Raw genomic sequence first — 72,089 nt, forward strand, 5'->3', positions numbered from 1 at the left:
TGACACGTTCAGGTTGTTTAATGATGGTATACTGCATCACAGATCGTGATAGATCAAAAAATAAATCAATCTTGAGTTTAAATGATGTAAACGATAATCCATCCATTAGTTTAAAAAAATGGGTAGACGATCAAAACGGCCTAATATAAGCCGTGGAGATGATCTTTCCGTGGTTGCCTTATCACGTCATGTGCATGGGGGCGATCGCTTCTCTCCAACCTTTTAATTGTCCATGGCGACTACAAAACATGTATCGTCTTCCTCCTCATCTTTGACTCATAGAGTTCCAACCTAGCTAGGTGTATCAGTTTCATATGAATCAGCATGCACACGTCGTTAGAATCGATTTTCAAAAGACGCAGCTAGGCTGCGCCAATCAAGGTGTAGCACGATTCAAGCGGCAGCCGGCGGAAGCGGCGACAATAGCGAGTTGCACGGGTATGGTGAGATCAGAGGCCATGCCAATGGAGATTCAGCAGGGTCCAAGCGGGCTGCCGGCAGGAGCGGCAACAACGACGAGCTGCACATACCCGATTTCTGCTTCCAAGGCGTGCGACTCCTCCACCGCATGTGCTTTCTGTCCATGGTGAGTGGTACGAATAAACAGCCCAGCGGCAGCACCAACAACAGCCGATATCTTCCTCAAGTTGGTACGAATAAAATTGGATCAGGAATTTATGTCAGAAAATGTCTCCAGTATTAAAAGTTCCATCCTGATATCTCTTCCTTCATCTTTCTTGGCATAAATTTAGATCCAAAAGCTAGCATCTAAGTTATCATGTGATTGCAATATAGTAGCCAGGAGATATCTGTTTTTGCTGATTCTCAGTTCTTATAGGGGGCAACATATCTAGATTATGCTATGCTAATCTACTGGCTTATATCTTTGCATCAGGTCGGACTTTGGACCTCCGATAATCAAATATTGCTATTTTCCGTTACCAAATAGCTAGGTAAGTTTACTTTCTTATACATCAGATTATAGGGACGCTTAGATTAGAAGCTTGGTGAAGTTACTACCGGGCATTTAGTATATGTCAAGACTAGAGTTATGATTCCATTATTTTTGCACAACAAATGTTAGATAAATTGCTTAAGCGGTATGGACATTTTTGTTGCATGTTTGAACCAGGTAAATTCTATTAGATGTACTTTTGAAAATCATTCATTTTCACCCTCTGCCCCAGTCAGTTCATCATGTAAAATGCAAATTTCTGTTGTTCAAGTCATTATGTTGTTGACACTTGCACACACTCATTTTCCTCCTTTGTGTGTATTTCTATAGTTAAGTGTGTGAAATTCTACACACAGATTTTTAAGTTGATTTGTCTATAGAAAATAAATGATGCTGGGATTTTTTTTACTTTTATCTATTATTTATGATACAGAGATCTGTAGTGCCTTGAGGGTTACTGAGCTTTGTTCTTACACATATAAAACTGAAGTCAATTGGACGCGATAGTTTTTGCACTTGATAATGAGCATGAAAGAAATATTGAAGTGGACGAGTAAGCTGATAATACTTTATGAATTTATGTTTAGAAAGGAATGCTACAATTTATTTTCGGAAGCACTGTTTGACAGTTTGCCTATTGCATTTTCTAGGTTTTATGCTTTAATCTCATTAGTTTTTGAAGTTCATAGCTTCCCCATGTCACCTCTTATTCTCCCTCTTCGAGCGGCCATGTTGTCACCCCCTGTCCTAATGTCGAGCTTGCACATCTTTCAACTGGAGTACTTGCCAACTCCATATGCTCAACTTTGTCGACAATCTCACACAAGCAAAATAATGTATTTCCCTTTATTTTATAATCTACAAATACATCGGTTAACAACATAAGAAAAATATATCCATATGCATAAATGTGAAAAGGTATCGAACCTGGTGGGGACCACGGATGCAAAACATATAACCAGACTGAAGTCCATAGATGGAAGATTGATGTAATGTGCACAGTCTTATTTCTCATTGTTGCTTTAATAACACACTTGCATAGTCTGGACAATCTAATTATCCATGCAATAATATTAAATCTTCTAAAGCCAATGAAATATGTTCATGCACTCCTGCAGAGAAATAACATACCATATTATTGTTGTTTGGTGGTTGTGGCCCGCTCCAAATTTCTTACAAGGCTAAGCTTATATCCACATTAGATGTATGCATTCTTTACAATGCTGCAAATAAAAAAAATTCCATACATAATCTCAATTTTCAAACAACTGAGAATTCAACGCTTTTCGATGCAAGAACGTATTCCCGAAGTTCTATGTTCTATTGTCCGGGTGGTACACATGGAGGAGAAGTCGAGGTACTTTTAGAGAAAGAATATTGTAGTTGATCATGTTATCTGAGCCTTTCACTCGCTTTACAAGTTCTGTTTAATTTAATTTAGTTTTCCTTTTTGCATAGTGAACATTTTAGTTAGTGTTCAGAAAATTGCAGAGGTCATGTGATCATTCTAAAGTTTTTGCAGAGATAGATCTGATTTCTTCGGAAACGGAATGATGTTGGCGCGACGATCACCGTGATATATAATATTTATCAACATTTAGCTTAAATGAAGCCAACCTATTGTTGCATTATCTCACGTATCAGTTGATCTTGGATTTCATAAGATTCAAAATCACGTGCAAACATATTTGAGAGCAATATTAGTTATAATGTCATTTTTTATGTAATATCAAAGGGAGGACCCAAATTTTCTCTCAAAGTATAATTTATTACATGTTCGGCAGACAATATTCATATGAATAACCATTAAATTAATTTCTATTTATACCTATAGTTTTTTACGCATTTAAAATTTCACATGTAATAAGAGTTAAAGATAGTCTAATATTCAAACGGTTCATATAATAGCTAGCACGTGCAGGTGCACGGGCTCATGACTAGTTTTATTAGTTGTAGTGGGAGCAAATTCAACAAAGTAGCTATCATTATTATTCTCATCAAGTGTAGGAGGCATAGTATAATCATAATCAAATTTATCCTCCATAACAGGCGGTACTAAAAGACCAATATCATTATAATCATCATAAATAGGAGGCAAAGTATCATCAAAGTAAATTTTCTCCTCAATGCTTGGGGGACTAAAAATATCATGCTCATCAAAGCCAGCTTCCCCAAGCTTAGAATTTTCCATATCATTAGCAACAATGGTGTTCAAAGCGTTCATACTAATATGTTCCATAGGTTTTTTAATTTTTGCATCAAACCATCCATGTCTTAAATCAGGAAATAGAATAAGAAGCTCATTGTTGTCCATTATGCCAAACTAGTGTAAACAAGAAACAAAAAGATGCAATTGCAGGATCTAAAGGAAATAGCTTCGAGCACACACACAACGGTAACAGAAAAGTACTTTACCTGAGACCGGAGTATGAGAGCCTTTTACCTTTCCTCCCCGGCAACGGCGCCAGAAAAGTGCTTCGTTGCCGGGATCCGGTGTGTGTGTGCTGTTTACCTTTCCTCCCCGGCAACGGCGCCAGAAAAGTGCTTGATGTCTACGGGTGCTTCTATTCTTGTAGACAGTGTTGGGTCTCCAAGAGCAGAGGTTTGTAGAACAGCAGCAAGTTTCCCTTAAGTGGATCACCCAAGGTTTATCGAACTCAGGGAGGAAGAGGTCAAAGATATCCCTCTCATGCAACCCTGCAACCACAAAGCAAGAAGTCTCTTGTGTCCCCAACACACCTAATAGGTGCACTAGTTCGGCGAAGAGATAGTGAAATACAAGTGGTATGAATGAATATGAGCAGTAGTACGGCGCCAGAAAAGTGCTTGCTGGCGTGCAGTTGATGGTAGTAATATTGCGGGAAGTAAACATGCAGTAAAACAGTAAACAAGCAGCGATAGCAGTATTTAGGAACAAGGCCTAGGGATCATACTTTCACTAGTGGACACTGATGCGTGTGGTTGACACGTCCGTTGGGAACCCCAAGAGGAAGGTGTGATGCGCACAGCGGCAAGTTTCCCTCAGTAAGAAACCAAGGTTTAATCGAACCAGTAGGAGTCAAGAAGCACATTGAAGGTTGATGGCGGCGGGATGTAGTGCGGCGCAACACCAGAGATTCCGGCGCCAACGTGGAACCTGCACAACACAACCAAAGTACTTTGCCCCAACGAAACAGTGAGGTTGTCAATCTCACCGGCTTGCTGTAACAAAGGATTAACCGTATTGTGTGGAAGATGATTGTTTGCAGAAAACAGTAGAACAAGTATTGCAGTAGATTGTATTTCAGTATAAAGAATTGGACCGGGGTCCACGGTTCACTAGAGGTGTCTCTCCCATAAAACAAACAGCATGTTGGGTGAACAAATTACAGTTGGGCAATTGACAAATAAAGAGGGCATGACCATGCACATACATATCATGATGAGTATAGTGAGATTTAATTGGGCATTACGACAAAGTACATAGACCGCCATCCAACTGCATCTATGCCTAAAAAGTCCACCTTCAGGTTATCATCCGAACCCCCTCCAGTATTAAGTTGCAAAGCAACAGACAATTGCATTAAGTATGGTGCGTAATGTAATCAACAACTACATCCTTAGACATAGCATCAATGTTTTATCCCTAGTGGCAACAGCACAACACAACCTTAGAACTTTCTCACATCGTCCTGTGTGTCAATGCAGGCATGAACCCACTATCGAGCATAAATACTCCCTCTTGGAGTTACAAGCATCTACTTGGCCAGAGCATCTACTAGTAATGGAGAGTATGCAAGATCATAAACAACACATAGATATAACTTTGATAATCAACATAACAAGTATTCTCTATTCATCGGATCCCAACAAACGCAACATATAGAATTACAGATAGATGATCTTGATCATGTTAGGCAGCTCACAAGATCCGACAATGATAGCACAATGGGGAGAAGACAACCATCTAGCTACTGCTATGGACCCATAGTCCAGGGGTAGACTACTCACACATCACACCGGAGGCGACCATGGCGGCGTAGAGTCCTCCGGGAGATGATTCCCCTCTCCGGCAGGGTGCCGGAGGCGATCTCCTGGATCCCCCGAGATGGGATCGGCGGCGGCGGCGTCTCTGGAAGGTTTTCCGTATCGTGGCTCTCGGTACTGGGGGTTTCGCAATGGAGGCTTTAAGTAGGCGGAAGGGCAGGTCAGGAGGCGGCACGAGGGCCCCACACCACAGGGCCGCGCGGCCAAGGGGGGGCCGCGCCGCCCTAGGGTGTGGCCCCCTCGTGGCCCCTCTTCGTCTCCTCTTCGGACTTCTGGAAGCTTCGTGGCAAAATAGGACCCTGGGCGTTGATTTCGTCCAATTCCGAGAATATTTCGTTACTAGGATTTCTGAAACCAAAAACAGCAGAAAACAGCAACTGGCACTTCGGCATCTTGTTAATAGGTTAGTTCCAGAAAATGCACGAATATGACATAAAGTGTGCATAAAACATGTAGATAACATCAATAATGTGGCATGGAACATAAGAAATTATCGATACGTCGGAGACGTATCAGCATCCCCAAGCTTAGTTCTGCTCGTCCCGAGCAGGCAAAACGATAACACAGATAATTTCTGGAGTGACATGCCATCATAACCTTGATCATACTATTTGTAAAGCATATGTAGTGAATGCAGCGATCAAAACAATGTATATGACATGAGTAAACAAGTGAATCATAAAGCAAAGACTTTTCATGAATAGCACTTCAAGACAAGCATCAATAAGTCTTGCATAAGAGTTAACTCATAAAGCAATAATTCATAGTAGAGATATTGAAGCAACACAAAGGAAGATTAAGTTTCAGCGGTTGCTTTCAACTTGTAACATGTATATCTCATGGATATTGTCAACATAGAGTAATATAATAAGTGCAATAAGCAAGTATGTAGGAATCAATGCACAGTTCACACAAGTGTTTGCTTCTTGAGGTGGAGAGAAATAGGTGAACTGACTCAACATTGAAAGTAAAAGAATTGTCCTCCATAGAGGAAAAGCATCGATTGCTATATTTGTGCTAGAGCTTTGATTTTGAAAACATGAAACAATTTTGTCAACGGTAGTAATAAAGCATATGTATCATGTAAATTATATCTTATAAGTTGCAAGCCTCATGCATAGTGTACTAATAGTGCCCGCACCTTGTCCTAATTAGCTTGGACTACCGGATCATCACAATGCACATGTTTTAACCAAGTGTCACAAAGGGGTACCTCTATGCCGCCTGTACAAAGGTCTAAGGAGAAAGCTCGCATTGGATTTCTCGCTATTGATTATTCTCAACTTAGACATCCATACCGGGACAACATAGACAACAGATAATGGACTCCTCTTTTATGCGTAAGCATGTAACAACAATTAATAATTTTCTCATTTGAGATTGAGGATATTTGTCCAAAACTAAAACTTCCACCATGGATCATGGCTTTAGTTAGCGGCCCAATGTTCTTCTCTAACAATATGCATGCTTAACCATAAGGTGGTAGATCTCTCTTACTTCAGACAAGACGGACATGCATAGCAACTCACATGAAATTCAACAATGAGTAGTTGATGGCGTCCCCAGTGAACATGGTTATCGCACAACAAGCAACTTAATAAGAGATAAAGTGCATAATTACATATTCAATACCACAATAGTTTTTAAGCTATTTGTCCCATGAGCTATATATTGCAAAGGTGAATGATGGAATTTTAAAGGTAGCACTCAAGCAATTTACTTTGGAATGGCGGAAAATACCATGTAGTAGGTAGGTATGGTGGACACAAATGGCATAGTGGTTGGCTCAAGTATTTTGGATGCATGAGAAGTATTCCCTCTCGATACAAGGTTAGGCTAGCAAGGCTTATTTGAAACAAACACAAGGATGAACCGGTGCAGCAAAACTCACATAAAAGACATATTGAAAACATTATAAGACTCTACACCGTCTTCCTTGTTGTTCAAACTCAATACTAGAAATTATCTAGACCTTAGAGAAACAAAATATGCAAACCAAATTTTAGCATGCTCTATGTATTTCTTCATTAATGGGTGCAAAGCATATGATGCAAGAGCTTAATTATGAGCACAACAATTGCCAAGTATCACATTACCCAAGACATTAATAGCAATTACTACATGTATCATTTTCCAATTCCAACCATATAACAATTTAACGAAGAAGAAACTTCGCCATGAATACTATGAGTAGAAACCAAGGACATACTTGTCCATATGCTACAGCGGAGCGTGTATCTCTCCCATAAAGTGAATGCTAGGATCCATTTTATTCAAACAAAACAAAAAACAAAAACAAACCGACGCTCCAAGAAAAGCACATAAGATGTGATGGAATAAAAATATAGTTTCAGGGGAGGAACCTGATAATGTTGTCGATGAAGAAGGGGATGCCTTGGGCATCCCCAAGCTTAGACGCTTGAGTCTTCTTAGAATATGCAGGGGTGAACCACCGGGGCATCCCCAAGCTTAGAGCTTTCACTCTCCTTGATCATGTTGCATCATACTCCTCTCTTGATCCTTGAAAACTTCCTCCACACCAAACTTAGAACAACTCATTAGAGGGTTAGCGACAATAAAAAATAACATATTCAGAGGTGACACAATCATTATTAACACTTCTGGACATTGCATAAAGCTACTGGACATTAATGGATCAAAGAAATTCATCCAACATAGCAAAAGAGGCAATGCGAAATAAAAGGCAGAATCTGTCAAAACAGAACAGTTCGTATTGACGAATTTTATCGTGGCACCAGACTTGCTCAAATGAAAATGCTCAAATTGAATGAAAGTTGCGTACATATCTGAGGATCACTCACGTAAATTGGCATAATTTTCTGAGTTACCTACAGGGGAAAACAGCCCAGATTCGTGACAACAAAGAAATCTGTTTCTGCGCAGTAATCCAAATCTAGTATGAACTTTTCTATCAACGGCTTTACTTGGCACAATAAAACACTAAACTAAGATAAGGAGAGGTTGCTACAGTAGTAAACAACTTCCAAGACACAAAATAAAAACAAAGTACTGTAGGTAAAAACCATGGGTTGTCTCCCATAAGCGCTTTTCTTTAACGCCTTTCAGCTAGGCGCAGAAAGTGTGTATCAAGTATTATCAAGAGATGAAATGTCAACATCATAATTTATTCTCATAATAGAATAAAAAGGTAACTTCATTCTCTTTCTAGGGAAGTGTTCCATACCTTTCTTGAGAGGAAATTGATATTTTATATTACCTTCCTTCATATCAATGATAGCACCAACAGTTCGAAGAAAAGGTCTTCCCAATATAATGGGACAAGATGCATTGCATTCAATATCCAAGACAACAAAATCAACGGGGACAAGGTTATTATTAACGGTAATGCGAACATTATCAACTTTCCCCAAAGGTTTCTTTGTAGAATGATCAGCAAGATTAACATCCAAATAACAATTTTTCAGCGGTGGCAAGTCAAGCATATTATAAATTTTCTTAGGCATAACGGAAATATTTGCACCAAGATCACATAAAGCATTACAATCAAAATATTTAACCTTCATCTTAATGATGGGTTCCCAACCATCCTCTAGCTTTTTAGGAATAGAGGCTTCGCGCTCTAGTTTCTCTTCTCTAGCTTTTATGAGAGCATTTGTAATATGTTGCGTGAAAGCCAAATTTATAGCACTAGCATTAGGACTTTTAGCAAGTTTTTGCAAGAACTTTATAACTTCAGAGATGTGGCAATCATCAAAATTCAAACCATTATAATCTAAAGCAATGGGATCATCATCCCCAATGTTGGAAAAAATTTCAGCAGCTTTATCACAGGCAGTTTCAGCAGTTTTAGCAGTTTCAGGCAGTTTCTCGTGCTTTGCATTAGAAGTGGAAACATTGCTAACACCAATTCTTTTATTATTAATAGTAGGAGGTGCAGCAACATGTGTAGCATTAACATTACTAGTGGTGGTAATAGTCCAAACTTTAGCTACATTCTTCTCTTTAGCTAGTTTTTCATTTTCTTCTCTATCCCACCTAGCACGCAGTTCAGCCATTAATCTTATATTCTCATTAATTCTAACTTGGATGGCATTTGTTGTAGTAACAATTTTATTATGATGATTCTCATTAGGCAAAACTTTCGATTTCAAAAGATCAACATCAGCAGCAAGACTATCGACTTTAGAAGCAAGTATATCAATTTTCCCAAGCTTTTCTTCAACAGATTTGTTAAAAGCAGTTTGTGTACTAATAAATTCTTTAAGCATAGCTTCAAGTCCAGGGGGTGAACTCCTATTATTGTTGTAAGAATTCCCATAAGAATTACCATAGCCGTTGCCATTATTATAAGGATATGGCCTATAGTTGTTACTAGAATTGTTCCGGTAAGCATTGTTGTTGAAATTACTATTTTTAATGAAGTTTACATCAACATGTTCTTCTTGTGCAACCAATGATGCTAAAGGAACATTATTAGGATCAATATTAGTCCTATCATTCACAAGCATAGACATAATAGCATCAATCTTATCACTCAAGGAAGAGGTTTCTTCGACAGAATTTACCTTCTTACCTTGTGGAGCTCTTTCTGTGTGCCATTCAGAGTAGTTGATCATCATATTATCAAGAAGCTTTGTTGCTTCACCAAGAGTAATGGACATAAAGGTACCTCCAGCAGCTGAATCCAATAAATTCCGCGAAGAAAAATTTAGTCCTGCATAGAAGGTTTGGATGATCATCCAAGTAGTCAGTCCATGGGTTGGGCAATTTTTAACCAGAGATTTCATTCTTTCCCAAGCTTGAGCAACATGTTCAGTATCTAATTGTTTAAAATTCATTATGCTACTCCTCAAAGATATAATTTTAGCAGGGGGATAATATCTACCAATAAAAGCATCCTTGCATTTAGTCCATGAATCAATACTATTCTTAGGCAGAGATAGCAACCAATCTTTAGCTCTTCCTCTTAATGAGAAAGGGAACAATTTTAGTTTTATAATGTCACCATCTACATCTTTATATTTTTGCATTTCACATAATTCAACAAAATTATTAAGATGGGCAGCAGCATCATCAGAACTAACACCAGAAAATTGCTCTCGCATAACAAGATTCAGTAAAGCAGGTTTAATTTCAAAGAATTATGCTGTAGTAGCAGGTGGAGCAATAGGTGTGCATAAGAAATCATTATTATTTGTGGTTGTGAAGTCACACAACTTAGTATTTTCAGGGTTGGCCATTTTAGCAACAGTAAATAAAGCAAACTAGATAAAGTAAATGCAAGTAACTAATTTTTGTGTGTTTTTGATATAGCAAACAAGATAGCAAATAAAGTAAAACTAGCAACTAATTTTTTTTGTATTTTGATTTAGTGCAGCAAACAAAGTAGTAAATAAAACTAAGCAAGACAAAAACAAAGTAAAGAGATTGAGAAGTGGAGACTCCCCTTGCAGCGTGTCTTGATCTCCCCTGCAACGGCGCCAGAAATTTGCTTGATGCGTGTGGTTGACACGTCCGTTGGGAACCCCAAGAGGAAGGTGTGATGCGCACAGCGGCAAGTTTCCCTCAGTAAGAAACCAAGGTTTAATCGAACCAGTAGGAGTCAAGAAGCACGTTGAAGGTTGATGGCGGCGGGATGTAGTGCGGCGCAACACCAGAGATTCCGGCGCCAACGTGGAACCTGCACAACACAACCAAAGTACTTTGCCCCAACGAAACAGTGAGGTTGTCAATCTCACCGGCTTGCTGTAACAAAGGATTAACCGTATTGTGTGGAAGATGATTGTTTGCAGAAAACAGTAGAACAAGTATTGCAGTAGATTGTATTTCAGTATAAAGAATTGGACCGGGGTCCACAGTTCACTAAAGGTGTCTCTCCCATAAAACAAACAGCATGTTGGGTGAACAAATTACAGTTGGGCAATTGACAAATAAAGAGGGCATGACCATGCACATACATATCATGATGAGTATAGTGAGATTTAAATCGGCATTCCGACAAAGAACATAGACCGCCATCCAACCGCATCTATGCCTAAAAGTCCACCTTCAGGTTATCATCCGAACCCCTCCGGTATTAAGTTGCAAAGCAAATGACAATTGCATTAAATATGGTGCGTAATGTAATCAACAACTACATCCTTAGACATAGCATCAATGTTTTATCCCTAGTGGCAACAGCACAACACAACCTTAGACATTCATTCAAGGTCCCAGGTGTCAATGCAGGCATGAACCCACTATCGAGCATAAATACTCCCTCTTGGAGTTACAAGCATCTACTTGGCCAGAGCATCTACTAGTAACGGAGAGCATGCAAGATCATAAACAACACATAGATATAACTTTGATAATCAACATAACAAGTATTCTCTATTCATCGGATCCCAACAAACGCAACATATAGAATTACAGATAGATGATCTTGATCATGTTAGGCAGCTCACAAGATCCGACAATGATAGCACAATGGGGAGAAGACAACCATCTAGCTACTGCTATGGACCCATAGTCCAGGGGTAGACTACTCACACATCACACCGGAGGCGACCATGGCGGCGTAGAGTCCTCCGGGAGATGATTCCCCTCTCCGGCAGGGTGCCGGAGGCGATCTCCTGGATCCCCCGAGATGGGATCGGCGGCGGTGGCGTCTCTGGAAGGTTTTCCGTATCATGGCTCTCGGTACTGGGGGTTTCGCAACGGAGGCTTTAAGTAGGCGGAAGGGTAGGTCAGGAGGCGGCACGAGGGCCCCACACCACAGGGCCGCGCGGCCAAGGGGGGGGCCGCGCCGCCCTAGGGTGTGGCCCCCTCGTGGCCCCTCTTCGTCTCCTCTTCGGACTTCTGGAAGCTTCGTGGCAAAATAGGACCCTGGGCGTTGATTTCGTCCAATTCCGAGAATATTTCGTTACTAGGATTTCTGAAACCAAAAACAGCAGAAAACAAAGAATCGGCACTTCGGCATCTTGTTAATAGGTTAGTTCCAGAAAATGCACGAATATGACATAAAGTGTGCATAAAACATGTAGATAACATCAATAATGTGGCATGGAACATAAGAAATTATCGATACGTCGGAGACGTATCAGACACTCTCAACATTGATCACATAACAGAATAAATAGATAGATGCTAGACTCTACACCCTCTTGTTGGATGATGAACACCACTAACTGTGTAGGATTACACGAACCCTCAATGCCGGAGTTAACAAGCTCCACAATATTCAATGTTCATATTTAAATAACCTTAGAGTGCATGACAGATCAACATAACCAAACCAAGTACTAACATAGCATGCACACTGTCACCTTCACACTACGAAAGGAGGAATAGATCACATCAATACTATCATAGCAATAGTTAACTTCATAATCTACAAGAGATCACAATCATAGCCTACGCCAAGTACTACACGATGCACACACTGTCACCATTACACCGTGCAGGAGGAATAAACTACTTTAATAACATCACTAGGGTAGCACACAGATAAATTGTGATACAAAACACATTGCAATCATAAAGGGATATAAATAAGCACTTCACTATGCCATTCATAACAGTGAATAAGTATTCTGTGAAATATAGCCTAAGAGACCCACACGGTGCACACACTGTCACCTTTACACACGTGGGACAAGGAGTCTCCGGAGATCACATAAGTAAAACCCACTTGACTAGCATAATGACATCTAGATTACAAGCATCATCATATGAATCTCAATCATGTAAGGCAGCTCATGAGATTATTGTATTGAAGCACATAGGAGAGAGATTAACCACATAGCTACCGGTACAGCCCTTAGCCTCGATGGAGAACTACTCCCTCCTCATGGGAGACAGCAGCGTTGATGAAGATGGCGGTGGTGTCGATGGAGAAGCCTTCCGGGGGCACTTCCCCGTCCTGGCGGCGTGCCGGAACAGAGACTCCTGTCCCCCAGATCTTGGCTTCGCGATGGCGGCGGCTCTGGAAGGTTTCTCGTACCGTGGCTTTTCCGTATTGTGTTTTAGGTCAGGGACCTTTATATAGGCGAAGAGGCGGCGTCAGAAGGTCAACGAGGCGACGACACAACAGGGGGGCGCGGGCCCCCCCTTGGCCGCGCCGGCCTATCGTCTGGTGGGCCTGTGGCCCCCCTCTGGCCTCTCTCGGGTGTTCTGGAATCTTCGCGTGATCCTAAGATGCTGGGCGTTGGTTTCGTCTGATTCCGAGAATATTTCCTTACTAGGATTTCTGAAACCAAAAACAGCAGAAAACAGGAAATGGCCCTTCGGCATCTCGTCAATAGGTTAGTTCCGGAAAACGCATAATAATGACATATAATGTGTATAAAACATGTAGGTATCATCAATAAAGTAGCATGGAACATAAGAAATTATAGATACGTTTGAGACGTATCAAGAGACACCTCTAGTGAACTGTGGACCCCGGTCCTATTCTTTACATCGCATACAATCTACTGCAATACTTGTTCTTTACTGTTTTCTGCAAACAATCATCTTCCACACAATACGGTTAATCCTTTGTTACAGCAAGCCGGTGAGATTGACAACCTCACTGTTTCGTTGGGGCAAAGTACTTTGGTTGTGTTGTGCAGGTTCCACGTTGGCGCCGGAATCCCTGGTGTTGCGCCGCACTACATCCCGCCACCAACAACCTTCAACGTGCTTCTTGGCTCCTCCTGGTTCGATAAACCTTGGTTTCTTTCTGAGGGAAAACTTGCTACTGTGTGCATCATACCTTCCTCTTGGGGTTCCCAACGAACGTGTGTGTTACACGCCATCAAGCTAAATTTCTGGCGCCGTTGCCGGGGAGATCAAGACACGCTGCAAGGGGAGTCTCCACAATCCAATCTCTTTACTTTGTTTTTGTCTTGCTTTAGTTTATTTACTACTTTGTTTGCTGCACTTAAACAAAACACAAAAAAATTAGTTGCTAGCTTTACTTTATTTACTTGTCTTGTTCTCTATATCAAAAACACAAAAAAAAATTAGTTACTTGCATCTAGTTTACTTTTGTTATCATGTCTAGCTCTGCACATGTTACTTCTTCACCTGAGGAATTAGTTTTTACTTTTAAACAAGGGGATGACGAGAGTTTTAAAGATGCTTGGTCGAGAATTTTTACTTCTTATCGTAAAGCTGAACCTCAAATGACGCTAAGTTTGCTCCTTAGTAATTTTTATTTTGGTCTTATGATTCGCTATAGATATGCCTTGGATGCTGTAGTGGGAGGAGATTTCCTTCATTGCAATGGGGATCAAGCTTTTAATGCCATAAAAAAGTTGGTTGCATCACATGATTCAGCTAATAACTTTGATTCAGCCCTTATTAGCATTTATAATAGATTAAACACTCTTGAGACAAGAGCATCTCGCTTGAATGAAAATTATAGATATGTTCGTAACCGTCTTGATCAAGTTTTAGTGAACTCTGAACCTTCATTATGGGATCCTACTATTAAAATTGTTATCGGTGACCAAACTCTTCATGCCAATTGTGATATTATGTCTGAATTTTGCTTAATGCCTAGGAGTATTCATGAATCTTTGCAACTTTGGGGATTCGTTGAAGGGGGAGAAGGAATAACTCTTATTGATAACTCTGTTATAATTCCTAAAGGAATAGCTGCGGGTGTGCATACAACCATTCTTGGGAGAACAATATCCATTGATTATCTTGTTATTGAATGTGCAGGAACAGGACAAATCACACTCGGAAGATCCCTGCTGAAACTATTGGGAGCAGTCATAGATATGGGAGAAGGCACCCTAAAATTCACCTCTACACCCGGGGGTAGACATATATTCCCTAAATCAAAGAGTAAGAAAAAGAACAATAAAGGTAAGGGTAAAGCCCAAGGTAATGCCGATGCTTCATCTCTTGATAATACTTGATATACACTTTCTGCGCCTAGCTGAAAGGCGTTAAAGAAAAGCGCTTATGGGAGACAACCCATGTTTTTACTATAGTACTTTGTTTTATATTTGAGTCTTGGAAGTTGTTTACTACTGTAGCAACCTCTCCTTATCATGTTTTTGTGCCAAGTAAAGTCTCTATGGTAAAGTTGATGCTAGATTTGGATTGCTGCACAGAAACAGCATTGCTGTCTGTCACGAATTCGCGCAGAAGTCTCTGTAAAAAAATCAAAAAAATCTGCAAATTTACGTGCGTGATCCTCAGATATGTACGCAACTTTCATTAGTTTTGAGTTTTTCCGTTTGAGCAAGTTAAGTGCCCCTTCCAGGTTCGTCTTTACGGACTGTTCTATTTTTGACAGATTCTGCCTTTTATTTCGCATTGCCTCTTTTGCTACGTTGGATGAATTTCTTTGTTCCATTAATGTCCAGTAGCTTTGTGCAATGTCCATAAGTGTTAAGAATGATTGTGTCACCTCTGAACATGTGGATTTTTATTGTGCACTAACCCTCTAATGAGTTTGCTTAAAGTTTGGTGTGAAGGAAGTTTTCAAGGGTCAAGAGAGGAGTATGATATACTATGATCAAGAGGAGTGAAAGCTCTAAGCTTGGGGATGCCCCGGTGGTTCACCCCTGCATATTTTAAGAAGAATCAAGCGTCTAAGCTTGGGGATGCCCAAGGCATCCCCTTCTTCATCGACAACATCATCAGGTTCCTCCCCGGAAACTATATTTTTATTCAGTCACATCTTATGTACTTTGCTTGGAGCGTCTGTTTGTTTTTGTTTTTGTTTTTGTTTGAATAAAATGGATCCTAGCATTCATTGTGTGGGAGAGAGACACGCTCCGCTGTTGCATATGGACAAATATGTCCTTAGGCTTTACTCATAGTATTCATGGCGAAGGTTGAATCTTCTTCATTAAATTGTTATATGGTTGGAATCGGGAAATGCTACATGTAGTCATTCTAAAATGTCTTGAATAATTTGATACTTGGCAATTGTTGTGCTCATGTTTAAGCTCTTGCATCATATACTTTGCACCCATTAATGAAGAAATACATAGAGCTTGCTAAAATTTGGTTTGCATATTTGGTCTCTCTAAAGTCTAGATAATTTCTAGTATTGAGTTTTGAACAACAAGGAAGACGGTGTAGAATCTTATAATGTTTACAATATGTCTTTTATGTGAGTTTTGCTGCACCGGTTCATCCTTGTGTTTGTTTCAAATAAACCTTGCTAGCCTAAACCTTGTATCGAGAGGGAATACTTCTCATGCATCCAAAATCCTTGAGCCAACCACTATGCCATTTGTGTCCACCATACCTACCTACTACATGGTATTTCTCCGCCATTCCAAAGTAAATTGCTTGAGTGCTACCTTTAAAATTCCATCATTCGCCTTTGCAATATATAGCTCATGGGACAAAATAGCCTTAAAAACTATTGTGGTATTGAATATGTACTTATGCACTTTATCTCTTATTAAGTTGTTTGTTGTGCGATAACCATGTTCCTGGGGACGCCATCAACTCTTTGTTGAATATCATGTGAGTTGCTATGCATGTTCGTCTTGTCTGAAGTAAGGGCGGTTTTCACAATCAAATGGTTTGAGTATGCATACTGTTAGAGAAGAACATTGGGCCGCTAACTAAAGCCATGAATCATGGTGGAAGTTTCAGTTTGGACATAAAACCTCAATCTCTTATGAGAATATTAACTGTTGTTGAATGCCTAAGCATTAAAAGAGGAGTCCATTATCTGTTGTCTATGTTGGCCCGGTATGGGTGTATAAGTTGAAGAATGATCAAAAGTGAGAAATCCAATGCGAACTTTCTCCTTAGACCCTTGTACAGGCGGCATAGAGGTACCCCTTTGTGACACTTGGTTGAAACATATGTTATGCAATGATGATCAGTGTTAACCCAAGCTAATTAGGACAAGGTGCGAGAACTATTAGTACACTATGCATGAGGCTTGCAACTTGTAAGATATAATTTACATGATACATATGCTTTATTACTACCGTTGACAAAATTGTTTCATGTTTTCAAAACCAAAGCTCTAGCACAAATATAGCAATCGATGCTTTCCTCTTTGAAGGACCTTTCTTTTACTTTTATGTTGAGTCAGTTCACCTATCTCTCTCCGCCTCAAGAAGCAAACACTTGTGTGAACTGTGCATTGATTCCTACATACTTGCATATTGCACTTGTTATATTACTTTACATTGACACTATCCATGAGATATACATGTTATAAGTTGAAAGCAACCGCTGAAACTTAATCTTCCTTTGTGTTGCTTCAATACCTTTACTTTGATTTATTGCTTTATGAGTTAACTCTTATGCAAGACTTATTGATGCTTGTCTTGAAGTACTATTCATGAAAAGTCTTTGCTTTATGATTCATTTGTTTACTCATGTCATTACCATTGTTTTTGATCGCTGCATTCATTACATATGCTTACAATAGTATGATCAAGGTTATGATGGCATGTCACTCCAGAAATTATCTTTGTTATCGTTTACCTGCTCGGGACGAGCAGGAACTAAGCTTGGGGATGCTGATACGTCTCCGACGTATCGATAATTTCTTATGTTCCATGCTACATTATTGATGATATCTACATGTTTTATACACATTATATGTCGTATTTATGCATTTTCCGGCACTAACCTATTAACAAGATGCCGAAGAGCCAGTTGCTGTTTTCTGCTGTTTTTGGTTTCAGAAATCCTAGTAAGGAAATATTCTCGGAATTGGACGAAATCAACGCCCAGGGTCCTATTTTTGCACGAAGCTTCCAGAAGACCGAGGGGGAAAGGAAGTGGGGCCACGAGGCACCGCCACACTAGGGCGGCGCGGCCCAGGCCTTGGCCGCGCGGCCCTAGCGTGTGGGGCCCTCGTGTGGCCCCCTACGTTGCCCTTCCGCCTACATAAAGCCTCCGTCGCGAAACCCCCAGTACCGAGAGCCACGATACGGAAAACCTTACTGAGACGCCACCGCCGCCAATCCCATCTCGGGGGATTGAGGAGATCGCCTCCGGCACCCTGCCGGAGAGGGGAATCATCTCCCGGAGGACTCTTCACCGCCATGATCGCCTCCGGAGTGATGAGTGAGTAGTTCACCCCTGGACTATGGGTCCATAGCAGTAGCTAGATGGTCGTCTTCTCCTTATGTGCTTCATTGTTGGATCTTGTGAGCTGCCTAACATGATCAAGATCATCTATCTGTAATGCTATATGTTGTGTTTGTCGGGATCCGATGGATAGAGAATACTATGTTATGGTGATTATCAATCTATTACCTATGTGTTGTTTATGATCTTGCATGCTCTCCGTTATTAGTAGAGGCTCTGGCCAAGTTTTTGCTCTTAACTCCAAGAGGGAGTATTTATGCTCGATAGTGGGTTCATGCCTCCATTAAATCTGGGACAGTGACAGAAAGTTCTAAGGTTGTGGATGTGCTGTTGCCACTAGGGATAAAACATTGATGCTATGTCCAAGGATGTAGTTATTGATTACATTACGCACCATACTTAATGCAATTGTCTGTTGTTTGCAACTTAATACCGGAAGGGGTTCGGATGATAACCTGAAGGTGGACTTTTTAGCCATAGATGCATGCTGGATAGCGGTCTATGTACTTTGTCGTAATGCCCAATTAAATCTCACTATATTTATCATATCATGTATGTGCATTGTCATGCCCTCTCTATTTGTCAATTGCCCGACTGTAATTTGTTCACCCAACATGCTATTTATCTTATGGGAGAGACACCTCTAGTGAACTGTGGACCCCGGTCCTATTCTTTACATCGCATACAATCTACTGCAATACTTGTTCTTTACTGTTTTCTGCAAACAATCATCTTCCACACAATACGGTTAATCCTTTGTTACAGCAAGCCGGTGAGATTGACAACCTCACTGTTTCATTGGGGCAAAGTACTTTGGTTGTGTTGTGCAGGTTCCACGTTGGCGCCGGAATCCCTGGTGTTGCGCCGCACTACATCCCGCCACCAACAACCTTCAACGTGCTTCTTGGCTCCTCCTGGTTCGATAAACCTTGGTTTCTTTCTGAGGGAAAACTTGCTACTGTGTGCATCATACCTTCCTCTTGGGGTTCCCAACGAACGTGTGTGTTACACGCCATCAGCATCCTCAACGATTCCAAGGCGGCAGGGGATCAAAGGAAAAAAAAAATATCCCAAAATTAATTAGGGGTTCAAAATAAATCCATCAAAGGAAACTTTTATTGTTCACAGAGGATGACATGTGGGACCGACCTGCCAACAGCGTCCTCATCGTTTCAAAGGGGGCAGGATATCAAAAGAAAAAGGCAAATAGCCAGAAATTAGGGGTCAAAAATAACTCCAAGAAAGCAAACTTTTATTGTTCGTAGAGGATGACATGCGGGACCCATGAGCCAGCAGCTTACTCAACATTTCAAAGGCGGCATGAGATCGAAAGAAAAAGGCAAGTGACAAAATATCAGGAGCCAAAGATAATCCAAGAAAAAAAACTTTATTGTACATAGAGGATGACATGCGGGTCCCAATTAGCAGCAGCGGTCTCAACGTTTCAAATGCGGCTTGAGATCAAAAGAAAAAGAAAGTTGATTGTACATAGAGGATGACATGCGGGTCCCATGAGTCAGCAGCTTACTCAACGTTTCCAAGGCGGCAGGGGATCAAAAGGAAAAGGAAATAGCCAAAAATCAGAGGGTGAAAAAAAACCCAAGAAAATAAACTTTTATAGCACATAGAGGATGACATGCGGGTCCCATGAGCCAGCAGGGTCCTCAACGTGGCATGAGATCGAAAGAAAAAGGCAAGTGACCAAATACCAGGAGCCAAAAATAATTCAAGAAAAGAAACTTGATTGTACATAGAGGATGACATGCGGGTCCCAATTAGCAGCAGCGGTATCACCGTTTGAGAAGCGGCAGGGATCGAAAGAAAAAGGCAAGTGACCAAATATGAGGTGCAAAAAAAATCCAAGAAAAGAAAGTTTTATAGTACATAGAGGATGACATGCGGGTCCCATGAGCCTGCAGGGTCCTCAACGTGGCATGAGATCGAAAGAAAAATGCAAGTGACCAAATATCAGGAGCCAAAAATAATTCAGGAAAAGAAACTTGAGTGTACATAGAGGATGACATGCGGGTCCCATTTAGCAGCAGCGGTATCACCGTTTGAGAAGCGGTAGGGGATCGAAAGAAAAAAGCAAGTGACCAAATATGAGGTGCCAAAAAAATCCAAGAAAAGAAAGTTTTATAGTACATAGAGGATGACATGCGGGTCCCATGAGCCTGCAGGGTCCTCAACGTGGCATGAGATCGAAAGAAAAATGCAAGTGACCAAATATCAGGAGCCAAAAATAATTCAAGAAAAGAAACTTGATTGTACATAGAGGATGACATGCGGGCCTCATTTAGCAGCAGCGGTATCACCGTTTGAGAGGCTGCACGGGATCGAAAGAAAAAGGCAAGTGACCAAATATGAGGTTCCAAAAAAAATCCAAGAAAAGAAAGTTTTATAGTACATAGAGGATGACATGCGGGTCCCATTTAGCAGCAGCGGTCTCACCGTTTGAGAGGCGGCAGGGGATCGAAAGAAAAAGGTAAGTGACCAAATATGAGGTGCCAAAAAAATCCAAGAAAAGAAAGTTTTATAGTACATAGAGGATGACATGCGGGTCCTATTTAGCAGCAGGGGTATCACCGTTTGAGAGGCGGCAGGGGATCGAAAGAAAAAGGCAAGTGACCAAATTTGAGGTGCCAAAAAAAACTCCAAGAAAAGAAAGTTGATTGCTCATAGAGGATGACATGCGAGTCCCAATTAGCAGCAGCGGTCTCAACGTTTCCAAGGCGGCAAGGGATCAAAAGAAAAAGGAAGTAGCCAGAAATCAGGGTGTCAAAAAAAATCCAAGAATAGAAAGAATTTTGGTTCATAGAGGATGACATGCGGGACCCATGATCCTGCATCGTAAACGGCTCGATCGGAGAGCGTTGAACGAGATGGCGCGATCGAGAAAAAAAACAATGCCAGAGAGGCTGCCATCTGGGCCCTACATCCCTCGGCGGTGCGGATTTGCGTTGACTCGGCCAGCGAACCCGAGAATTCGAGATGCACCACGTCCCGGGCCACCATACGCAACGTTTTGGCCGTTTTCGTCGGGCTAGGTGGCCTCAAAAACGAGAAAAAAAACGTTTTGACATGCACAACGGACAGACCCAAAATCGTCGGCCATGGTACACCAGCAACCACGGCGCGACTTCAACTTCGTCGGCCATGGCAACTTTTCTTGTAGTGTAAAGTACATGTGTAAACAAAAGAGAAGGGGGATGATCTACCTTGCTGGTAGAGATAACGTCCTTCATGGGAGCAGCTCTTTGGAGGTCTGTTTGGCAAGGGGGTTAGAGTGCCCACTACCATTCGTTGACAACAACAAACACCTCTCAAAACTTTACTTTTATGCTCTCTATATGATTTCAAAACTCGAAAAGCTCCAGCACATGATTTAATCCCTGCTTCCCTCTGCGAAGGGCCTGTCTTTTACTTTATGTTGAGTCAGTAAACCTATTTCCCTCCATCTTAAGCAAACATTTGAGTTGTTGTGATCCAACCATCTATATTGTGATATATTTAATCATGCCTTTTATTCTTCCTTGTTTAGTACAAGTTTTATCTGATGAATATAGCTTTGAAGATTATCAATGATTATGAGAAGATTATTATGATTGAGTATGCAAATTTTGCTATAAGCCTTAATATAAGAGCACTGCTCGATAAATAAGTACAATATGTTAAATGTTCTTTGTACAAGAACGAAGTTTGCCATCACCAATTATGATTTCCCATGCACCTTTATTTGTGATCTCCTTTTACTTGTTTCAAGTTGAATCATATTGGGAAGTTGTTCACTAGAATGCCTTGTGTGAATTAATATGATGCTTCTTGTCCGTATTTTATTTATCGACTCTTCACTCCATAAACATGTGGTCTTGTTTACTGAGCTCAGTTTCGCTTGGGGACAAGCGAATGATGTCTACGTTCCCCCTCCTTTCCTGTAGACAGTGTTGGGCCTCCAAGAGCAGAGGTTTGTAGAACAGCAGCAAGTTTTCCCTTAAGTGGATCACCCAAGGTTTATCGAACTCAGGGAGGAAGAGGTCAAAGATATCCCTCTCATGCAACCCTGCAACCACAAAGCAAGAAGTCTCTTGTGTCCCCAACACACCTAATAGGTGCACTAGTTCGGCGAAGAGATAGTGAAATACAGGTGGTATAAATATATATGAGCAGTAGCAACGATTGCGGAAAATAGCTTCTTTGGCGTGTAGTTGATGGTGGTAGTATTGCAGCAGTAGTAACGCAGTAAAACAATAAACAAGCAGTGATAGCAGTATTTAGGAACAAGGCCTAGGGATTACACTTTCACTAGTGGACACTCTCAACATTGATCACATAACAGAATAGATAAATGCATACTCTACACTCTTGTTGGATGATGAACACATTGCGTAGGATTACACGAACCCTCAATGCCGGAGTTAACAAGCTCCACAATAATGCTCATATTTTAGTAACCTTAAGTGTAAGATAGATCAACAGACTAAACCAAGTACTAACATAGCATGCACACTGTCACCTTCATGCATATGTAGGAGGAATAGATCACATCAATATTATCATAGCAATAGTTAACTTCGCAATCTACAAGAGATCATGATCATAGCATAAACCAAGTACTAACACGGTGCACACACTGTCACCTTTACACACGTGCAGGAGGAATAGAACTACTTTAATAACTTTGCTAGAGTAGCACATAGATAAATTGTGATACAAACTCATATGAATCTCAATCATGTAAAGCAGCTCATGAGATTATTGTATTGAGGTACATGGGAGAGAGATGAACCACATGCTACAGCGGAGCCCTCAGCCTCGGAGGTGGATTACTCCCTCCTCATCATGGAAGCAGCGATGGCGGTGAAGACGGCGGTGGAGATGGCTCCGGGGGCAATTCCCCGTCCGGCAGGGTGCCGGAACAGAGAGTTCTGTCCCCCGAATTGGAGTTTCGCGACGGTGGCGGCGCCCCTGGAGTCTTTCTGGAGTTTCGTCAATTGTTACTGCGTTTTTAGGTCGAAAGGGCTTTTATAGGCGAAGAGGCGGCGCAGGGGGGCACCTGGAGGCGCCACACCCTAGGCCGGCGCGGCCTAGGCCTGGCCCGCGCCGCCATGTGGTGTGGTGGCCCCCTGGCCCCTCTCCGACTCTTCTTCGGTGTTCGGACGCTTAGGGAAAAATAGGAGGTTTGGCGTTGATTTCGTCCAATTAAGAATATTGCCCGAACAGCCTTTCTCGGAACCAAAAACAGCAGAAAACAGGAACCGGCATCGTGGCATCTTGTTAATAGGTTAGTTCCGGAAAATGCATGAAAATGATATAAAGTGTGAACAAAACATGTTGGTATTGTCATAAAACAAGCATGGAACATCGGAAATTATAGATACGTTGGAGACGTATCAGCATCCCCACGCTTAGTTCCTACTCGTCCTCGAGTAGGTAAACGATAAAAGATAATTTCTGAGGTGACATGCTACCAACATAATCTTAATCATACCATTGTAAAGCATATGAGATGAATGCAGCGATTCGAAACAATGTAAATGCAATGAGTAAACAAGTGAATCATATAGCAAAGACTTTTCATGAATAGTACTTTCGAGACAAGCATCAATAAGTCTTGCATAAGAGTTACTCATAAAGCAATAAATTCATAGTAGAGACATTGAAGCAACACAATGGAAGATTAAGTTTCAGCGGTTGCTTTCAACTTGTAACATGTATATCTCATGGATAGTTGTCAATGCAAAGCAATATAACAAATGCAATAAGCAAGTATATAAGAATCAATGCACAGTTCACACAAATGTTTGCTTCTTGAGGTGGAGAAAGATAGGTGAACTGACTCAACAATAAAAGTAAAAGAATGGTCCTTCAAAGAGGAAAGCATCGATTGCTATATTTGTGCTAGAGCTTTTATTTTGAAAACATGAAACAATTTTGTCAACGGTAGTAATAAAGCATATGTATCATGTAAATTATATCTTACAAGTTGCAAGCCTCATGCATAGTATACTAATAGTGCCCGCACCTTGTCCTAATTAGCTTGGACTACCGGATCATCACAATGCACATGTTTTAACCAAGTGTCACAAAGGGGTACCTCTATGCCGCCTGTACAAAGGTCTAAGGAGAAAGCTCGCATTGGATTTCTCGCTATTGATTATTCTCAACTTAGACATCCATACCGGGACAACATAGACAACAGATAATGGACTCCTCTTTTATGCATAAGCATGTAACAACAATTAATAATTTTCTCATATGAGATTGAGGATATATGTCCAAAACTGAAACTTCCACCATGGATCATGGCTTTAGTTAGCGGCCCAATGTTCTTCTCTAACAATATGCATGCTTAACCATAGGGTGGTAGATCTCTCTTACTTCAGACAAGACGGACATGCATAGCAACTCACATGAAATTCAACAATGAATAGTTGATGGCGTCCCCAGTGAACATGGTTATCGCACAACAAGCAACTTAATAAGAGATAAAGTGCATAATTACATATTCAATACCACAATAGTTTTTAAGCTATTTGTCCCATGAGCTATATATTGCAAAGGTGATGATGGAATTTTAAAGGTAGCACTCAAGCAATTTACTTTGGAATGGCGGAGAAATACCATGTAGTGGGTAGGTATGGTGGACACAAATGGCATAGTGGTTGGCTCAAGTATTTGGATGCATGAGAAGTATTCCCTCTCGATACAAGGTTTAGGCTAGCAAGGTTGTTTGAAGCAAACACAAGCACGAACTAGTACAGCAAAACTCACATAAAAGACATATTACAAGCATTATAAAACTATACATCGTCTTCCTTGTTGTTCAAACATCTTACTAGAAAATATCTAGACTCTAGAGAAACCACTCATGCAAACCCAAATTTTAACAAGCTCTATGTATTTCCTCACTAATGGGTGCAAGGTATATGATGCAAGAGCTTAAACAAGAGCACAACAATTGCCAAGTATCACATTATTCAAGACATCACACCAATTTCTACATGTAGCATTTTCCAATTCCAACCATATAATAATTTAACGAAGCAGTTTCAATCTTCGCCATGAATATTATGAGCTAAGAACACATGTGTTCATACGAACCAGCGGAGCGTGTCTCTCTCCCACACAAGCATTTATTCAAACACAAACAAAAACAAAAGCATACAGACGCTCCAAGTAAAGCACATAAGATGTGACCGAATAAAAATATAGTTTCAAAAGAAGGAACCTGATAATTTGTCGATGAAGAAGGGGATGCCTTGGGCATCCCCAAGCTTAGACGCTTGAGTCTTCTTGAAATATGCAGGGATGAACCACCGGGGCATCCCCAAGCTTAGAGCTTTCACTCTTCTTGATCATAGTATATCATCCTCCTTTCTTGACCCTTGAAAACTTCCTCCACACCAAACTCGAAACAACTCATTAGAGGGTTAGTGCACAATAAAAATTAACATATTCAGAGGTGACACAATCATTCTTAACACTTCTGGACATTGCATAATGCTATTGGACATTAGTGGATCAAAGAAATTCATCCAACATAGCAAAAGAGGCAATGCGAAATAAAAGGCAGAATCTGTCAAAACAGAACAGTTCGTATTGACGAATTTTAAAATGGCACCAGACTTGCTCAAATGAAAATGCTCAAATTGAATGAAAGTTGCGTACATATCTGAGGATCATGCACGTAAATTGGCTTAATTTTCTGAGCTACCTACAGGGAGGTGGACCCAGATTCGTGACAGCAAAGAAATCTGGAACTGCGCAGTAATCCAAATCTAGTACTTACTTTTCTATCAACGGCTTTACTTGGCACAACAAAACACAAAACTAAGATAAGGAGAGGTTGCTACAGTAGTAAAAAACTTCCAAGACACAAATATAAAACAAAGTACTGTAGCAAAATAACACATGGGTTATCTCCCAAGAAGTTCTTTCTTTATAGCCATTAAGATGGGCTCAGTAGTTTTAATAATCCATTCGCGGGAAATAGTATTTGAAGCAAAAGAGAGCTTCAAGAGGCAAATTCAAAACAAATTTAAGTCTAACATGCTTCCTATGAAGAGGAATCTTGTACACAAATGAATTCATGAAGAACAAAGTGACAAGCATAAGGGGATAAAACACGAGTAACTTCAAGATTCTCAACATAAAGAGGGGAAACTTAATATTATTAAGATGCATATAACCATATTTCCCTCTCTCATAATAACTTTCAGTAGCATCATTGATGAAATCCACAATATACCCATCACTTAAAACATTCTTATCATGGTTCATATGCATAGAAGTATCATTAATTTTGGCATAAGAAGAGTTATTCTCATTATTAGTAATTGGAGCAAGATTATTATCAAGAATTTGAACATGGTAAACAAGTTGCATATTAAAAGAATTGTTTTTGGTAATCCAATCATGACTATGACAAGTTTCATAAGGATAATTATAACCTATATCATAGCATTCTTTATAATAATCATCAAAGATCGGAGGCACAGTATCATCAAAGAAAATTTTCTCCTCAATGCTTGGGGGACTAAATAGATCATGAAAACCAGCTTCCCCAAGCTTAGAATTTTCCATATCATTAGCAACAATGGTATTCAAAGTGTTCATACTAACATGTTCCATGGGTTTTTTAATTTTCGGATCAAACCATCCATGTCTTATCTCAGGAAATAGAATAAAAAGCTCATTGTTGTCCATTATGCCAAACTAGTGTAAACAAGAAACAAAAAGTTGCAATTGCAGGATCTAAAGGAAATAGCTTCGAGTACTTACAATGGCGGAAAATAGCTTGGTAGCCGAGGTCCGGAGTGTGAGTACCTTTTACCTTTCCTCCCCGGCAACGGCGCCAGAAAAGTGCTTGATGTCTACGTTCCCCCTCCTTTCCTGTAGACAGTGTTGGGCCTCCAAGAGCAGAGGTTTGTAGAACAGCAGCAAGTTTTCCCTTAAGTGGATCACCCAAGGTTTATCGAACTCAGGGAGGAAGAGGTCAAAGATATCCCTCTCATGCAACCCTGCAACCACAAAGCAAGAAGTCTCTTGTGTCCCCAACACACCTAATAGGTGCACTAGTTCGGCGAAGAGATAGTGAAATACAGGTGGTATAAATATATATGAGCAGTAGCAACGGTGCCAGAAAATAGCTTGCTGGCGTGTAGTTGATGATGGTAGTATTGCAGCAGTAGTAACGCAGTAAAACAGTAAACAAGCAGTGATAGCAGTATTTAGGAACAAGGCCTAGGGATTACACTTTCACTAGTGGACACTCTCAACATTGATCACATAACAGAATAGATAAATGCATACTCTACACTCTTGTTGGATGATGAACACATTGCGTAGGATTACACGAACCCTCAATGCCGGAGTTAACAAGCTCCACAATAATGCTCATATTTTAGTAACCTTAAGTGTAAGATAGATCAACAGACTAAACCAAGTACTAACATAGCATGCACACTGTCACCTTCATGCATATGTAGGAGGAATAGATCACATCAATATTATCATAGCAATAGTTAACTTCGCAATCTACAAGAGATCATGATCATAGCATAAACCAAGTACTAACACGGTGCACACACTGTCACCTTTACACACGTGCAGGAGGAATAGAACTACTTTAATAACTTTGCTAGAGTAGCACATAGATAAATTGTGATACAAACTCATATGAATCTCAATCATGTAAAGCAGCTCATGAGATTATTGTATTGAGGTACATGGGAGAGAGATGAACCACATAGCTACAGCGGAGCCCTCAGCCTCGGAGGTGGATTACTCCCTCCTCATCATGGAAGCAGCGATGGCGGTGAAGACGGCGGTGGAGATGGCTCCGGGGGCAATTCCCCGTCCGGCAGGGTGCCGGAACAGAGAGTTCTGTCCCCCGAATTGGAGTTTCGCGACGGTGGCGGCGCCCCTGGAGTCTTTCTGGAGTTTCGTCAATTGGTACTGCGTTTTTAGGTCGAAAGGGCTTTTATAGGCGAAGAGGCGGCGCAGGGGGGCACCTGGGGGCGCCACACCCTAGGCCGGCGCGGCCTAGGCCTGGCCCGCGCCGCCATGTGGTGTGGTGGCCCCCTGGCCCCTCTCCGACTCTTCTTCGGTGTTACGGACGCTTAGGGAAAAATAGGAGGTTTGGCGTTGATTTCGTCCAATTCCGAGAATATTGCCCGAACAGCCTTTCTGGAACCAAAAACAGCAGAAAACAGGAACTGGCACTGTGGCATCTTGTTAATAGGTTAGTTTCGGAAAATGCATGAAAATGATATAAAGTGTGAACAAAACATGTTGGTATTGTCATAAAACAAGCATGGAACATCGGAAATTATAGATACGTTGGAGACGTATCAGCGAAGTCTAAGCTTGGGGGGAGTTGATACGTCCATTTTGCATCACTATTTTATATCATAATTTACTGTTATTCATTGATATATTTCATATTTAGAGATAATACTTATGTTATTTCATCTATTTTGCATGTTTTATGATTATTGGAGGATCGCGCACCGGAGTCAGGATTCTGCTGGAAAAAGCGCCGTCAGAATGCAGTATTTCGGAAGATCAACAATTGACGAAAATTATACGAAAAATCCTATTTTTCCAGAAGACGAAGGGAGCCAGAAAGGGGAGCCGAGGAGGGCCGCCATGGGCCCACCTCATAGGCCGGCGCGGGCCCTGCCCTGGCCGCGCCGCCTTGTGAGGAGGGGGCCCACGACCCCCTCTGGCCTCCTCTCCTTCGCGTACTTCTTCGCCCCGAAAACCTAAGCCCCAGAGGATAGTCGCGAAGAGTCACAGCCGCCTCTGCGGGGCGGAAAACACCAGAGAGAAAAGAGCTTTCCGGCGGGCAGGAATCCGCCGGGGAAATTCCCTCCCGGAGGGGGAAATCGACGCCATCGTCACCGTCATCGAGCTGGACATCATCTTCATCATCATCACCATCATCATCGCCATCATCATCACCATCTCCACCGCTGCACCTCGTCACCGCTGTAACAATTAGGGTTTGATCTTGATTGTTTGATAGGGGAAACTCTCCCGGTGTTGATTTCTACTTGTTATTGATGCTATTGAGTGAAACCATTGAACCAAAGTTTATGTTCAGATTGTTATTCATCATCATATCACATCTGATCATGTTCCATATGATGTCTCGTGAGTAGTTCGTTTAGTTCTTGAGGACATGGGTGAAGTCTAAATGTTAGTAGTGAATTATGGTTGAGTAATATTCAATGTTATGATATTTAAGTTGTGGTGTTATTCTTCTAGTGGTGTCATGTGAACGTCGACTACATGATACTTCACCTTTATGGGCCTAGGGGAATACATCTTGTACTCGTTTGCCAATTGCGGGGTTGCCGGAGTGACAGAAACCTAAACCCCCGTTGGTATATCGATGCAGGAGGGATAGCAGGATCTCAGAGTTTAAGGCTGTGGTTAGATTTATCTTAATTACTTTCTTGTATTTGCGGATGCTTGCAAGGGGTATAATCACAAGTATGTATTAGTCCTAGGAAAGGCGGTGCATTAGCATAGGTTCACCCACACAACACTTATCAAAACAATGAAGATTAATTTGCTGTATGAATTGAAAGCACTAGACTAAATTCCCGTGTGTCCTCAAGAACGTTTGGTCATTATAAGTAAACAAACCGGCTTGTCCTTTGTGCTAAAAAGGATTGGGCCACTCGCTGCAATTATTTCTCTCGCATTTTACTTATTCGTACTTTATTCATCTGCTATATCAAAACCCCCTGAATACTTGTCTGTGAGCATTTACAGTGAATCCTTCATCGAAACTGCTTGTCAACACCTTCTGCTCCTCGTTGGGTTCGACACTCTTATTTATCGAAAGTACTACGATACACCCCCTATACTTGTGGGTCATCATTGTGCCATAGTTGAATCATTGGCCAATGCAGAACTGAAGAAGCGGAAACATGCAAAGCAGAGTATCAGAGGCCTCATACAATGAGGACATATGTAGGAGATGTTTGAACAGAACCAATGGCTTGGTCTTGTTAAGTCATGCCATAGGTTCTGATCAATCATCTCCTCATACTATGATCACAGGGTATAATCATTGGCCTGGTTCAATCAAGAAACAACACAATTGGCACTTCAAATTGAGTACATTACGAGTGGTACTTAGGGTACATTACAAATTGTACTTAGACCACATTACAAATTCTCATACAGTACGTCTACATCACATTCATCACTCCTCACAAGTAGCCCTAATCCTCTTGAGCTTGTCCTTGATTGCAAAGTTCACTTGAACCAGATCGTATATGTCATACTCTAGCTTTCTCTTCTCAGCCTCCAAAGCCTGTTTTTCTGCCTCTCATTCCTGTTTCTTAGCCCTCATCACTTGTGTTTGTGTTCTCTGCATATTCTTGAGCATTGCAACTTTGTTCTTCAAGTCCTCCCACTCCTCTTGCGTCTGAACAAACTAGCGCGACTCAGCTCAACTTATCGCACAACAATGACAACATGGTAAACCCGAACACAAAAAACCTTCGCCTCTATGCACAGTAAGATCTGTCAGTTTCAGCAATCCAAAGGCCGGTCTAGGAAGGATCTACCGCAATCTGACACTATAGTAACAGATCTAAGAAAATCGAGATCGTGAAATGCAAGAACTGGATAAGAACTGCAAGAAATGGGGACGAATACCTTGCAAAACGTCAGTCCGACCGCTACCCTAACGGAAACCCTAGCAGATCTAATGTGCATGTCGTCAGAAATGCCCGAAAATGGCATGTTTGAACAGAATGAGTACGAAGGTGAGAAAGAGAGGGACTTACCGCCATTCTTGCGGCCGAGGACGAGCTCGAGGTCGCGGGCGAAGACGAGATGCCGATGAGGACTGCGGAGCAGATTGCGGCCGATGTCGAGGTCCTGGTCGCCGGCGTCTCCTCCTCCGGTAGCGGTGCTCGTCGCAAGTCGGTGCGGCGGATTGGTCCGCGGGAGGGGAACCGCCGGGTGATGTGACAGTTTGGGGGAGGTGAGACTGCTGTCGCGAGTGAGAGGAAGGAGAGGGGAGCGGTAAGGCTAATTATGGCGCGTGTTCCCGAACGGACGCGGCGTCTCCGCCTCCCTTCTCCACGTGTGCAGGCTTGTGGCCGCAACAGCCTGGCCCCGGAGAAACTGCCATTCCGGGCGTTCCTCCAGGCCTATCCCGGGGGTGCTTTGAGAACCGGTTAATGCGACAACGCAACTCGGTCCAGGCATCCAAACGGGCCGAAATTTGCTCCCACATGCGAGCCAAGGGGGCTGCAGCTACCAAACGAGCCCTTGCATGTCGCATCCCCTAAAAAAATGTTGATACACTTGTAGCATTTGTGCAATATAGTACTGTCAATGTCGTGCACAAACTCGGCTGGAATAAAAGAAAAAATCACGCCGCATCATATATGAGAATCGGGAACATGCCTGAACATACATGGTTTAGCAGCAGCTACAAGGGTGAGAAACGCGACAGAAATCAGAGCTTCACTGCACCTTACGAAATGTACAGGAAAAAACAGAAACTGCTGTTTATTTTCACTGTCTTTTTCGCTTGCAAACCTAGAATGACATAATCATTTCTTACGGAATACATGGAACATAAACCACTTCTTCTAAACAAGTCCCGCACATGGCATAAGGTGTCCCAGTGTTCAAACCAAGCAATCTTTCTGAATAATCATGCCATGCATATACCTTGTTCAAATTTCAAATGCTTTCAACGGGTCCTTGGGGTCGATTTCATGGTAGAGAGGGAGGTCCGACCGGAGACTCTGCTGGCTCAAGCCAATGCTTCCCAGGGTCTTGAGGACCTCGTCGAACAGAATCTTGTTTCCAAACGGGGTGAAATGAAGTCCGTCACTGCATGATGTAATAATAAGCTAGGTTATCTGCTGCTTATGGTCAGGAAGATACACCATGATACAGTGCAATGCTTTGGCAAAATACTCTGTAATTAAATCCTCGACTAGAAAAAACACCAGGACATCAAGAGCGCCATATTATGTATAAGCCAATTGATGATCGACTATCAAATCACTGGATGAAGAACAAACTGGGAACATCTAATACCGATTCTTCCCTTTTGGGGGAGTCGAAATTTTCTGTGTGTTCAAGAAGAAAAGAAAAACCTTCAACTTTCAACATAGGACAAAAGGGTAGTATATACTTTGCTTTATTTGTAAATGCAGGTTTTTATCGGAAATTTCAAATGTTAGAAAACTGAGTCACGGTGTAGAATATTAAGTGAAACTGTAGTATATACTTTGCTCTATTTGTAAATGCAGGTCTTTATTGGAAATTGCAAATGTTAAAAATTAGTCGCATTGTAGAATATCAAGTGAAATTTATGTGGCTCAGTAATCATTGTTTTCACAGTGAGACAGGTGACACTTGATGCAAATTATCAACTGATTCTCAGATTGGGTTGTCAGATGCGGGTTACCAGTTTTCTTTTACGGCATAAGAATGCCAACATAACCAACAACAACATTACACTGCAAAGCTTAAAAGCACTACAGGTTGACTCCATCGGATTCTCATAACTGTGATTCTTCATTTTACTGAGAATGCCATGTATAACCAAGAACAACATAACATTACAAAGTTTAATGGCATTACTGATTGTCTGCATTAAATTCACATGATTCCGATCCTTTATCTTACTACGACTTTTCTTCGGATAGTTTTTAATGGTAGTTTTTCAACTATAGTTTTGAGCAACAGTACATAAGGAGACATCCAGCTCGAATATCTATATCCAGCCTTTTCTTTGGGTAGTCTCCAACAGTATTTCCGAAGCCAGAACCAGGCATAAAACTAACTGGACACAGACCAGATTTTTAGCAATTAGTGTAAATCCTGAGTAATTGTTTGTCTGAGAATTGCACCTGTTGATTTCTCTTACAGCAGCCACTTCAAATTATTAAGATTTTTTTATGTTAGTCCAGGAAGTATAAGAGTTCTAAAAGTTACAACAAATTTGCATGATTGAATGTGGCCCACACAGGGAAAAAAGATTCATACCATAATGCAGATGTCTGCCAATCAGGAAATTGCTGCATCCGCGTCCAGATGTCTATAACTGGATGATCCAGTTCTTTAGCAACAGCTATGCATGCCTGTGCATAAGTGCCAGCAGCTTCATTTGTTCTTTCAGGCTGTCTTGAAGGATCATTATCTCCATATATGTGTCTGCATGGAAAGATATGGAATTGTGGCTTGCTCACGAATCTGCTTTGCTGAAAGCCATAATTTCTATATAAAAAATTGAGGGATGATTTCTAATATTTGCTTCAAAGGAATCTTCAGCCAGATCACAGGCCACCAAGTGGCAAGTGGACAAGTGGATATACATAGAGCCCTATATAGTACACTCCCACAGGTGTTAAAATGTGCATCATTTTGAGTCAACACATAAGGAACTCCATACACACACTCGATACATTTTGTAAGTTCAGCCCAATTTCTTAACATTCCGATTGAGATTGACAGGTTTGCTTGACACAATTCACTGTGTAAAACAAAAACAATTTTCGGCAGTTTCCTCTGTTTTATTCATCACAATTATCAGGGATACAATGAATGAATTTATGATGTTAAATATATTGTTCTAAAGATACATGCCAGTAATACATTACTGACCTGCATCAAGAATGGCCATTTTGCTAAAGGAAACCAATAAGGTATCTAGTGGACCTATTACGTTGAACTGACATCGGACCATTCACCATAAATACAGCAAAGCAAAGTAGATATATCTGCAAGGTGAGGGGCCTTGTTACCGGATCCTCGCGGGCTCGTAGATTGGTGGAGGGGTGATGAGTATGGTAGCAGCAGAGGGCCACTTATTCTGCAAAACCAAACCACATACGAGTAACTGAAGAACTGAGCAGATTAGCTCCAGGACGACAGTATGGCAGCAACCTTGAAGTGGGCGCAGATCGCGCGGAGGTTGTCCTGGTACTCCGCCAGCGGCACATGCTGGTGCCCCTGTGACCGGTCGGGCAGGTTGGCGTCGTTGGCGCCGAAGAAGACCGTGACGGCCTCCGGGTCCGCGCCCCCGGCGGCAGCCCCCTCCATGGCCCTGTCCAGCACCTTCAGCGCCCATCGCGTGTTGTACCCGCTGAGCCCGCGCAGCACCACATCCGCCTAACCAGCACAAAATCCGATGTCACTTCTATAGTTCTATACGCAGCAGTTAGCGGCGGCGCAAACGGAGAGTGCCTGGCGGGCGAAGTGGTCGGCGAGGGCGGCGCCCCAGCCGCCGGTGGCGAAGGACTGCTCGGTGATGGAGTCGCCGAAGAGCACCAGCCGCGGCCGCATCTTCTCTCCCGCACCTCGACCACGGATCGGCCGCTGGAGTTGGCTGGTTACCTCGGAGATGAGATCACGGCAACTTCACGAGCAACTCACTTCTGCCCTGTGCTAGTACGTGTCGTGCAGGAGCCGGAGTCTTTTTTTATTATTATTGACATGACCAGTCACCAGCTGGAGGTCGCAGACCTGCATTTCTTTTTTTTTTTGACCGGAACGCAGACCTGCATTTCTATTCGGGTGAGACGCCCCATATCGGCCCATGTAACAATTTGAGCCGATATTCGGATTTTCGCTGTTTTTTTAGACAGGTTAGACACCGCATCGGTGGTCTAGCTTGAATTTATTTTCAGGTCGCAGCCCAAAATTGGTTTCGGCTGTTATATATCCCATTTGGAGATCTCGTGCGGGTGAAACCCCATCCACCCCGCCGCTGCTTCCGCTCCTGCCGACGAGAAATCCGCCGCGCGCATTCGAGACTCCGGTGAGCAATCAGGCAGATCCCCTTCCTCCCGCGCGAGCCAACGCCATGGTGTCCGGCGGAGGTCGAGGAGGCCGCAACGGAGGGAGAGTGGGTGGCACCAAATCCCTTTCCTCCCGCGTCCGCGAGCTGTCCGCCGCTGAGGAGCACGAGCGGCAGCATCGGGCCTCCGCCGCCGCACGCATTCGTGGCTCCTACCGCTACCTCCGGCAGGGGCTGCAAGCCACCGCGCTCATTCAAGTGGTGCGAATCGCGTTTCTACCGGGATATACAGTGATGGGGATGTGCCCAAGGGGGTCCTCCATTGGGCTCACTCGCCGGAAGGAAGAAAAGCCAGGAGGGTCCAGTCGCTCGGGTGACTGGTCTTAAACCTTGGGCGACTAGGCTTATACCCTTAAGACAGGCGACTGGCCCATAAGCCCATGCGACTAAAGACGATTGAAGACTTGGGTGCGGGACAAAGGATCCCGGCCTTATAGCGATCAGTTATACTCGATCTTATCTCCATATAACCCTAGATCGGGGGTGCCCATATAAATCCCCGGCCTAAACCCAAGAAGGGATCCGATCTCAACTCCATAGCTCTTAGTCGCCACGCCGACTGAGACCCCCCATTGTAAACATTATCAAAGCAATACAATCTAGCAGGACGTAGGCCTTTTACTCCTCCGAAGAGGCTGAACCTGGGTAAAACCCGTGTCCCTGTGTACCTCGATATGCAGATGGCTACGTCTCCCTTGCCCCGCGTCAGTGAAGTGCTACACCCTGTAGTACCAACCGTGGTTACATCCACAACATGCAGCCCTCGAGCTCCCGTGGCTCGACGTCGCGCTCCACCGATCCGTCGTCATGTCGCCACGCCGACTGAGACCCCCCATTGTAAACATTATCAAAGCAATACAATCTAGCAGGACGTAGGCCTTGTACTCCTCCGAAGAGGCTGAACCTGGGTAAAACCCGTGTCCCTGTGTACCTCGATATGCAGATGGCTACGTCTCCCTTGCCCCGCGTCAGTGAAGTGCTACACCCTGTAGTACCAACCGTGGTTACATCCACAACATGCAGCCCTCAGCTTCAACGAGGCGTCGAGCTTGAGCGCATCGCCCACGGTGTCGCGATTTGACCCGGGCGACTACGCGTAGGACGAAGACATTCCGATGCTTGCCGCCAAGCTCGAGCACGTTGCCCCGCGCTGATGGCCGGCGATTTCGTCCCTGACTTGGTCCTGGGCACTGTCACGAAGCTGGTGGAGGACTAGACCCGTCGCGACGCCGACAAGAAGGCGGAATGGCTTCGCGAGCAGGTGGCGTAGGACGCCTGCTACATCGAGCTCGACAACACCGAGTCAGCTGCAGCTTGCTCCGCCGTCGCGACACGAAGCTCTCCGACTCCAGTGAGCTATATTTTGGTTATCAATGGCCGCTGCGGTGCCATTAACGTAGAAAGCGGAGCACTAGGTCCGATGTTCATCTCCTTTCTGAACAATCTGGCGCAAAAGTTTGTTTTAAATTATGCAGTTTGGTTTGCAGCTTCTGATCTGTGCGATTGTTTTTCAATCTGTAAATCTTCTTTGGGGTGGCCTCCATACGTGTATTTGGGATTTGGGTTTGGTGTGTTAGAGATTCTCTAAAGGGATAGTATAAAGTTAAGCTAAAAACCTCCACTTGGAAATCCAAATTCATTTGGTTTAGCCATTCCAATAACAATTAGTTCCATACCTTGGTCTCTTCCCTTGGTCCATAAAGTTGAGTTACAATTTCTTAAAAGGGTATCAGAATAACTCCCGGCTATGATTTGTAATTAGTTGGTTGCCCCCAAAGATTTTGGATGTTTGCTTTTTCCATTTTCTTGGCTGGCGGGTGCCAATCTTTGTGTTTGGTTGCATACTTTAGGCCCAATATGGTTACCTTGCATCCATAGGTGGAGAAGCTCAGTAGCAGTGTTGTTATTGCACGTCACATGCATTAAACCCAGCAAATGGAAATATGTTAATCAAGACAAAGGAGTTTGGTCCTTCGCGGATCCAGACTTTGGTGCATTCCAACGTGCATCCAATCCTAGCTAAGATGTGGCTAACTAAATTTAGATCTCTATTGACGTGCTGAACACATCCAACCTTCTTCTCCTCACACCATCGTTTCAACACATTAACTAGACCTGCAACCGGTGATCTATTGATGGCAGCGTCTTTGAGCATAGATACCAACTCCTGACCGTCACTCTCTAGGATTACCGATTTGTCCGTCCACTTCAACAGCCGTGCTAAACCATCAAGGCATTCTTGTGCCTCGGCTTCCAGAGGGCTAGCGCATATCCTCAGATGCCTACAAGCAGCGGCAAGGATGCTGACTTCCTCATCTCGTAGGATCATGCCGGTACCTCCTTTATGCCCTTCTTGAATCCAGGATCTATCTACATTGAGCTTGACCCAACCTAGGTTTGGACCATTTCTTCACCTCCTTGCTTGGCTTCTCACTTCTAACATGTTTGTTCCGCTTCGGTTGCATATGATCATAGGTGATCGTCGACTTTCCTTTAGTTGGGTCCGCTCCGTGGTTGTGTTTGATCATTAGCAACGAGTCCACGTAGCTGCACAGGAATCTCCTTGAGGCCTCCAGTGGTGGTGCTGGCTTCTGATGGACCACCTCATTCCGTATGTGCCATATTCGCCACCATGTCATGAGCATCATCATCGTCTCCTGTTCGGGGGCTTGATCCAGAGCGTGAAGTGTGCAGGGAATGGCGTCGATGGCCTTCAGAGGCCACACTCCCCGCATGGCTTCCCAGAAGTGATGTCTGTCGTCCATGTTGGAACTGGTGATCGTTTTCAAGTTCTTTGTTCGGAAAGTCCAAATGTAACCCGAGCTACATGACTACTAGTTCGTGAGCTTGTGTATCTCGCCGTGTCGACATAGTAGCGATGTACTCTGGACCTCTGGTCGACACAAATAGAAGGAAAAAGTCCAAAACAAACCTTGAACTCATAGGCAAAAGCTAAATCAAACCCTCAACTCCTAATCCCTGAAATTGGCACTCTGAACTTGTCGATCCCGATCTATTTTAAACCCTAGATCTGTTTGAGTCGGAATTTTGCTGACGTGGCAAGTAAAACCAAAAAACTAAAAAATCATATTAGCCTAGATAATTAGCTACTCACACTTACATATGTGGCCCACTGTCATATTCATCTTCATCCCCATAACCCCAATCCCCATCCACCATCCATTGCACACGTGCCGTCCAATCATGTCGTGGTGGGCGCGGCGAAGCTCGCCCTCAGCCGCTAGGTGCTCGACCCTATCTCCCTTGCGTCTCGACGGCAGCATCTGTTGGCGAGGCCCTTCCCCGCATTGTCGCACGCGCGCAGCCGATGCAGCGGCTGCACGGAGACGAAACTTTCCTAGCGAACTCTCCCCACTCTACTCCAGTCGGTCTCCTGTCGTCCGCTCCTTCGCACCAGCATCTCGCGCCACACACCCCAGTTCCATGGCCGACAACCACGATGGTCCATCTCTGTGCAGCGTCGATCTAACACGGGAGAGTGGCGGTCGAACTGAGGGTGGTGCGAGGTGGGCCTAGTGGAGGGAAGGAGGGCCGAGGTGGGGGATACGGGCGGCGGCGTACAGGACCTGCCGGCGAAGGGGTGGGGGAGCGGTGCTAGACTGTGCCGGACATGAGGGAGACGGACGGGAGGAGGATGTTAACCAATATGATTTTTTGATATTGACAATTTTTTGTTGATGAATATGACATGTTGATCCCACTGTCATTGGAGGTAGCGTGTAATCCCGGTCGGGATTGTAACTTCCTGGTTTGCCAAACAGATCCAGGGTTTAAAATAGACTGGGATCAACAAGTTCAGAGTGCCAATTTCAGGGATTTGAAGTTGAGGGTTCCATTTAGCTTTTGCCCATGAGTTCAAGGTTTGTTTTGAACTTTTTCCCAAATAGAATGATGGTGCATACATCGATGTCGATGGCCATCATCCATGGACGTGGTGTCACAAAAGAAACGTCTAGAAGAGCATCTGAAGCTGCTTGATTAAGAAATGGGGACCAAAAGACTATCAATCTTACTAGACACAAAGCTTCAAAGCTTGACAAGCTTAAGACAGATCCGTAAACTCGAGAAAACTGCAAAATAACGTAAGCGATCTTTTGGAAACTGCGGAACCTGATTAAACTTAGTTCAGCAGTAAGTCACAAAGTTATCCGACCACTAAATTCGAAAAATATTGTGCGGGTGAGTTTTTATCATACTATTCATCTGAAACTTATCATTTTTTTTCCTAAGCTACATACTGTTAAATTCGAGTATGAAAAATGACACTCACTCACATACATACGTGCGTCCTCTACGCGCAAAATTTTTGTTTGGAATTTTTGAAGCTCTAGAAATACGATTTTTTTAGCCGCTACAGTACAACATGTTCCTATGAAACTAGGTTTCACTACGTATTTTCGCAAAATAATAGCTACTTTACGGTTTATGTTCTTTATGGCTTATGTTCGATTTCGTTCGCCGATCAAATTTCGTAAAAGACGACGATCTAGGAAAAGAGTAAGGGGCTCTCCAAATTTCCTCTCCCGAACGGTACACACTCCGTCTTCGCAGAAAAAATGAATGCGACCCGCACTCTCCCTCTCGATTTGGCGAGACAAAAGTTTCAGCCCCTAATTTCCCGCTTCCGCGTCATCGCCGCCGTCGATCTGCCTCCCAACCTCCTCTCCGCCGCCGCCTCTTACCGGATTCAACGTCATGGACCTCTTCGAGCTCCCGCCGGCCGCCAACGTGGTCGCACGGCCTCAACCGCCACCTCCATGTGCTCCGACATTACGCGCGGGTTCCTCGGCTGATGCCGCTTCTGTCCTCAAGAAAAGGAAGCACACGGGCACCCACGTTGTCTTCCCTGGTGTTTCCCTAACCGCCGTCGTTGTTGCAACCCCGGCCAAGGCTGCAACGATGGTCGTTCCGCGAGCTCGGCCAAAGAGGGGGGGCAATACATGAATATGAAGCAGACCGTGAAGCGAAGCGGCCTTCCTCCATCCGCTCCACCGGTGGCCGAGATTGGCGCATCGCAGGACAACGACATCCCGCCAACGTGTTCGTCGAAATGCCTCTGAGGTACAATGCGAACGATGTTCCGAACTCATTCATGGATATGCTAAACGAGGCCAAGGTGAGCATTACCGAGTCGCCGCTTGATGCGTATGAGGTGGACGGGTAGGATGATGGCGAAGAGGTTGAGGTTGATGTTGCTTATGGTCAAGACGCATTGGAGGAGATTTATTAGGAGGTCTTCGACGCGGCGAAGGGGAAGAACAAGAGAGTCGTGAATTACATAGAAATCGAAGACGCTTACTTGGTGTGGTTATGATCGCAAGTGTCCATCGATGAGGTGCATGACACTGACCAAAACGGGAAGCGGTATTGGCAGCGGATCAAACATAATTTCTCTCACCTCATGCCTCATGCTACAACACCGGTCTATCGCTCCTATCGATCACTACAAGGTTGGTAGGACGTGATCAAGGTTTGTTGTAGATGGTGGAGTGGAGCAATGGAGCAAGTTAGGAACGCACCTCTGAGTGGCGTCTCTATCGGTGACTATGTGAGTGCATTGGATTTTGCGTGATTGTGTTGCAAGACATATGCATTTATGCTGCATTTTCTTTTGCGAATGTAGGAAACAATTGCGATGGAGAGGTACAAAGCAATGGAGGCCTCCAGAGGAAGACCATTCACGCTACAACATTGTTGAAAGTTGCCCGCGCATCTTGACAAGTGAAAATTGAGGGAGCAAGAAGCACCACCAAAGAAATGAGCTATGCTATGTTTGGATGATGCAAGTGACGAGGAAGGAGCCAACAAGGGAAAGCCGGATGGAAACAAGAAGGCCAAGTAGAAGATCAAGTTTGATGCCGAAGCATCAAACTTGGCTTTCAAGATCGATGAGTTCATGAGGTCAAAGGAAAGCATGACACTCAAGACTTTGTAAGTAAAGAAAGTCGGGATTGCGAAGAAGAAAGGAGGCTAGCACTTGAGGAGAAGAAGGTATGCTAGAAATTGTTGGGAGGAGAATATGCTATCAAGATGGATCCGAACACCATGGATTCCTTCAGTAAAGAGTGGTGGGATATGACGAGGCTGTGTTGAAGCTTCCGGTACGGAGAGTGGTGGTGTCGCCGGTTACCGGCGACGATGGTTTTACTTGAGCCTTCCTTCTTTGTCATGATGGTCGATGATTGCGTGAAGACGATGTTTTTCTCATATTTTGGATGTTTGATGCAAACATTGTTGTGAAATGATGTAACATATTTTCACATTCGATGTTATCATATTATAAAATTTGATGTATACGGTTTTGGTTTGGAGTTCACCAGCGTCGATCAGATCCCGTAAACTAAAACTATAAAACAAAATATCGGTGCCAACCCACGCGAGCGCAGAATTTGCGCGACTTATACTCTCGTTTTTTACATAAGGTATCCGACAGAGATGCTCTAACGAGCAGCTGTTTGCTCGACGCTTTTAGCTCCATTCATCTTATTAACCATTAATTAACGCGATAAATGGACTAGAGATAGCTAACCTCATGATCTGCTCGTGAAGCTCGCTAATTCGTAGCTATCTTAAAACTGACTAATTAAGTCGACCAATAGGCCCAGGCCAAACTAGCCCAACCGAGCTCTACCAATCCTCTTTCTCGCAACAGGCTTGTATTCCCATGGGCCTTGGACCCAGAGGCCAGAGTCGCCGACCTTCCACGAATATAGATTTACTTTCATTTCTTCTGAAACACTTCCATTTTGCATCCCCTGCAGAAAATACTTGCAGCATTCCTGCAGTAGTACCGCAATAATCGTGCACAAAATCAGCTAGAATAACATCAATATAGGACGCCACGTCACATATGAGAAGCCGAAAGCATGCTTGACCATCCATGGTTTAGCAGAAGCTACAAACTGTGAGAAACAGCAACAGAAATCAGAGCTTCAATGCACCTTACGAAATGTACAGGAAAAAAACAGAAAATGCCGTTTATTTTCAGTCTTTTCCGCTTGAAAACCATAGAAATGCTCATTACTTACGGAATATATGGAACATAAACCACAACTACTGAACAAGTCCAGTACATGGCATAAGGTTTTCCCAGTTATAAGGACAAACACACCAGTGTCCAAACAAAGCAGAGCTCGCCTTCTGAATAATCAAGCGATGCAGATACCTTGTTCAAATTTCAAATGCTTTCAATGGGTCCTTGGGGTCAATTTCATGGTAGAGAGGGAGATCCGACCGGAGACTCTGTTTGCTGAAACCAATACTTTCCAGCGTTTTGAGCACCTCGTCGAACAAAATCTTGTTTCCGAACGGGGTGAAATGAAGTCCATCACTGCATGATATAATAAGGTTATCTGCTGCTTATGGTCATGAAGATACACTATAATTCATAATGCTTTGGCAAGATACTCTGCGATCAAAATCTCGATTCCTATAATGCCAGGGCATGAAGAGTGAAGATGAATAAAATATTTTACTTACATACTCGCCAATTGATAATCGACTATAAAATCACTGGATGAAGAACAGGACTGGGAAAAGAGAGTAAATAGCCCTTTTAGAATTTCAAACTATTTTAAGCATATAGGCTAAAGGCTATTAGAAAACAGAAAGAGAGAATTCAAACATAATGTTTTTTATCGATTATATAGTATCTGAGAGATCTCCTACAGAATCTTCTTTTTTGGGGAGAGGCGAAATTTTCTGTGCTCAAGAAGCATAGGAAAAATCTTCAGCAGTTTTCACAAACGAACAAAAGAGGTATTATGTACTTTGCTCTATTTGTAAATGCAGCTTTTTATCTGTCATTGCAAAGAAAACAGAGCCATGGTTTAGAATATGAAGTGAAACTTATGTGGCTCAGTAATCATTGTTGAGAGGCGACTCGTGATGCAAATTATCAACTGAATCTTATCTTGGGTCGTCATTTTTTCTGCTGCCCTCATAAGAATGTGAAGCATAACCAAGAACAACATCATACTACAAAGTTCAAAAGTGTTATATATCCAGCCATTTCTTTGGGTAGTCTCCAACAGTGTTTCGGAAGCCAGAACCAGACGTAACTGGACACAGACCAGATTTTGAGCAATCAGTGTAAATCCTGAGTAATAGTCTGAGAATTCCCAGCTGTTGATTTCTCTTACAGCAGCCACTTCCAATTATTAAACTTTTTTATGTTAGCCTAGGAGATATATAAGAGTTCTAAGAGTTAGAACAAATTTGCATGATCAAATTTTGCTCACACGGGAAAAAAAAAATTCCTACCATAATGCAGATGTCTGCCAATCAGGGAATTGCTGCATCTGTGTCCAGATGTCTACAAATGGCTGGTCCAATTCTTTAGCAACAGCTATGCATGCCTGTGCATAAGTGCCTGCAGCTTCATTTGTTCTTTCAGGCTGTCTTGAAGGATCATTATCCCCATATATGTGCCTGCATGGAAAGATATGCCATAAGTGTGGCTTGCTCACCAATCTGCTTTGCTAAAAGGCATAATTACTAATGTTTGCTTCAAAGGAATCTTCAGTCAGATCACAGGCCACCAGGTGGTAAGTGGACAAGTGGATATACAAAGAGCCCAATAGTACACTCCCACAGGTGTTGAAATGTGCATCAGTTTGAATCAAAATTGAGTCAACATATAAGGAACTCCATACACACCCTCGACACATTTTGTAAGTTCAGCCCAATTTCTTAAACATTCCGATTGAGATTAACAGGTTTGCTTGACGCAAATCGCTGTATAAAACAAAAACAGTTTTCAGCAGTTTCCCATGTTTTCTTCATCCCAATTATCAGGGATACAATGAATGAATTGATGATGTTGAATATGATACATGTAAATTACTGACCTGCATCAAGAATGTCATTTAGCAAAAGGAAATCAGTAAGTCGGTCAGCATAGAGATATCTAGTTGACCTGACCACTGACCATTAATAAAGCTAACTAAATTACATATCTGCAGGGTGAGGGGGTTATTGTTACCGGATCCTCGCGGCCTCGTAGATTGGTGGAGGGGTGATGAAGATGATGGCAGCAGAGGGCCACTTATTCTGCAAAACCAAACCACATAGATATCTCAAGTTCTCAACCACATACGAGTAATTGAAGAAGCGAGCAGATTAGCTCAAGGTGTGGAAAGTGAGAAATAGGCCTGATTCCTTTTGCGGATCTTGCTTGTGGCAGCTTTTCCTTAGACTAGTCATAATGCATAGTATCATATAGAAGTATCATGCGTATGATACTAGTACATGTTACTATCTCCACAATGCATGGTATCATATAGTAGTATCATAGTCTCCATATATTAATTGTTTTGTAGAATCTCAATGCAAATATATGTACAAGATTTACTTGACATTAATTTTTTTAGTAGTATGTGCTATGATACAAGATGTCACCTATGATACTAGCATCTCTCCTCATCCTTAATCGCACCGCCACATCAAGATTTTCGCATTTACCAACGGAATGATACTACCTATGATACTCCCATTGTGGGTAGTCTTAGCAGCATCCTCTGCTCCAGGACGACAGTATAGCACCAACCTTGAAGTGGGCGCAGATCGCGCGGAGGTTGTCCTGGTACTCCGCTAGCGGCACGTGCAGGTGCGGCTCCGCCCGGTCGGCAGGCTAGCGTCGTTGGAGCCCAAGAGCACCGTGACGGCCGCGGGGTCCGCGCCCCCGGCGGCCGCCCCCTCCATGGCCCTATCCAGCACCTTCAGCGCCCACCGCGTGTTGTACCCGCTGAACCCGCGCAGTACCACGTCCGCCTATAATCAGCAGAAATCCGACATCACTTCCAATCTTGCATACGCAGCAGCTAGCGGCGGCGCAAACGGAGAGTACCTGGCGGGCGAAGTGGTCGGCGAGGGCGGCGCCCCAGCCGCCTGAGGCAAAGGACTGCTCGGTGAGGGAGGCACCGAAGAGCACCAGCCGCGGCCGCATCTTCTCTCCTCGACTCCTCTTCCCTCCGATAAGGATCAAGGATCGGCCGCTCGACTGGGTTGGTTACTCCGGAACTTCACGAGCACCTCACTTCTGCGGTGGTGTACTATAGTGCCGGGTGGTAGTATCACCTGTAGTGGTGGTTGGGTGGCCGCCTGGACGAGCCGGAATCCTAGGTGAACTCGCCGGCAAGCGGCGAGGAATCGTCGGTCTTTTGAGTATGTTCCGCCTCGTCGCCGTTTGTGATCTCTCCTGGCTCAGTGGCTCCTGGTCTGGTAGATGGTTGACTCGATAACTGGGCTGTACCTGCTGCCTCTGCATCAAGAATAGCACTTAGCAAAAGGAAACCGATAAGTGGATCAGCATATACAGATACGGTGTTTCAGCCAATAGTAAGAAAATCGGTAATCCTTGACTACTCGATCGGTTTGGGAGTAGCGATTAATTGGAATTTGGACGATAAACTGATTTATCGGTTGGCTATTAATCGAGGTAACCTACACAAATTAGCACGTAAAAATAGTTTATATAAGAAGAAAAATAGTATATGATTATATGTCAGGTCCTACTTCTCTAGAGCCTAAAATCCCAGGAAAACGTGTATGCTTCTCCTCCATGATCTAGGGTGTGTTTGGTTGAGCTGTGGCTTATCTGAAAGCAGCTGTGGGCTGTGAGCTGTGGCAAAGCAGTTGTGGCTGTGTAATGTGAGAAAGATGTAAAAGCCATTTGGCAAGTAGCTGTTTAAACTGTGGCTATGAAGGTAAATGCCTGATATACCCCTAAAGATATGAGAGACTATTTATAAATATTTAATAAGTATAATAATGTCATTAGAGATTGTTTTAGATATAGATATTCAAATTGCCGTAAATTAATATATTATCTAGCTAATTAATTGATGAAAGAAACCAAAGTGTCAAAAGAGAAAGGGAGCCGGCCGTCGTGGTCCAGCTCGTTCGGCAGCCGACCGTCGTGGTTGAGGTCGCTCGGCGGCTGGTCGTCCTGCTCCTGCTCGAGGTTGGTTGGAGGGAGAGGAGAGCGGAGGCAGCTGTTACCATGGAGGCGGCGGTGCGGGAGGTCGCTGTCGACCATGGAGGCGGCGGCGGAAGCTCTGTAATCCCTAGCAAGCAGGAGATTGGGGAACGGGGTCGGAAGATCGGTCACATGGTGGCAGGTGGTGGGTAATATCTCCTTTGTTTTAGGGGCAAAGATGGAAAGGGTAGGACGCGCGCGCGGCCAAAGCAGCAAAAGCACCTCCGCGCGGGCTTTCCTCGCGACGCATGTTTCGCGAGGCTTTGGCTATAAGCGCGTTTGGTGAAATTCGTGTTTGGTTGGGCTTATGGCTTATAAGCCGAGAAAGCCACAGCAAAAGCCCAACCAAACACACCCCTAATCTTCAAGGTCACGAGCGAATTTAGGATCCACTAGTCGAAGCCGCGTTTCTTCCTTCCACTTTTTATCCTCTCACCTATGAAGTTTATCCTCTCCCACCACCTACCTAGGGTACGACCAAGGTAGCCAGAATCCCGATCCTACTACCGGAATCCTACGATTTGACGATCTTACATCACCGTATCGATGCAAAACCCACTATAAATCCCAATCGCGTAGAATCCATGTTGAGTCCCGATCCGAATCATAGAATCCTTTAGAATAATGTAGAATCTCGCTCCCTTTTATGGATTTTTCCGATTCTACTAACTCATTAATTTTCCCATCCGCAAAACCATACAAGGATACTACTTAAACATCCCAAGCCCTTTTCACTTGCTTTACTACCCTTTATTAACCTACAAAATCTCAAATAATCTATTGCTAGAACATTATTGCTAGAAACTTAATGTATTATAATTTTTATCTCCATTATACTATTACAAAACTTTCTGTCTGATAAAAATATCTTCTCTGAGTAAGTATGGTAGGATCCCAGATTCTACGATTCGATACTATGACTCGATTCTGCCTGACGAAAATCGATCGCCCTTGAGCTCCTGCACGAGCTACTCAAGGTGGTCGAGCTCCTGTATCTTGACAAATGAGAGTAACTGATCTGGGAGGGCGAGGAACTAGTTGGCGGCAGCGAAGTTCGAGCTGTTGGGGGCTGCAATCAAGCGGGAGCTTTGCAAAACCTACTTTATTGGGGAGGGGTAGCGCATGTACTAGCTATATGAATTGAAAAAATTATAACTTTTTGACCAAGTGCAGTAGTCACTACTAGGAAAATGCCTAGCCGTAAGAATGGTATCAGTGGTGCACACCTATTTTGGTGCGCCACTACTAGTTAGCAGTGGCGCACCAAAAAGTGGTGCTCCACTGATACAAATATAGCAGTGGCGCACTACTTTTGAGGTGCGCCATCACTAAAGTCGGCCAGATCCCACACCTCCTTCCAAACTTACTAGTGGCGCACCTCTAAGAAGTGCGCCATTGCTATTTAAATAGCAGTGGCGTACATATATGTGATATATATGGTGCGCCACCTTACTACAAATAACAATGGCGCACTGCATGCGGTGCGCGACTGTACGCGCAGGTCGACACGAGTTGGTATCGCAGCCCCACCACGCGCCTTACCGAATTACCCTCCACCCGTACGCTCTCCACCAATACGCCCTCCCCCGTGTCCCCACCCACCACAGACGCCCACCCACCCACCAGCATCGCGCACTATCCCGTGTCCCCTTTCTCTTCCCACATCGCCTTACCTTTCTCTTCCCACACGCACCACGCCTCCACACCCACCACAGATCTTCATCTCTGACCGGTACTCGTGGCTTCCTCTGATTCCCGGGTTCTCGTGCCGGTGGCCGGTTCTCACGCTGGAGGCCTCGACTCCATCATCGACGGTGATTTGAGCGGGGATTGGTCGGGCGGGTGCCCGAGCTCGAACGGGTGGAGGGTGCCCCACCTTTCCCCACGCCTACAAGCGCAGTAGCACATCGCTGGGCGGCAGTCCTCCACATCCGCCGCCTCGAGCCGCCGTCCCACGCCTTCGACCTCAAGATCCAGGTGCTCACGGAGGAGATCGATCCACCAACCTTCGCAGTAGGAGACAGCGTTGATACGTCTCCAACGTATCTATAATTTCTGATGTTCCATGCTTGTTTTATGACAATACCTACATGTTTTGCTCACACTTTATAATGTTTTTATGCGTTTTCCGGAACTAACCTATTAACAAGATGCCACAGTGCCAGTTCCTGTTTTCTGTTGTTTTTGGTTCCAGAAAGGCTGTTCGGGCAATATTCCCGGAATTGGACGAAATCAACGCCCAGAACCTTATTTTTCCCGGAAGCTTCCAGAGAGCCAGAGTGGGACCAGAGGGGAGCCCTGAGGGCCCCACACATGGTGGCGGCGCGGCCTAGGGGGGTGGGGCGCCCCCCTACTGTGAGGGGGCCCCGTGGCCCTTCCGACTCCGCCTCTTCGCCTATTTAAGCCGTCCTGACCTAAATCTTCGATACCAATTGACGAAACTCCAGAAAGACTCCAGGGGCGCCGCCGCCATCGCGAAACTCCAATTCGGGGGACAGAATCTCTGTTCCGGCACGCTGCCGGGACGGGGAAGTGCCCCCGGAAGCCATCTCCATCGACGCCACCGCCTCCATCATGCTCCGTGAGTAGTTCCCCCATGGACTACGGGTTCTAGCTGTAGCTAGTTGGTACTCTCTCCCCCATGTACTTCAATACAATGATCTCATGAGCTGCCTTACATGATTGAGATTCATCTGATGTAATCGGTGTTGTGTTTGTTGGGATCCGATGGATTGTTACATTATGATTAGTCTATCTATAAAGTTTGTGAAGTTATTGTTGCTGCAATCTTGTTGTGTTTAATGCTTGTCACTAGGGCCCGAGTGGCATGATCTTAGATTTAAGCTCTATACTTATTGCTTAGATTGTATCTACAAGTTGTTTGCACATGTCTATGTCCGGAACCCGAGGCCCCAGAGTGACAACAACTGGGATAACTGGAGGGAATGGCTTAGATATGAGGATCACATGTTTTCACGGAGTGTTAATGCTTTGCTCCGGTGCTCTATTAAAAGGAGTACCTTAATTTCCAGTAGATTCCCTAGAGGCCCGGCTGCCACCGGCTGGTAGGACAAAAGATGTTATACAAGTTTCTCATTGCGAGCACGTATGACTATATATGGAAAACATGCCTACATGATTAATAATCTTGATGTTCTGTCTTAATGCTATTTCAATCCTATCAATTGCCCAACTGTAATTTGTTCACCCAACACTTGTTATTGGAGAGTTACCACTAGTGTAGATAGATGGGAACCCCGGTCCATCTCTCATCATCATATACTCATTCTATATGTCATTGGAAGTAGTATCAACTATTTTCTGGTGCCATTGCTCTCATATTATCTCACTGTTGTGTATTCTGTTACTACTGCTCTCATATTACTGCTCCTTTCACATCACCCCTGTTACTAGTGCTTTTCCAGGTGCAGCTGAATTGATAACTCAGTTGTTAAGGCTTATAAGTATTCTTTACCTCCCCTTGTGTCGAATCAATAAATTTAGGTTTTACTTCCCTCGAAGACTGTTGCGATCCCCTATACTTGTGGGTTATCAAGACTATTTTCTGGAGCCGTTGCCGGGGAGGCATAGCTCTACTCATAAGTTCACCTGGGGAGTACACTCTACCTCTCTCTCTGTTTTACTTTATTTTGTTTTGCTTAGTTTACTTTTGTCTAGTTTCTTTTTGTTTTGTTTTATTTTCCCTATATACCCGAAAATCCATAAAAATTTGAAAAACCAAAAAATTAAAAACTGTTGTTATGGGAGAACCCACAACCTATTTGGAGCTTATTGAATTATATAATAATTATAGAGAATCAAGAACGGGAAAAGTTATGAGTGCTGTGATAGAAAAACTGAATACAATTGCTAAAATCTTGCTTAAATGCCATGATATAAACTGTTGCTCTAAACATGATACTAAACATCTTAAATTTCAATGTGGCTTTAGTGAGGAAGTTTTAATTAAGAACTATAATTGAAATAACTATATTCATTTTGGGTTCGAAGAGGTAGAACAATTTGTCTTACTTATGGGAGCTTCTGAGATAGAATCCTTCATGGCTAAAAATTATGAAACTTGTGTCGTTTGTAAGGACCTTAAAGATTATGTCTCTTCTATCCTTAATTTTTGCATAGAAAGTTATAGTGATAATCCTTATATCATTGATTATAAAGAGAGACTCATTAATGCACAAGAATGCACTCACAATTTGCAAGAACCTGTGGAAGAAGAAATTGATGAACCTGAAAGCTCATTGGATGAAAAAGAGGAGGAAATTGATGAACCTGAAAGCTCATTGGATGAAAAAGAAGAGGAGAGTGATGAACAAAAGGAGGAAGAATGGATTATCTACCCATGCCAACCTTCTAATGAGAGTAACTCTTTATCTCTTAAACTATTTGATTGTCCTCCATGCTTACCAAAGGAGGATGAGTGTTATGTTCCTGTGGATTCTCTTGAAATATTCCCTATGAGCAAAACTTGTAAAAATGATTATGCTACTGTTATCTATGATAATCCATGCTATTTTGATAAATCTTATGATAATGCTTTTTTTGTGCCTGATGTTGAAATGCATGGTACTAAAGAGTTTTGCTTGGCAAATGTTTATGATAAATCTCTAGATGATGGTCCTATGTTACTTGATAATATTAATTGTACTACTAATAAAAATGGGATTGGAGAAGTCTTGACTTTATCTATGAGTCTCATATCTCTTGAGATTGATCAATCATCTTGTTATATTATTGCTAAAAGTGGGTTTGAAAGTTTTAATTCCACTATTTTTGAGCTTGATGAAAATTATGTGTTTATGTATCATGAAAAACATGCTTTATGTGATAGTTATATTGTTGAGTTTATCCATGAAGCTACTGAAAATTATTATGAGAGAGGAAAATATGGTTGTAGAAATTTGCATGGTACTAAAACACCTCTCTATATGCTGAAAATTTTGAAGTTACTCTTGTTTTATCTTTCTATGCTTGTCACTTTGTTCTTCATGAATTTATTTGTGTACAAGATTCCTATGCATAGGAAGTGGGTTAGACTTAAATGTGTTTTGAATTTGCTTCTTGATGCTCCTTTTGCTTCAATTTCTATTTTCCATGTGAGCATCATTAAAATTGCTGAGCCCATCTTAATGGCTATAAAGAAAGCACTTCTTGGGAGATAACCCATGTCTTTATTTTGCTACTGTTTTGTTGTGTCTTGGAAGTTGTTAGTACTGTAGCAACCTCTCCTTATCTTTATTTTATTGCAATGTTGTGCCAAGTAAAGTCTCTAATAGAAGGTTGATGCTAGATTTGGATTACTGCGCAGAAACAGATTTCTTGATGTCACGAATTTGGGTTGGATTCTCTGTAGGTAACTCAGAAAAATCTGCCAATTTACGTACGTGTTCCTCAGATATGTACGCAACTTTCATTAGTTTTGAGTTTTCTGATTTGAGCAACGGAAGTACCTCTTAAAAATTCGTCTTTACTGGCTGTTCTGTTTTGACAGATTATGTCTCTGTTTTTTTGCATTGTCTCTTGTGGACTTTAAGAAAGGCTTTCTAGACGTGGAGAGCTGTAGCTAATGTTTTATTGAGTTCTTGCAATGTGTCACTACAGGACCAAAGTGGATTAAAGTTTTTTGAGTACTAACCCCTCTAATGAAGTTTATGAGAAGTTTGGTGTGAAGGAAGTTTTCAAGGGTCAAGAGAGGAGGATGATATATGATCAAGAAGAGTGAAAAGTCTAAGCTTGGGGATGCCCCCGTGGTTCATCCCTGCATATTTCAAGAAGAATCAAGCGTCTAAGCTTGGGGATGCCCAGGGCATCCCCTTCTTCATCAACTTATCAGGTTTCTTCTAGTGAAACTATATTTTTATTCAGTCACATCATATGTTCTTTACTTGGAGCGTCTGTGTGTTTTTATTTTTGTTTGTGTTTGAATAAATTCGGATCCTAGCAATCCTTGTGTGGGAGAGAGACACGCTCCGCTTTTTCATATGAACACTGGTGTTCTTAGCTTTATTTTAATGTTCATGGCGGAGTTGAAAGCCGTTGCACTTATTGATATTTGGTTGGAAACAGAAAATGCTTCATATTGTCTTGAATAATTTGATAATTGGCAATTGTTTTGAGCTCTCAAGTAGGTCATGATTAAGCTCTTGCATCATGTAGTTTAAACCTATTAGTGGAGAACTACCGTAGAGCTTGTTGAAATTGGTTTGCATGATTGGTCTCTCTAAGGTCTAGATATTTTCTGGTAAAAGTGTTTGAGCAACAAGGAAGACAGTGTAGAGTTTTATAATGCTTGCAATATGTTCTTATGTAAGATTTGCTGTACCGGTTCATACTTGTGTTTGCTTCAAACAACCTTTCTAGCCAAAGCCTTGTACTGAGAGGAAATGCTTCTCGTGCATCCAAAACCTTGAGCCAAAACCTATGCCACGTGTGTCCACCATATCTACCTACTATGTGCTATTTCCTGCCATTCCAAGCAAATACTTCATGTGCTACCTTTAAACAATTCAAAAGCTATTATCTCTTATTTGTGTCAATGTTTTATAGCTCATGAGGAAGTATGTGGTGTTTTATCTTTCGATCTTGTCATTTACTTCTGACAGACTTTCACCAATGGACTATTGGCTCATCCGCTTATCCAATAATTTTGCAAAAAGAGCTGGCAATGGGGTTCCCAGCCCCAATTAATTAACTTGCATTAATAATTCTCTTCACATGCTTTGCCCTGATCTATCAGTGAGCAACCTAATTTTGCAAATAGACACTCTTTCATGGTATGTGAATGTTGGAAGGCACCCGAGGATTCGGTTAGCCATGGCTTGTGTAAGCAAAAGGTTGGGAGTAGTGTCATCCATAAATAGTGAAACTAAAATACTTGTGTAAACAAAAGAGAAGAGGGATGATCTACCTTGCTGGTAGAGATAATGTCCTTCATGGGAGCCGCTCTTGAAAGTCTGGTTGATAAGATAGTTAGAGTACCCATTACCATTCGTTGACAACAACAAACACCTCTCAAAACTTTATTTGTATGCTCTCTATATGATTTCAAAACTTAAAAAGCTCTAGCACATGATTTAATCCCTGCTTCCCTCTACGAAGGGCCTTTCTTTTACTTTATGTTGAGTCAGTTTACCTACTTCCTTCCATCTTAGAAGCAAACACTTGTGTCAACTGTGCATTGATTCTTACATACTTGCTTATTTGCATTCATCATATTACTTTGTGTTGACAATTATCCATGCGGTATGCATGTTGAAGTTGAAAGCAATTGCTGAAACTTAAATCTTCCTCTGTGTTGCTTCAATGCCTTTACTTTGAATTTATTGCTTTATGAGTTAACTCTTATGCAAGACTTTTGATGCTTGTCTTGAAAGTACTATTCATGAAAAGTTTTGCTATATGTTATCTATTTGTTAGCAACTATAGATCATTGCCTTGAGTCACTTCATTCATCTCATATACTTTACAATAGTATGATCAAGGTTATGTAAGTAGCATGTCACTACAGAAATTATTCTTTTTATCGTTTACCTACTCGAGGGCGAGTAGGAACTAAGCTTGGGGATGCTTGATACGTCTCCAACGTATCTATAATTTCTGATGTCCCATGCTTGTTTTATGACAATACCTACATGTTTTGCTCACACTTTATAATGTTTTTATGCGTTTTCCAGAACTAACCTATTAACAAGATGCCAGAGTGCCAGTTCCTGTTTTCTGTTGTTTTTGGTTCCAGAAAGGCTGTTCGGGCAATATTCTCGGAATTGGACGAAATCAACGCCCAGAACCTTATTTTCCCCGGAAGCTTCCAGAGAGCCAGAGTGGGACCAGAGGGGAGCCCTGAGGGCCCCACAGATGGTGGCGGCACGGCCTAGGGGGGGGCGCCCCCTACTGTGAGGGGGCCCCGTGGCCCTTCCGACTCTGCCTCTTCGCCTATTTAAGCCGTCCTGACCTAAATCTTCGATACCAATTGACGAAACTCCAGAAAGACTCCAGGGGCGCCGCCGCCATCGCGAAACTCCAATTCGGGGGGACAGAATATCTGTTCTGGCACGCCGCCGGGACGGGGAAGTGCCCCCGGAAGCCATCTCCATCGACGCCACCGCCTCCATCATGCTCCGTGAGTAGTTCCCCCATGGACTACGGGTTCTAGCTGTAGCTAGTTGGTACTCTCTCCCCCATGTACTTTAATACAATGATCTCATGAGCTGCCTTACATGATTGAGATTCATCTGATGTAATCAGTGTTGTGTTTGTTGGGATCCGATGGATTGTTACATTATGATTAGTCTATCTATAAAGTTTGTGAAGTTATTGTTGCTGCAATCTTGTTGTGTTTAATGCTTGTCACTAGGGCCCGAGTGGCATGATCTTAGATTTAAGCTCTATACTTATTGCTTAGATTGTATCTACAAGTTGTTTGCACATGTCTATGTCCGGAACCCGAGGCCCCAGAGTGACAACAACTGGGATAACTGGAGGGGAAGGCTTAGATATGAGGATCACATGTTTTCACGGAGTGTTAATGCTTTGCTCCGGTGCTCTATTAAAAGGAGTACCTTAATTTCCAGTAGATTCCCTAGAGGCCCGGCTGCCACCGGCTGGTAGGACAAAAGATGTTATACAAGTTTCTCATTGCGAGCATGTATGACTATATATGGAAAACATGCCTACATGATTAATAATCTTGATGTTCTGTCTTAATGCTATTTCAATCTTATCAATTGCCGAACTGTAATTTGTTCACCCAACACTTGTTATTGGAGAGTTACCACTAGTGTACATAGCTGGGAACCCCGGTCCATCTCTCATCATCATATACTCATTCTATATGTCATTGGAAGTACTATCAACTATTTTCTGGTGCCATTGCTCTCATATTACTGCTACTGCTTCTTGTATTCTTGTTACTCTTTGCTCTCATATTACTGCTCCTTTCACATCACCCCTGTTACTAGTGCTTTTCCAGGTGCAGCTGAATTGACAACTCAGTTGTTAAGGCTTATAAGTATTCTTTACCTCCCCTTGTGTCGAATCAATAAATTTGGGTTTTACTTCCCTCGAAGACTGTTGTGATCCCCTATACTTGTGGGTTATCAGGCGTCGTCCTCGTCCACGACAGGGAGGTCGATGGAGAGCGAGGTGAGCGCCGTCGCGAACCTCTGCGCCATCGCGCCCATGCTCCGCCGGCGACATGCGCGTGCTCCGGCTCCACCGGCGGCCGTTGATACGTCTCCGACGTATCGATAATTTCTTATGTTCCATGCCACATTATTGATGATATCTACATGTTTTATGCATACTTTATGTCATTATTATGCGTTTTCTGGAACTAACCTATTGACGAGATGCCGAAGGGCCAGTTGCTGTTTTCTGCTGTTTTTGGTTTCAGAAATCCTAGTAAGGAAATATTCTCGGAATCGGACGAAATCAATGCCCAGCATCCTATTTTTCCACGAAGCTTCCAGAACACCCGAGAGCCACCAAAGGGGAGCCCTGGTGGGCCCAGATGATAGGGCGGCGCGGCCAGGGCCTGGGCCGCGCCCCCCTAGTGTGTCACCGCCTCGTTGACCTTCCGACTCCGCCTCTTCGCCTATTTAAAGGTCCCTGACCTAAAACCTCGAGACGAAAAAAGCCACGGTACGAGAAACCTTCCAGAGCCGCCGCCATCGCGAAGCCAAGATCTAGGGGACAGGAGTCTCTGTTCCGGCACGCCGCCGGGACGGGGAAGTGCCCCCGGAAGGCTTCTCCATCAACACCACCGCCATCTCCATCAACGCTGCTGTCTCCCATGAGGAGGGAGTAGTTCTCCATCGAGGCTCGGGGCTGTACCGGTAGCTATGTGGTTCATCTCTCTCCTATGTACTTCAATACAATAATCTCATGAGCTGCCTTACATGATTGAGATTCATATGATGATGCTTGTAATCTAGATGCCATTATGCTAGTCAAGTGGATTTTACTTATGTGATCTCCGGAGACTCCTTGTCCCACGTGTGTAAAGGTGACAGTGTGTGCACCGTGTGGGTCTCTTAGGCTATATTTCACAGAATACTTATTCGCTGTTATGAATGGCATAGTGAAGTGCTTATTTATATCTCTTTATGATTGCAATGTGTTTTGTATCACAATATATCTGCGTGCTACTCTAGTGATGTTATTAAAGTAGTTTATTCCTCCTGCACGGCGTAATGGTGACAGTGTGTGCATCGTGTAGTACTTGGCGTAGGCTATGATTGTGATCTCTTGTAGATTATGAAGTTAACTATTGCTATGATAGTATTGATGTGATCTATTCCTCCTTTCGTAGTGTGAATGTGACAGTGTGCATGCTATGTTAGTACTTGGTTTGGTTATGTTGATCTGTCATGCACTCTAAGGTTATTTAAATATGAACACTGAATATTGTGGAGCTTGTTAACTCCGGCATTGAGGGTTCGTGTAATCCTACACAGTTAGTGGTGTTCATCATCCAACAAGAGGGTGTAGAGTCTAGCATCTATCTATTTATTCTGTTATGTGATCAATGTTGAGAGTGTCCACTAGTGAAAGTATGATCCCTAGGCCTTGTTCCTAAATATCGCTATCGCTGCTTGTTTCTTGTTTTCTTGCATTTATACCGCTGCAATATTACTACCATCAATCGCACGCCTTAGCAAGCACTTTTCTGGCGCCGTACTACTGCTCATATTCATTCATACCACTTGTATTTCACTATCTCTTCGCCGAACTAGTGCACCTATTAGGTGTGTTGGGGACACAAGAGACTTCTTGCTTTGTGGTTGCAGGGTTGCATGAGAGGGATATCTTTGACCTCTTCCTCCCTGAGTTCGATAAACCTTGGGTGATCCACTTAAGAGAAACTTGCTGCTGTTCTACAAACCTCTGCTCTTGGAGGCCCAACACTGTCTACAAGAATAGAAGCACCCGTAGACATCAAGCTATTTTCTGGCGCCGTTGCCGGGGAGGAAAGGTAAAAGACACTCATACTCCGGTCCCAGGTAACTAAGTACTTTTCTGTTGCCGTTGTGTGTGTGCTCGAAGCTATTTCCTTTAGATCCTGCAATTGCATCTTTTTGTTTCTTGTTTACACTAGTTAGGCATAATGGACAACAATGAGCTTCTTATTCTATTTCCTGATTTAAGACATGGATGGTTTGATGCGAAAATTAAAAAACCTATGGAACATATTAGTATGAACGCTTTGAACACCATTGTTGCTAATGATATGGAAAATTCTAAGCTTGGGGAAGCTGGCTTTGATGAGCATGATATTTTTAGTCCCCCAAGCATTGAGGAGAAAATTTACTTTGATGATACTTTACCTCCTATTTATGATGATTATAATGATATTGGTCTTTTAGTACCGCCTGTTATGGAGGATAAATTTGATTATGATTACAATATGCCTCCTATATTTGATGATGAGAATAATAATGATAGCTACTTTGTTGAATTTGCTCCCACTACAACTAATAAAATTGATTATGCCTATGTGGAGAGTAATAATTTTATGCATGAGACTCATGATAAGAATGCTTTATGTGATAGTTATATTGTTGAGTTTGCTCATGTTGCTACTGAAAGTTATTATGAGAGAGGTAAACATGGTTATATGCATCTTAATAATATTAAGTTTCCCCTCTTTATGTTGAGAATCTTGAAGTTACTCGTGTTTTATCCTCTTATGCTTGTCACTTTGTTCTTCATGAATTCATTTGTGTACAAGATTCCTTTTCATAGGAAGCATGTTAGGCTTAAATTTGTTTTGAATTTGCTTCTTGATGCTCTCTTTTGCTTCAACTACTATTTCTTGCGAGTGCATCATTGAAATTGCTGAGCCCATCTTAATGGCTATAAAGAAAGCACTTCTTGGGAGATAACCCATGTGTTTATTTTGCTACAGTACTTTTGTTTTATATTTGAGTCTTGTAAGTTGTTACTACTGTAGCAACCTCTCCTTATCTTATTTTATTGCATTGTTGTGCCAAGTAAAGTCTTTGATAGTAGGGTTGATACTAGATTTGGATTACTGCGCAGAAACATATTTCTGTCTGTCACGAATCTGGGCAGAATTCTCTGTAGATAACTCAAAAAAATCTGCCAATTGACGTGCGTGATCCTCAGATATGTACGCAACTTTCATTCAATTTGGGCATTTTCATCTGAGCAAGTCTGGTGCCACTTTAAAATTCGTCTTTACGAACTGTTCTGTTTTGACAGATTCTGCCTTTTATTTCGCATTGCTTCTTTCGCTGTGTTGGATGGATTTCTTTGTTCCATTAACTTCCAGTAGCTTTGGGCAATGTCCAGAAGTGTTAAGAATGATCGTGTCACCTCTGAACATGTGAATTTTTATTATGCACTAACCCTCTAATGAGTTTGTTTCGAGTTTGGTGTGGAGGAAGTTTTCAAGGGTCAAGAGAGGAGGATGATATACTATGATCAAGAAGAGTGAAAAGTCTAAGCTTGGGGATGCCCCCGTGGTCCATCCCTGCATATTTCAAGAAGACTTAAGCGTCTAAGCTTGGGGATGCCTCAGGTTTCTTCTCTTGAAACTATATTTTTATTCGGTCACATCTTATGTACTTTACTTGGAGCGTCTGTGTGCTTTTATTTTTGTTTTGTTATTTTCATTCTCTGAATAAATTCATGCTTGTGTGGGAGAGAGACACGCTCCGCTGTTGCGTATGAACACATGTGTTCTTAGCTTTATCTTTAATGTTCATGGTGGAGTTTGAAAACCGTTTCGTTAATTGCTATTTGGTTGGAAACAGAAAATGCTTCATGTAGTAATTGGTAAAATGTCTTGGATAATTTGATACTTGGCAATTGTTGTGCTCATGTTTAAGCTCTTGCATCATATACTTTGCACCTATTAATGAAGAAATACATAGAGCTTGCTAAAATTTGGTTTGCATAATTGGTCTCTCTAAGGTCTAGATAATTTCTAGTAAAGAGTTTGAACAACAAGGAAGACGGTGTAGAGTCTTATAATGTTTACAATATGTCTTTTATGTGAGTTTTGCTGCACCGGTTCATCCTTGTGTTTGTTTCAAATAACCTTGCTAGCCTAAGCCTTGTATCGAGAGGGAATACTTCTCATGCATCCAAAATCCTTGAGCCAACCACTATGCCATTTGTGTCCACCATACCTACCTACTACATGGTATTTCTCCGCCATTCTAAAGTAAATTGCTTGAGTGCTACCTTTAAATAATTCAAAATTTATCACCTCTGATTTGTGTCAATGTTTTATAGCTCATGAGGAAGTATGTGGTGTTTATCTTTCATTCTTGTTGGGTAACTTTCACCAATGGGCTAGTGGATTCATCCGCTTATCCAATAATTTTGCAAAAAGAGCTGGCAATGGGATTCCCAGTCCCAAATTAATTAACCTAAATAGACACTCCTCCATGGTATGTGATTGTTGGACGGCACCCGAAGGATTCGGTTAGCCATGGCTTGAGAAAGCAAAGGTGGGGAGGAGTGTCATTATAATAAAACTAAAATAAAAAGGCACTCCTTCATGGTATGAGATTGTTGGCAGGCACCCGAGGATTCGGTTAGCCATGGTTTGTGAAAGAAAGGTTGGAAGGGGTGCCACCCAAAAATAAAAATAATTCATGGGAGCCGCTCTTTGAAGGTTTGTCTGGCAAGGGGGTTAGAGTGCCCACTACCATTCGTTGACAACAACAAACACCTCTCAAAACTTTACTTTTATGCTCTCTTTATGTTTTCAAAACCAAAGCTCTAGCACAAATATAGCAATCAATGCTTTCCTCTTTCAAGGACCATTCTTTTACCTTTTATGTTGAGTCAGTTCACCTATCTCTCTCCACCTCAAGAAGCAAACACTTGTGTGAACTGTGCATTGATTCCTACATACTTGCATATTGCACTTGTTATATTACTTTGCATTGACAACTATCCATGAGATATACATGTTATAAGTTGAAAGCAACCGCTGAAACTTAATCTTCTTTTGTGTTGCTTCAATACCTTTACTTTGATTTATTGCTTTATGAGTTAACTCTTATGCAAGACTTATTGATGCTTGTCTTGAAAGTACTATTCATGAAAAGTCTTTGCTTTATGATTCATTTGTTTACTCATGTCATTACCATTATTTTGATTGCTGCATTCATTACATATGCTTACAATAGTATGATCAAGGTTATGATGGCATGTCACTCTAGAAATTATCTTTGTTATCGTTTACCTGCTCGGGACGAGCAGAAACTAAGCTTGGGGATGCTGATACGTCTCCGACGTATCGATAATTTCTTATGTTCCATGCCACATTATTGATGATATCTACATGTTTTATGCATACTTTATGTCATTATTATGCGTTTTCTGGAACTAACCTATTGACGAAATGCCGAAGGGCCAGTTGCTGTTTTCTGCTGTTTTTGGTTTCAGAAATCCTAGTAAGGAAATATTCTCGGAATCGGACGAAATCAATGCCCAGCATCCTATTTTTCCACGAAGCTTCCAGAACACCCGAGGGCCACCAGAGGGGAGCCCTGGTGGGCCCAGATGATAGGGCGGCGCGGCCAGGGCCTGGGCCGCGCCCCCCTAGTGTGTCACCGCCTCGTTGACCTTCCGACTCCGCCTCTTCGCCTATTTAAAGGTCCCTGACCTAAAACCTCGAGACGAAAAAAGCCACGGTACGAGAAACCTTCCAGAGCCGCCGCCATCGCGAAGCCAAGATCTGGGGGACAGGAGTCTCTGTTCCGGCACGCCGCCGGGACGGGGAAGTGCCCCCGGAAGGCTTCTCCATCAACACCACCGCCATCTCCATCAACACCACCGCCATCTCCATCAACGCTGCTGTCTCCCATGAGGAGGGAGTAGTTCTCCATCGAGGCTCGGGGCTGTACCGGTAGCTATGTGGTTCATCTCTCTCCTATGTACTTCAATACAATAATCTCATGAGCTGCCTTACATGATTGAGATTCATATGATGATGCTTGTAATCTAGATGTCATTATGCTAGTCAAGTGGATTTTACTTATGTGATCTCCGGAGACTCCTTGTCCCACGTGTGTAAAGGTGACAGTGTGTGCACTGTGTGGGTCTCTTAGGCTATATTTCACAGAATACTTATTCGCTGTTATGAATGGCATAGTGAAGTACTTATTTATATCTCTTTATGATTGCAATGTGTTTTGTATCACAATATATCTGTGTGCTACTCTAGTGATGTTATTAAAGTAGTTTATTCCTCCTGCACGGCGTAATGGTGACAGTGTGTGCATCGTGTAGTACTTGGCGTAGGCTATGATTGTGATCTCTTGTAGATTATGAAGTTAACTATTGCTATGATAGTATTGATGTGATCTATTCCTCCTTTCGTAGTGTGAAGGTGACAGTGTGCATGCTATGTTAGTTCTTGGTTTGGTTATGTTGATCTGTCATGCACTCTAAGGTTATTTAAATATGAACATTGAATATTGTGGAGCTTGTTAACTCCGGCATTGAGGGTTCGTGTAATCCTACACAGTTAGTGGTGTTCATCATCCAACAAAAGGGTGTAGAGTCTAGCATCTATCTATTTATTCTGTTATGTGATCAATGTTGAGAGTGTCCACTAGTGAAAGTATGATCCCTAGGCCTTGTTCCTAAATACTGTTATCGCTGCTTGTTTCTTGTTTCTTTGCATTTATCTTGCCTGCAATATTACTACCATCAATCGCACGCCCGACAAGCACTTTTCTGGCGCCGTACTACTGCTCATATTCATTCATACCACTTGTATTTCACTATCTCTTCGCCGAACTAGTGCATCTATTAGGTGTGTTGGGGACACAAGAGACTTCTTGCTTTGTGGTTGCAGGGTTGCATGAGAGGGATATCTTTGACCTCTTCCTCCCTGAGTTCGATAAACCTTGGGTGATCCACTTAAGGGAAACTTGTTGCTGTTCTACAAACCTCTGCTCTTGGAGGCCCAACACTGTCTACAAGAATAGAAGCACCCGTAGACATCAGCCGTCCACGCCTCCCTCCGCCAGCGACATGCGCGTGCTCCAGCTCCACCAACGGCCGTCCACGCCTCCCTCCGTCGGCGACATGCGCGTGCTCTGGCTCCACCGACGGCCGACGACGCCTCCCTCCGCCGGCGACATGCACGTGGTAGAATCCGGCGTGCTTCGTCCCTGTACAGCAGGGACCTGATTGCTTTTTTTTCTCTTTTAGGTTTTAATTGCAAAGTTACAGACCGGTTGTGTTTTGTTCTGTATAATAAATGTTGAGTATTTTGTTTTCTTCCCAGAGCTCTGTATGAGCTACTGTTCTTTTTTGTTTTTTTTTCTGATACTAGTACTGGTGCACCGTGCATGATTCTATTGGCGCACCCCTGACTCGGTATCTATGGCGCACATTTTAGGAATTAGTGGCGCACCCCTGGATTGTACTTGTGGCGCATGCTGATGCTACTTATGGCGCATTACGCGGTGCGCCACTACCAATGACGCGCTAGTGGTGCACCACTACTAATAGTTAGTAGTGGGGTGATAGTAGTGGCGCACCACTAGTGCGCTATAGCTAAAAGTGGTGCGCCACTGTAGCTGTTTTCTAGTAGTGAGTTAATAAGGAACATACCTAGTAATCGGATCTTCGGTACGACTAATTGGGCTAAAAGATTAACACAAGAGATTAATGGTAATCGACACGGTCAGGTCGATTAATCGCTGAAACGGCCTAGTTTTTGAACAGTGGTTTCAGCAAATGTCCAAAAATAACGGTGTTCTGTAGCAATTTTTTCTAATTATATATATATATATTAGTAGCTCTTCATAAACAGATAGATGTTGCAAATTCGTTTAAATTTAAATGCATCTTGATACTATTTATGATATAGATACATCTGAATTTAGACAAATCTCTAATATCTTTTTATTTATGAGAGGAGTACAAAAAAATATACCATTAAAAACTTTAGATATTATATTTTTATGGTATAATTTTTTATGTTATATAATATATAGAAAAACCTCCTATAAAACAAACTCATCTCGACCCAACATAAGATTCAGTTGTAAAGAATGCAAGAGCGCACTTAACTTTTGTCAGTAGTGTGGAATTGTTTTTGGTCTATTCTTCAGAGCACCACTCAATGATGACTCTAAGACTAGAGTGTCAAGACTGAACAATTTTATGGGATCCTCTGATCTGTTCTAGACAGTGCACTTGTTCAGATGGTATTTGGTTTTCCTCAAGGGTGGCTAACATGCCATTAAGGTTGCTTAACCCATCAGATCTAGATAAGTTGTCACAAAGAATGTGTTGAGTCAGATCTTCTTTGGGTCCGCCTGTCAGCGGTTGTGCGTGTTTCGTCTTTCGCGCCCTAGTAATGGCTTCGGTACCGCTTCCGTTTTTCGCGCTGCATTCACGGCGCTTCCCCACGTCCCCACACGCCAGTGTGGCCGCGGGCGACGCTTGGGCATCCCGCCAGTTGAAGGCGACACCCGGCCTTTTTAAGAGGAGTAGTCTGGCCGCTACGAGGCCACTACTCACCTACAGCCAACCTCCATCGCCATGGGCAAAGGCTGGTCGTTTCGCAAGACGAAGAACGACCGCGAGGCCAGGTCCTCTGGCGCCGCTAAGGAGAATGCCCCGCGCAACCGCCGGTACGTTCTTGTGGAGTTCGCGGACCGGTTGTTCCTAGAGAACCGGCTGATCCCTTGGCCTAATGCGGGCATGCCGGGCGGCGGATGGTACCTCAACTCACTTTGCGACCCGGTGCCTCCGGTGCCGCACGAGGGACGCCAACGTCAGTACGAGATCACCACCGCCACTTCAGCCTACCACCAGATCTGCGTGAAGATTCGGCATTCGCCCTCGACTCGTACACCTGGTCCACCTTTGGGACCTAGGAGTTCGCCCTGCGCCACCACGTGGGTTACCGTGGTGACGTCGACTTCTTCAACCGGGAGCGCAACATCAGCCTTGACGAGGAGGAGGAGGAAGCCATAGTCCTCAACGTCGCGGTGGAGGAGGAACTCCAGCCACCGAACCCCACGGAGGAGGAGGCCATGGAGATCGCCATCGGCAATAGCGAGCTCGGCGAGCTCGCTTAGTGGATGGCCTCACCGTCCAACTGCGGGCGTTCGCGCTAGCCCAAGTGAGGCCAGCGCGTCCTCTGGCGACTCCTCCCGCACCTACCGCCTCTTCCCGCGCCTACACAGCCTCCTCCCGCACCGACGCTGCCACCGGCGCCTCAGCAGCCGCTGCATTGGCCGTGGCCTTGGGCCGGCACCTCCAATTTTCATCGACCTCGTCAACGATAACAAGTAGGGAGCCACGGCGAGCACCCTAGTAGCTAGGGCTATTTTCTAGTGTTTTTTTTAAATTTTTAGCATTATGTAAATGGTTGTACTAATAAAAAAATGGACATAAAAATGCGTCGGGCCGCTAGGCCTACCAGACCCAAACGGACATACCAGCCAATGAGGCCAATTTCCTGTCCGCAGCCCGATCCAAACAGACACTTTTCATGTCTGAAATGGGAGGGCCAGAGACTCAGAGGCACCGGCCTCTGCTGGATATAAATTTTCTTTTGTTTCATCTGAAGCACTTCATGTTGCATCCCCTAAAAAATGTTGAAATACTTGCAGCATTTGTGCAATATAGTACTGTCAATGTCGTGGACAAACTCGGCTGGAATAACAGCAAAAATGACGGCGCATCATATATGAGAATCGGGAACATGCCTGAACATACATGGTTTAGCAGCAGCGACATGGGTGAGAAACGCAACAGAAATCAGAGCTTCACTGCACCTTACGAAATGTACAGGAAAAAACATAAACTGCCGTTTATTTTCACTGTCTTTTCGCTTGCAAACCGTAGAATGACATGATTATTTCTTACGGAATGCATGGAACATAAACCACTTCTTCTAAACAAGTCCCGCACATGGCATAAAGTGTCCCAGTGTTCAAACCAAGCATCAAGCAAAACTTGTCTTCTGAATAATCAAGCCATGCAGATACCTTGTTCAAATTTCAAATGCTTTCAACGGGTCCTTGGGGTCGATTTCATGGTAGAGAGGGAGGTCCGACCGGAGACTGTGCTGGCTCAAGCCAATGCTTCCCAGCGTCTTGAGCACCTCGTCGAACAGAATCTTGTTTCCAAACGGGGTGAAATGAAGTCCGTCACTGCATGATGTAATAATTAGGTTATCTGCTGCTTATGGTCAGGAAGATACACCATGATACAGTGCAATGCTTTGGCAAAATACTCTGTAATTAAATCCTAGATTTAAAAAGAAACACCAGGACATCAAGAGCGCCATATTATGTATAAGCCAATTTGATGATCGACTACCAAATCAGTCGATGAAGAACAAACTGGGAGATGATGACATACTAATCTGGGAACATCTACTACAGAATCTTCCCTTTTGGGGAGTCGAAATATTCTGTGTGTTCAAGAAGAAAAGAAAAACCTTCAACTTTAAACATAGGACAAAAGAGGTAGTATATACTTTGCTTTATTTGTAAATGCAGGTTTTTATCGGAAATTTCAAATGTTAGAAAACAGAGTCACAGTGTAGAATATTAAGTGAAACTGTAGTATATACTTTGATCTATTTGTAAATGCAGGTCTTTATTGGAAATTGCAAATGATAAAAAACTAGAGTCACATTGTAGAATATCAAGTGAAATTTGTGTGGCTCGATAATCATTGTTTTCACAGTGAGACAGGTGACACTTGATGCAAATTATCAACTGATTCTCAGGTTGGGTTGTCAGATGCGGATTACCAGTTTTCTTTTACCGCATAGGAATGCCAAGCATATAACCAAGAACAACATTACACTGCAAAGCTTAAAAGCACTACAGGTTGACTCCATCCTATTCTCATAACTGTGATTCTTCATTTTACTATGCCATGGATAACCAAGAATAACATAACATTGCAAAGTTTAAAGGCATTACTGATTGTTAGCATAAAATTCACATGATTCCGATCATTTATTTTACTACGACTTATTCTTCAGATAGTTTTAAATGGTAGTTTTTCAACGATAGTTTTGAGCAACAGTACATAAGGAGACATCCAGCTCGAATATCTATATCCAGCCTTTTCATTGGGTAGTCTCCAACAGTGTTTCTGAATCCGGAACCAGACACAAAACTAACTGGACACAGACCAGATTTCAAGCAATCAGTGTAAATCCCGAGTAACAGCCTGTCTCAGAATTGCCACCGGTTGATTTCTCTTACATCAGCCACTTCCAATTATTAAGCTCTATTTATGTTAGCATAGGAGGTAGAAGAGTTCTAAAAGTTATAACATATTTGCATGATCGAAATTTGCTCACACGGGAAAAAAAATCCTACCATAATGCAGATGTCTGCCAATCAGGAAATTTCTGCATCTGTGTCCAGATGTCTATAACTGGGTAATCCAATTCTTTAGCAACAGCTATGCATGCCTGTGCATAAGTGCCAGCAGCTTCATTTGTTCTTTCAGGCTGTCTTGAAGGATCATTATCCCCATATTTGTGTCTGCATGGAAAGATATAGAATAAGTGTGGCTTGCTCACGAATCTGCTTTGCTAAAAGCCATAATTTCTATAAAAAAAATTGAGGGACAATTTCTAATATTTGCTTCAAAGGAATCTTCAGCCAGATCACAGGCGACCAAGTGGACAAGTGGATATACATAGAGCCCTATATAGTACACCCCCACAGGTGTTGAAATGTGCATCATTTTGAGTCAAAAGTCAAAACTGAGTCAACTTATAAGGAGACTCATAAAAAAGATGCCAGCAGGTAAAATACTAAACACACCCTCGATTGTAAGTTCAGCCCAATTTCTTAACATTCCGATTGAGATTGGCATGTTTGCTTGACACAATTCACTGTATAAAACAAAAACAATTTTCAGCAGTTTCCCCTGTTTTATTCATCACAATTATCAGAGATACAATGAATGACCTGATGATATTGAATACATTTTTTTTTTTCTCGAACACATGCCAAAGCATGCGTCATTATATATTAGAAGAAGCCGTCAAGAAGACGGGAGCAAACCAAAGTACAAAAGGCAAGGGCCAACAGAAAGAGAAAAAACAACAACAAAGGAACTATACAGGTTAACTTTGTTAACCTAAACAGATGGGTCATGATATTGAATACATTGTTGATTGTTCTAAAGATACATGTCAGTAATACATTACTGGCCTGCATCAAGAATGGCATTTTGCTAAAGGAAACCAATAAGGTATCTAGTGGACCTATTCCGTTGAACTGACATCGGACCATTCACCATAAACCATAAATAAAGCAAAGCCAAGTAGATATATCTGCAAGGTGAGGGGCCTTGTTACCGTATCCTCGCGGGCTCGTAGATTGGTGGAGGGGTGATGAGTATGATAGCAGCAGAGGGCCACTTATTCTGCAAAACCAAGACAACCACATACGAGTAACTGAAGAAGCGAGCAGATTAGCAGCATTCCCTGCTCCAGGACCAGGACAGTACGGCAGCAACCTTGAAGTGGGCGCAGATCGCGCGGAGGTTGTCTTGGTACTCCGCCAGCGGCACGTGCTGGTGCCCCTGCGACCGGTCGGGCAGGTTGGCGTCGTTGGCGCCGAAGAACACCGTGACGGCCGCCGGGTCCGCGCCCCCGGCGGCCGCCCCCTCCATGGCTCTATCCAGCACCTTCAGCGCCCACCGCGTGTTGTACCCGTCGAACCCGCGCAGCACCACGTCCGCCTAACCAGCCCAAAATCCGATGTCAACTTCTATATCCTCTATTGGCAGAAGCTAGCGGCGGCGCAAACGGAGAGTACCTGGCGGGCGAAGTGGTCGGCGAGGGCGGCGCCCCAGCCGCCGGTGGCGAAGGACTGCTCGGTGATGGAGTCGCCGAAGAGCACCAGCCGCCGCCGCATCTTCTCTCCCGCACCCCACCACGGATCGGCCGCTGGACACCTCGGAGACGAGATCACGGCAACTTCACGGGCAACTCACTTCTGCTCTGTGCTAGTACCTGTCGTGGTAGTTAGGATTTGGGGGCCGCCTCCGCCTTCACGAGCCGGAGTCTTTTTTTATTATTTTTATTGACATGACGATGACGAGCTGGAGGTCGCAGGCCTGTATTGTTTTTGGGGGCAAGAACAACTCCACTCATCCCATATGGCGTCCGGCATAGTCGTCTAATTTCGTTTGAATTCACCTATTTATTTTTACTAGTACAAATGCCCGTGCGTTGCCACGGTGCTCAAACTATCTTTGATTGCGACAATATATAAAAATAATGCACGTGAAGATATCCGAGCTATTGTAGGAGAGCCGCCACCGGCAAGGCGAGCTGGCAGGCAACCCAGCTGTCGTAGGTGCATACTCTTGACTTCTTTCTGCGCAAGACCACCACCGATAGGAGTTATCACAAATAAGGGAATAGAATAATAATATTGTGCAATTTGGTCATACATACTTGTATAACAAAGTTAATATCACGCCACATCTTCTGAATCACATACAACTGGCAGAATAATATTCAATAGAATTAGGAAAGGAACCATGGCCAAAATATCTTAAACATTCCAATGAAAGAAATCAAATGCTAGGACATAAAAGTTCTTCAAATTACAATCACCAATCAAAGAAAATGTGGAAAATTAGACGAGTCTTCAAAAAAAGAAATATCTCCTGAACTTTATACAATTGTATTTTAAGATATTATGATGGATGATAAGTTTGCCTGTTTATCTAAATTCTCAAACTACAAAAATTATACATTGTAAATAGTTGATGTACATCATCGGAGATTGGCTGACTAATTATCATAGTTCAGCTTCTGCGAAAATTGTAGCTAATGAAGCTCGTCAAAATGAGAACCTTCCAAATCTCAAAGCTTGATACATGAATAGTAGGCATCAATAACTGATATTTTGCACCAAGATCTCTGAGATTGAACTTTTCACTAAATAAATCAGGTAACTATCTGGTATTTTGCACCAGAATATCATGCTTCAAAATTACATAACCCATGACTTCTTACTTGTTACCGACAAACCAACCAAGAATAAGCCTGAAAATAACACATAACATGGATAATACTTCCGGATTTCTAGCGATATAAAATTAGATTTAGAATGCGTACCGTCTCATCCTCTAACTTCCAGACTGCCCTCTCATATGTGACTCCCCATATGTTACTCCTGCTAGCAGTTATATGGTAATTTAGCAAAAAAAAAATCATAGAACCTGAAAGATGAACAAATTTGGAAGATGAACCACATCGCAAACTGGTAAAGATCTAATAGTACTGGTATAATACCTAGAAGATGATAATATTGAGTTACATTTATTAGTGGTACTATAGTAGAATTACAATCAGAATTATTTTCAGACCAGAACATCAATAAACACATGACTGTTTCATTATTTTTTTAACAAAGTATGAGAAAAACAGTGATGACATCGCTTGTGTCGTTCTGCCCAAGCCTAGTAAGATACATCGCTTTTGTTGTTGTGCCCAAGCCAGGTGGTGCTGCACTGCTGCCATCAGACACGTCACAAGTCTCTATCCTACGTGTCACCTTTCCTCCTTGACGTAATCTACACCGATGTGAAAAGTGAGAGGAATAGTTTTCTAATCGCATTCATTTTCAACCTAATCTGAGATTGAGAGCCAAGCAAATATGAGTTGCCTCCATATATATTCCAGAAAATAGAGATTAGCATGAACTTAATTAATATCCCATCTAATCTAATGTAATTGGTGGTGACTTTGTATGAATGCATATGCTGGTGAGGTTTTTTTTTTTTTTTTTTTTTTTTTGAACAGGGGAACGGTCCCGAAGGACCGAGAGCTTCATTTATATTCAGCGGTGGAGCTACATCTTACAGATATGGACTCAACAATTTGGAAAAGTACAACCAAGCCCTTACATTTTGCACTATGGACCTCACAAGAAAATTGTAAAAAGCAATCGAGTCCAGCTCCTTCTCCACCACGATTTCGCAGCTCAGCACAGTCTACCTCAACATCACCGGGGATGAGACCACTTGGGACGAAGAGGCGGGAGCGAACTGCGCTGTCGCCGAAGGGCCTCCGAAATGGCATAGAAGCCTGGAGGTTGGAGAAGACCATCAGACGCCGGCCGGGAGAAGAAACCGTAACCAGCACTGAGGATGGGAGTGGTCGCCATTCGACCTTGAGGAACGATGACGGATACTGCGCCGCCGTGAGGAGACTCCCGAGAGAAGCACCACTGCTCCCCTGATGCAGATCCGGCCACCAAAAGCCCGAGGCCTGGGAGCCCCTTTCTTCCTCGTCTCCACGGCGAGCAAACAAAGAGGATCCTCGGCCTTGACTTCCACCACCGAATCCAGCACGAACCCACGAGCTTATTAAATGAGACGCCGACGTCGCTCCCTCCGGTCGCCGACAGCACCACGCCGCCGCAACCATGAGGAGCACCGCCGCAAGCCACCACGCGCAGCTCGAAAGCGGCAGTGACGCGCTCCAAAACTTCGGCATATAGCCAAACCCTACTGGAGGAAAACGAAACCTATAGCTACCACTGTACAGGGAGGGGACCCTCACCCACCACGACGCCGGCAGTCGCCGGAGAAGGGAGGGGGAGGGGCCGGCCGGCCCAAAACGGAAGGAGAACGGGAGGAGGAGGTGGGGGCGAGAGCGGTGGGAAGGGAAAGTCAAGCAAAATTAGGGAAACAAATGAGCATGAAAATTCAGTAGGATGTATCATACTTGGAATATCTACTTATGAAGGAATCAGTATGTACGTACCTGGAAGCTTTCAAAGTAAGAGTTAACTTGAAGCTCCTTAATATGAGTATTGTGGTCTTGAAAATACCATTATACGCTTACTGTTGGAATATATTCATGTTGAATTTCTGTTTTTTTTTCCTATGAAACATTAATGCTTCCTAGTCAGACAGATAAAACCTTGCACCTTTAGGCAAACCAGATTATTGGAGAGTAGTGAAACCTCAGTTCATTGAACACAAAATCAGCAATTTAATAATAACACATTGATGACCCACAAGTATAGGGGGTGTATCGTAGTATTTTCGATAAATAAGAGTGTCGAACCCAACGAGGAGCAGAAGGTGTTGACAAGCAGTTTCGATGAAGGATTTACTGTAAATGCTCACAGACAAGTATTCAGGGGGGTTCGATATAGCAGATAAATAAAGTACGAGTAAGTAAAATGCGAGAGAAATAATTGCAGCGAGTGGTCCAATCCTTTTTAGCACAAATGACAAGCCGGTTTGTTTACTTATAATGACCAAACGTTCTTGAGGACACACGGGAATTTAGTCTAGTGCTTTCGCTTCATATAGCTGATTAATCTTCATTGTTTTGATAAGTGTTATGTGGGTGAAACTATGCTAATGCACCGCCCTTCCTAGGACTAATACACACTTGTGATTATACCCCTTGCAAGCATCCGCAACTACAAGAAAGTAATTAAGATAAATCTAACCACAGCCTTAAACTCTGAGATCCTGCTATCCCTCCTGCATCGATATACCAACGGGGGTTTAGATTTCTGTCACTCCGGCAACCTCGCAATTGGCAAACGAATACAAGATGTATTCCTCTAGGCCCATAAAGGTGAAGTATCATGTAGTCGACGTTCACATGACACCACTAGAAGAATAACACCATAACTTAAATATCAAACCATTGAATATTACCCAACATAATTCACTACTAACATTTGGACTTCACCCATGTCCTCAAGAACTAAACGAACTACTCACGAGACATCATATGGAACATGATCAGAGGTGATATGATGATGAATAACAATCTGAACATAAACCTTGGTTCAATGGTTTCACTCAATTGCATCAATAACAAGTAGAAATCAATACCGGGAGAGTTTCCCCTATCAAACGATCAAGATCCAACCCTAATTGTTACAGCGGTGACGAGGTGCAGCGGTGGAGATGGCGGTGATGATGAAGGAGATGATGGTGATGATGATCCCAATGATGTCCAGCTCGATGGCGGTGACGATGGCGTTGATTTCCCCCTCCGGGAGGGAATTTCCCCGGCAGATTTCAGCCTGCCGGAGAGCTCTTTTCTCTCTGGTGTTTTCCGCCCCGCAGAGGCGGCTGTGACTCTCCGCGACTATTCTGTGGAGCTTAGGTTTTCGGGACGAAGGAGTACGCGAAGGAGAGGAGGCAGAGGGGGGCTGTGGGCCCCCTCC

At 43.1% G+C, this 72,089-nt stretch overlaps 2 protein-coding genes and 1 pseudogene across 2 annotated transcripts; all 3 read right to left on the bottom strand.

Annotated features, from left to right (window-relative positions):
• Positions 1-31,409: 31,409 nt before the first annotated feature.
• Positions 31,410-34,488, bottom strand: LOC127341945 (GDSL esterase/lipase At5g45920). The gene is made up of 5 exons (XM_051367885.2): positions 34,256-34,488; positions 33,956-34,180; positions 33,814-33,881; positions 33,056-33,223; positions 31,410-31,891 (listed from the first exon to the last, which is right to left on the bottom strand). Exons 1-5 carry the CDS (start codon positions 34,352-34,354, stop codon positions 31,732-31,734), a joined length of 720 nt encoding a protein of 239 aa, XP_051223845.1. The 5' UTR covers positions 34,355-34,488; the 3' UTR covers positions 31,410-31,731.
• Positions 34,489-41,738: 7,250 nt separating this feature from the next.
• On the bottom strand, positions 41,739-45,149 carry LOC127341947 (GDSL esterase/lipase At5g45920-like; annotated as a pseudogene).
• Positions 45,150-64,635: 19,486 nt separating this feature from the next.
• LOC127341946 (GDSL esterase/lipase At5g45920-like) lies at positions 64,636-67,954 on the bottom strand. Its single transcript, XM_051367888.2, has 5 exons — positions 67,692-67,954; positions 67,390-67,614; positions 67,229-67,296; positions 66,237-66,404; positions 64,636-65,048 (listed from the first exon to the last, which is right to left on the bottom strand). Exons 1-5 carry the CDS (start codon positions 67,788-67,790, stop codon positions 64,889-64,891), a joined length of 720 nt encoding a protein of 239 aa, XP_051223848.1. The 5' UTR covers positions 67,791-67,954; the 3' UTR covers positions 64,636-64,888.
• Positions 67,955-72,089: the final 4,135 nt, after the last annotated feature.

This window comes from Lolium perenne, chromosome 3 (assembly GCF_019359855.2).
Source record: "Lolium perenne isolate Kyuss_39 chromosome 3, Kyuss_2.0, whole genome shotgun sequence".
Classification (NCBI taxonomy): Eukaryota; Viridiplantae; Streptophyta; class Magnoliopsida; order Poales; family Poaceae; genus Lolium; species Lolium perenne.

What these genes read in the sequence shown, in the direction of transcription:
- LOC127341945 (XM_051367885.2), bottom strand. Translation starts at nt 34,354, where the DNA reads ATGCGGCCGCGGCTGGTGCTCTTCGGCGACTCCATCACCGAGCAGTCC. An exon ending in CCGACCACTTCGCCCGCCAG is followed by an intron (nt 34,181 to 34,255) that starts GCACTCTCCGTT and finishes TGTGCTGGTTAG; the next exon opens with GCGGATGTGGTGCTGCGCGG. An exon ending in TACGAGCCCGCGAGGATCCG is followed by an intron (nt 33,224 to 33,813) that starts GTAACAAGGCCC and finishes CTTTCCATGCAG; the next exon opens with ACACATATATGGAGATAATG.
- LOC127341946 (XM_051367888.2), bottom strand. Translation starts at nt 67,790, where the DNA reads ATGCGGCGGCGGCTGGTGCTCTTCGGCGACTCCATCACCGAGCAGTCC. An exon ending in CGATCTGCGCCCACTTCAAG is followed by an intron (nt 67,297 to 67,389) that starts GTTGCTGCCGTA and finishes TTGGTTTTGCAG; the next exon opens with AATAAGTGGCCCTCTGCTGC. An exon ending in TACGAGCCCGCGAGGATACG is followed by an intron (nt 66,405 to 67,228) that starts GTAACAAGGCCC and finishes CTTTCCATGCAG; the next exon opens with ACACAAATATGGGGATAATG.